Here is a 72,089-nt window from a genome sequence, read left to right as displayed (position 1 = left end):
CAAAAGTATAAGTTAGACAGTATGGGCAGGTGATGTGGGAACATTCAGGGGAATGGGCTGTGCTTAGATATAGTCTCCCTATCCTAGGACTTTCTTTTAAATGGCGTAATCATATACTATTGCCGTCTTTTTTTATGGTCATCCTAAGGTGGAAATTCATTATTGCTAAATGGTAAAGAATTGATACATTTCCTAAACATCTTGAGCCCTAAAATAAAGTTTTAACCTTCTATACCACCTATGCCACTCAAAAAAAGAATGTTCAACACTAAAGTTCTAATTCACGGTACATTTGTAAATGTGTTTTATATATTTTGATTGGCAATTCTGTTTCCAAATATATTATCACAGTGCTAAGTCTTATAACTATGACAATGGAAAATAACTACTTCGGCAAAATTGTTTATGGGCAGTCTTGCCGCTGCACTACTTTTTGTCTTCACTGTATACCACTATTATTAGTGGTGTGAATTAGTTCCTTAAAATTATTTTTAAAAACTAAAGTGGCTGCCTTTCACAAATACACATCATTCAGTAACTGGGTTTCTATTAGTTTCTTTTGAATTCCTAACTATTAATGCATATATTTAAGTGAAAGTAGATGAACTTCTATTTCAAATTCCTTTGAAAAGCTATGAAATACTTTGTAAGGGAAAACAATCATATTTTACACTTGCAATTTATTCGGTAGTTTTTTCACAATTGCTACCTGTGAATAGCATTGACCTTTCTTCCCTTCCTTCTGTCCTTCCTTCCTGTCTTCTTTCCTGTTTTTTTTTCTTTCCTTCCTGTCTTCCTTCCTGTCTTCCTTCCATTTTTTTTTCCTTTTTTGCTCCTCCTTTTCATACTTAGTTACATGTAGTCAGGGAGGTTTCACATCACTAAGATTCCTATCCCAGAAAAGCAGATGTTCATAGCTCTGAGAATGGAATGTGACCCTTGTGGAGAGCCTATAAACAGAAGCATGAGGGGCACCTGTTCATATGGATGAGACAGGCCTATAAATGCCCTCATCTTGCCACGGCTCTTCTAGGTGTCTTTAGGGTTAAGACATACTCCATTCTGAGAATTTGTGGTCTAACCAGTTGTCTAGTTTCACGTCCTGCTTCTATTGATTGCTTGCAACCAGCTTTTGCTGCAGTTATTACTACTGATTAGTACCTTACTAAACATAGGTTATGGGTAGACTGTGGTTTTGTTTTTAGGCTCTGTTAGAAATTGCTGATGCACAACCTATATTGTAAATTCTTATCTCTGTATACTGTACTTCTGCATACCAATGTTATGTTAAAGAATTACTTCATTCCCATGTCACCATCTCACTTCATAATCAAACGACCCTAAATGCCTCACTAACCTGCCTCCACCCTCACTAAACTTAATAATAAATGCTGGTATATCCAGCACATTGGCGGCATCACAGGACCAGAAGGCAGTGATCCCCCTGGACCCAGTTTTCACTATCTTGTGTGTGTCTATTATTTCTCGACCTGCCGATCTGCCTGGGAACAAAGGAAGAGCCCCTTTGCATTGCGGGCTGCTGGCCAGCATCTTTTTTTTAGAATCTTTTTGCTATTTAAGTGCTTACTAATTAAAAAGTAAAGTGTTATATCTGTCCTCTAAGATTTAGCAAGTTAAATATGAGGTACATAGCATCACCTACTGCCAATTTCATTTTCTGTGTATTGATACTTTCCAGCTCAATTTATAATGATCAACTAAAAACAAATATAAATGTTTAAAAGGTTGACCTTTCCACAGGGACCCACTCTGGGAAGGAAAAGTAACCATAGAAATGGGTGTTTGTGTACATTGAAGACTCAACTACTTGGGTTCAAATCCCTGATCCAACTTCACTGGTGATGTGAAGTTTGATTGATAAGTTTGTTTTAATCTGCAACACAGAAATAATTCCTAATTTTTAGGGTATTGTAAGGTTTGAATGTGTTAATAAATGGGATACACTTGTAAAGTATTGTAAAGTATAGCAAGCATTATAAATGTAAGTTGTTATCATCACCATCATGCACAAAGCTGGGATGTTTGCTGGTAAATAAGAGACATTTACAGGTGTGGTTAGTAAGCATCTAATATAAATGCACATCTCTCTGGTCACATATACAAAATAAAGTCAAACAATCTATCAAGAACTCTGAAGGGTTTGAGAGTTTACCCGACTTCCAAGCTAACAAGTTCTTGCACTACAGTTTCTTTGATGACAGCCTGTCACCAGACTCCTGAAGGAGAGATAAAGAACATGATTGCTCAGGCCACAACAAGTTCTCAACTTTAAATATCATGTATGAGTAGTGTGTATTTCTATATTCATTATATATATTTCAAGGATATTATATTTTATGAGCCATTTGCCATCAAAACATCCAAGTTCTTACATAAAGACACCATTTTTCAATTTTATTTTCACATTATCATTATATATAATTTTCTGTACCCTTTTGAACATAAATATTAAATGGAAATACCATTTTTCTCTGTAATATATATGTGAAATTTTGATGCACAGTTTACATTTGATACATGTCTATCAAAATAATTGCTAAATGTCTGAGTGGATGTTGTAAAATTGACAAACATACAATGATGCAGAAATAAAATATGTTTTACTAGCTAACGACTATTGTAATGCAAAATCTGAGTTCTAGAAACATGCATTTTATTCAGTGTATGCATAATGATAGGAAATACCAAAAGTATCACAACTAGAGTAGACTACAAATAAGTTTTATTCTAGGGGAAAATAAAAATAAAGGTAACTTATCAAAAACTACTCATGCACTAGAATAAAACTTAAGCAGATAAAATAAATGTGCTGCATTTACTTCTTTTTCTTATAATCCATAAATGTCACATTTATAAATGTAATTAAGTAATAGTGTTATATACTTTTTCAGTACTAAGATTATGCATTTTTACTTCCTGCTAAATAGATTTCTTCATATCATTTATTATTCCTGATGACTTAATATGTACTTTAAAAATGGAAAAAAAGTAAGACGTTAAGAAAGTAGAATTTGTGTGGAATAACTATAATTGCATAATTAGATCAAGAGAAGGCAGGTGTCATTCAGGAGTCAAACATTTTGTAAATCCTGCTTCATTTCCCCTTGTTCTTTCTTTAGCAGCAAACTTAAACCATAGCCGAGTACGCTCCCCATCCACCAGTCCTGTCATTTTTAGAATCAATGTGAATAGGAAATGAATAATACCTAAAGAAACACAACCACCTCCAATTCACTTCCACAAATTGATAGGTGGGTGTCATCTTTATAATCAAATTGATTCAGGTGATCCTGTGATTAATGTTCTTAAATAAGATTTCTTCTTTCTTCACTTTGGCCATTTATTCAAATGGCTTCAATAAATGACCAACATAGTGATTGGTTGAGTAAACGCCTTAGCTAGATATAGCTCATAATTATTATTCAAAGTTCTCTGAAGAAATATGAGGGTTCTACCCTTTAACTCAAGTTTATGCTCTTTTCCCGATGCTCAGTTCCATTAGATTAAATCTCCATAAATTTTTTGTGAGATTATTTTTAAGAATTCTTATTAACCCAGTCATAATACTATACTGGGCATGTTATTTGGACCATGATTCCAATCGTTCTTCTTAATCCAGATGAGAGACTGCATCCACCTTTGTAGGTCACTTACTGTTGCCGATGAGTCTCTCCTACCACCGAGACGTGCTCTGCCAATCTAACAATAACTTTTCCTAGGCCCGTGGTCCTTCTTTCTTTCTCTGTCTTGTATAAAATCAACCTTTGAATCTCAATCTCATGATAGGACATCTAAACATTGAGGGACATTCTTCCTTCAAGTGTTAATAACTAAAGCCAATCGTTTCTAAGCAGTGGACAGAATGTAGCAGTTAAAATGTAGGAGACATGTAGCTCTTACATTGTTATTTTCCAGGTGACATTATTTTCTATCAATTCAATTTCTTTATATACTCGGGATATAAGCTGTTTGATATGTAATTTATAAATATGTTCTCCCTGTCTGTAGCTTGTGTTCTTACTCTTTTAACTATGACTTTCATGGAACAAGAACTCTTAATTTTGATGATGTTTAATTTTTAAATTGCACTTCGGGCATCATATGTAAGAAATTTTTGCTTTAACCAAACTTAGGAAGATGTTCTATATTTTTACTCTCTTTTGAGATAATTTCCATATGCAATATTTATTTAAGTTCCTTATAGGTGGTGGATATTAAACATTTGTCAGACGCATTGTTTGAAAAAATTTTCTCCCATTCTGTATGTTGTCTGTTTACTCTGTTGATAGTTTACTTTGCTGTGCTGAAACTCTTTAGTTTAATTAGGTCATATTTGTAAATTTTTAGTTTTTTTTTTCAATTGCTTTTCACCACTTCGTCATGAAATCTTTGCCAGACATAACAATGTGTCTTGACTATTTTTTATAGCTAAGTCTTAGATTGTGTTGTATGAGTCCTTTATGTCTATTTTTTTTTCAAAATTGTTTTGGCTGTTCTTGTTTCTTTATCTCTCCAAGTTTGTTAATAAACTTGTCTATATCTACAAAGATTCCTTCTGGAATTTTGAATGGGATTGTTTTAAATTTATAGATCATCTTAGGGGGAATTGACATATTAATTACATTATATCTTCTAATCCATAAACATAATGTGTCTTCATATACATGCTACACACAAAATGTTTACATAATCTTTCACCTTTTTTATTTTTATTATTCTAGAATGTATTGTCTGACAGTGCTATAGCCATTGAAGCTTTATGATAATGCTTTCATGATGTATATTTTTATCTTTTTGTTTGTATGCTGTCTACATCATATGTTTCAAGTAGCTTTTATACAATATATAGCTTTATAACACTTTCATACATACTATATCTTTAACTGATATATTGTAAACATTTATATTTAATCATTTTTATCATTATTTTAGATCTGCATTTGAACATTAGTTTATTTTTTGCCCCATCTATTTTTCATTCTTCCACTTCTCCCTGTCTGCTTTCTTTTGTATTATTTAAATATTTTCAAAATTCTATCTTATCTATTGAAGTTTTAGCTATTTATTTATGTGTACACTCTATTCATAGTAGCTTGAGGAACTATAAAATACTTGACAAGTTTTACATAATCAAATTTGAATTAATATTTTATAATTTCAAATAACTCAAATAACTGATAAGAAATCGTAAAATTAGAGGATGTTTCTGTTGATTTTCTATTTCCTAGAGAGTATCCCTGGTTCTTAGTATGGCAAAGAATTTTGGAATATTTTTGCAGATATTGCATAAAATGTATGAATTTTTAAATACCATTTAAGTATTTTAGAGACTGTTTAACTTTTTGTTCCAGCAGACAGGCAATCCATTGATGTGTAGACTGTACATGCTGGACCAGTTTCTGTAGGCTGTTTCTAATGTAATGTTTTGACCCTTTGCTGTGCTATTCTGCCCCATCCAACTTGTGCTCCATGTACCAGATAGTCTGAAACTAGACAGTTGTCTATAATGTAGTTTAGTGTTCAAAATTTTTGTGCCACTTATTCTAGTCGTACGTGCAGCTTGTTAGGAATCCCAGGATTTCATAAAAGAACTCAAACAAATTTACAAAACAACAACCATCAAAAACTGGGTAAAGGATATGAACAGACACTTCTCAAAAGAAGAAATTTGTGTGGCCAAAAACTATATGAAAAAAAGCTCTTCATCACTGGTCATTATAGAAATGCAAATCAAAACCACAATGAGATACTATCTCACACCAGTTAGAATGGCAATCATTAAGAAGTAAAGAAACAGGATGGGCATGGTGGCTCACGCCTGTAATCCCAGCACTTTAGGAGGCTGAGGCGGGTGGAACAAGTGGTCGGGAGATCGAGACCACCCTGGCTAACATGGTGAAACTCCGTCTCTACTAAAAAAATACAAAAAAAATTAGCCGGGCATGGTGGCGAGCACCTGTAGTCCCAGCTACTCAGAAGGCTGAGGCAGGAGAATGGTGTGAATCCGGGAGGCAGAGCTTGCAGTGAGCAAAGATTGCCCCACTGCACTCCAGCCTGGAAGACAGAATGAGACTCTACCTCAAAAAAAAAAAAAAAAAAAAAAAAAAGTAAAGAAACAACAGATACTGGAAAGAATGTAGAGAAATAGGAACACTTTTACACTATTGGTGGGAGTGCAAATTAATTCAACCGTTGTGGAAGAGAATGTGGCAATTCCTCAAGGATCTAGAATTAGAAATATGATTTGACCCAGCAATCCCATTACTGGGTATATACCCAAAGGATTATAAATCATTCTACTATAAAGACACATGCGCACACATGTTGATTGCAGCACTGTTCACAATAGCAAAGACCTGGAACCAACCCAAAGGCCCATCAATGGTAGACTGGATAAAGAAAATGTGGCACATATACACCATGGAATACTATGCAGCCATGAAAAGGATCAGTTCATGTCCTTGGCAGGGACATGGATGAAGCTGGAAACCATCATTCTCAGTAAACTAACAGAGAAACAGAAAACCAAACACCACATGTTCTCACTCATAAGTGGGAGTTGAAAATGAGATCATATCGACACAGGGAGGGGAGCATCACACACCAGGGTCTGTCAGAGGCTAGGGGTTAGGGGAGGGATAGCATTAGGAGAAATATCTAATGTAGATGACGGGTGCAGCAAACCACCGTGGCATGTGTATACCTATGTAACAAACCTGCACATTCTGCGCGTGTATCCCACAACTTAAAGTATAATAATTTAAAAAAAAAAAAAAGAATTTAAAATATCCCTTTTAATACAAGTAAAAGTAGTCTCTACTCTTTGATTCGGAGGTTCTGTCTTTCTTGTTGTAGTAGCTAGAATGCAGGATACAGGGTCTTTAGCTTCTCTGATCTGTCCCTGGTATTTTGTACTGCAGGATTCACCATCACCGAGCCTGTGGGAATTGAATTTTGGGCTTTGTCTCTTTTCCACACTTGTAGTTTTTGGCAGGACCCTGCTCACAAGAATAGCACCCTGATCATGAAGAGGTAAGGTATCACTTCCATGCTGGTAAAAGGAGAAAGAAAACATTCATTTTCTGGTCATTAACTGGATTGGAAAGGGAAGACATCTCACCCAACATGGACTCTTTCTTCTCAACTCTAGCTAATAAAAGTAAACTTTTTTTTTTGAGGGTGGAATGGTAGGGGGCAGGTTTTTCTGTCTATGCCCGTGTGTACTTCTTCCTTCTTTGAGGATACTACAGTGCCAAGTCTAGTATAATAGGTGTTAAAGGAAAAGAAAATTTGTTTCAACAGGAAAAAAATTATTTATTTCTTTCTGGGGTCATACTTGTAGGCCTAAACATCTTATCTAGTTCCCCTCCTTTGATTCACCTTACAGAGTCCTCTGATGGTTGCATTGTATGTTTTTTTTTCCCCAAGATATTAAGATCACTTCATGTAATGGAGTGAGCTTAGTCTATCTAGATGGGGTCTAGAAATTGAATATATTCTGAAAGATGATTAAATGTCTAATAAAATTGCTTAAGCATGAGAAAATATTTAATGTTTCACACTTTATAAAGTTTCATAACCCTAGAACAAAGACTCAAAGATAATTAAATAAAAACTAAATTTTGAATTATGAATTTTGAGATTTTAGTACAATTGCATTACTCTAATATTTTATTAGAATTAGAATTCCTTCCAAAGAAAATATAATATAGTAAGATACATTAAAACAGAAAAAGCGCCCTATGCTGAATGAAAAATTCTTATCATGTGATGCACAGTGACCCCAAAATGTCAACAAAATACTGCTCAGGAAATGCGTATTGATTTTTCTAAACTAGAGAGAACATGAGGTATTTCCCAGTGTTCACTAGTAGAAGCAATGCCAACTGAATTGAAACTTTCACAATGTTAATCTGGGTTCTGTTAATTATGTACAACTTGAAAGGACAGGAATCACCTCTCAGTCCATCAGCTACTGATTCTTCTTTAGGTCATATTTTATAAAAAGTCCAAAAGTGGCAAATTATTTAACTGTTTAACACTGTGTCTCTGAGGAGCAAAATATTTTAGGCAAAAAGTCTCAGCTTTAAGATAAATAAATATTATAGTAAGTCTTTTGGGACAAAATATTACATTCTTATTGTTATATATGATAAAAACTTATATTTGTTAATTTCATCAGGATTTTATCTTAAAACAATTATGCCCTTTTTTTGTCATTACTAGCCTTCTTTCATGACCCAGTTGTGAAATATTTCTCAAAATCTATTGTTAGAGTATTTTAAAATATTTACTGTATAAAAACTTGAAGCTAATACTATGTAATTAATAGATGTACTAGTGTATGTGTGTGTGCGTGCACACACATTTAATAATTATTTTGGTTCCTGACTTTTTTTAAAAATAATTTTACAACAGTTACCTTTAATATCAAGATTTGAGTAATTTATCATAAGGGGACCATGAATTGTTCATGTTTTCTATATTCAGCCTGTGCATATGAGATATGGCAACTCTACTGGTACTGAATGCTTCCCTAACATTCACATTTTTTAATGTTGAATCATATTTTATCTCATAAAATATATTTTTTGAACATTACCTGCCTATTTTTGTGGTATCAGATTCTCATATGTTAATAACTCAAACTTTATAACTTGAATCCTGGATAGTGTAGTTGATTAGGAGTCAAGCAGTACTTTTCTGTGTGTTGGGAAAATTATTGAAATACTCTTTTCCTTTCTGTAATGCAAATCCTATTAGGCACAATCATGTTTTGTGAAGAAGGGTGAAAAAGGGAGCCAGAGAATAATTTTAAAAGAAGGCAGAGAAAGAAAATTTAAAAAATTAAGTAGAGACAAATAGGAAGAAAACTGGAAATAATAAGTAGAATGATCTCCTCAGTGTTTAATATTAATTAAGAACACATTTTAATTATAAACTACTGCCTTTAAATCTCACTTTAAAGACTTCCAACCATACCTATACCAACACTACAGATAATTAGGTAGCAAAACTATTAGGAAGAAGTCCAAGGTTAATTGTTCAAGAAGTATTTTTAATTTATGGTTTGCAATAAAGGCATCTTAGACAAAGCAATACTGTTTATGTCAACAATAGACTTTAAATGCATGACTTTCCAGAGACAGTTAGAAACTTGGTTATAGACTTTCCTAGGATTATTCAGCTATATATGCTATGTTTACAACATTAAGTTATATGAAGTGAATTAGCACAGTCTAACATGCTGAAATCAACTTGGAAATTTCGCTTAAAAATACATTTTCTTTTTGATTTAATTATTTTTTAACCCATCTATAGATAATAAACTTAGACAATGACTAATATCATGAATTATTTAAAAATATCCTTCTAAAACAATTTTAATAAAATATCTCATTCATTGCTGTTAACTCCTAGTTTTTATGAAGCATAAGCTTCATAAAACACTTCTAAGTGAATCATACTTAATCCATACATCTGATTTTAAATTATCAATTTTCATGTTTGACATGGATGAGAAGACTGAGGTATAAATTGGTTGAATAACGTATCCAATTGGAAACAGATATTGGTTGCCAGAACAAAAACTTAAGCCCAGAATTATCAGTTTAAACTTCATTCTCTCTGCCCTACACATTTTTTATCTTAAGTAATGCCAATTCAAACTGTGAATAAAGTGCATTCATTAACTATAACTGAAAAATTTGGGGCATAACTCATTAGTACCTTTAAGAGAGGGTAAAGATTGGGTAACTGAGAGCAACCCCATAAGAAACTGGTTTCTTATGTAATCTAAAATACAATTATACTGATCTGGAAAATTGAAAGAATATTGAAGTGCAAAAGTGCATATTTTAGCGAGTTCATTCTAAATATTATTTAAACAGGAGAAGAAATGTGATAGCTTGCTATGAAGTCATATTTTGGGACTCCTTGGTTCCCATTAGATACTGAATTCCAAGTCATTACAGGCATCCACAGGAAAGTGTAAAGAGAGATGAGGATACTAAATAAAAGCATAATACAGTATAACTGGGAGTCAGGAGACAATAAAACTTAAATTGATTTATAGATAGGGGACATAAACAATTGAAATCAGCTGAAAAAACTCCAAAGTCCAAATAGAAACTTCAGAAGCACCAGTAAAATAGTATCCTAGCAGTCTCAGAACACAGATGCAATTACACCAGGAAAATCAGAGTTTTTCCATGAGTTGGAAACTATATAAAACAGGTATGAGTGGTAGCAACTTTTGCATTGGGTTGGGAGAGGGAATTTGGAAGGGGAATTTGTCTTTGAAGACTTGAAGATGAAAGGAAATAATGTTGGAAGTGTTGATAGACACAGCAATGTCCTTCCTCAAAATTAAAGTAAAATGAAACAAATTTTTTGCTGTAAGATACTCTTTTACTGTATTCTAATAAATGTTTCTAAATAAATGTTTAATAAATGTGTCTAAATAAATGTTTTATTGTAAGAAATATGTGTGTGTGTGTGTGTGTGTGTATGTGTGTATGTTATTAGATATTAACTCACACGATTACAAGGTCCCACAATAGGCCCTCTGCAAGCTGAAGAGCAAGGAGAGTCAGTCCAAGTCTCAAAACTGAAGAACTTGGAGTCTGATGTTTGAGGGCAGGAAGCATCCAGCACAGGAGAAAGATGTAGGTTGGGAGGCTAGGCCATGTAGTCTTTTCATATTTTCTGTCTGCTTTGTATTCTAGTCAGGCTGGCAGCTGATTGATGGTGCCTACCCAGATTAAGGGTGGGTCTGCCTTTTCCAGCCCACTGACTCAAATATTAATCTCCTTTAGCAACACCCTCACAGACACACCCAGGACCAATACCTTGCATCTTTCAGTCTAATCAAGTTGACACTCATATTAACCATCACAAGTTTACCCCTTGTCAACTTGAACCAATACATATCTCCTGAGATTATGTATAATCTTCAAATAAAGACAATAATAAGGTCACAATTACATCTAATATAATACAACTATTCTTCATAGAACCAGAAACACACAAATCCCCAAACTGAATACTATTACATAATGTTAACAATACTTAAATACTGACATGAAGTCTGTAAATCTTATGTCACATGATAAAGGAAAAAAGGAAATAAAATTAAGATATTTCTTAGTACAAGTGTATATATATACACAAACATGGTTTTAATAAACAAAGGGGGAAATACTCATGACAGTTACAGTCCTCACTTCTGCAGCTAGTCAAGTGGTCATAGCTGGTATTGATGACTACCTTCTTCTACTACCCATTCTGTGTTCCCTTTGCCTTCAGCAAGCACCTTAGCAGGTCGTGTTTTGTTGTTGTTGTTGTTGTTGTTGTTGTTGTTTGTTTGTTTGTTACTGGTGGAGTGACCCAAACCTTCATTCCTGAAGGGTCTAGGTCACGTGTAGTTCTGCCAGGACTGGGCTGTTGTAGTTTTCCAATGACCTTAATCACAGGGCATGGTAACATTAAGAGATGATTCCAATGGATCTCCTGTGTTCCATGCATACTCTTCCTTACCTCCATTGTGGAGTAGTAGACTGATTTCATTTTGATAGTCCAGGTCAATCACCCCAGCCAACACTGTAACTCCCTTCTTAGCCTACTGACTTAAAGATAGGAGAAACCCAAAATGTCCATGTGGCAATCTTAACTTCAAGTTTAATGGAATTGTTTTGTCTCCTGGTAGCAGCGTTCCTCCCTCTCAGCATCCCTGTTGTGGGAACGGGAAGCAAACACTTTGTTAGTGGATCACTAGGGGTGATGGTGAGGGGTGCCACTTCCACTTCCACCCCTTGATTCCTTGACCTGTGAATCCTGGCTTTGAGAGAAACAGTACCATACACTGGATGCTGATTCAGAGCATACATGGCCTTCTGGAGAATTTTGCTCCAGACTTGCAAAGTATTGTCACCTAGTTGGTGTTGTAATTGTGACTTCAAAAGGCCATTCCACTGTTCTATCAATCCACCTGCTTCAGGATGATGGGGAACATTGTAAGACCAGTGAATTCCACCAGCATGAGCACATTGATGCACTTCTTTAGCTGTCAAGTAAGTGCCTTGGTCAGAGGCAATGCTGTGCGGAATACCATGATGGTGGATAAGGCATTCCATGAGTCCATGAATTGTAGTCTTGGCAGAAGCATTGCATGCAGGATAGGCAAACCCATATCTGAAATGAGGGTATATTCCAGTGAGGACAAACTTCTGTCCTTTCCATGATGGAAGAGGGTCAATATACTCAATCTGCCACCAGGTAGCTGGCTGATTGCCCAGAGGAATAGTGCCATATTGAGGGCTCGGTGTTGGTCTGCTGCTGACAAATTGGGCACTCAGCAGTGGCTGTAGCCAGGTCAACCTTAGTGAGTAGAAGTCCATGTTGCTGAGCCCGTACATAACCTCCATCCCTGCCACCATGGGCACTTTGTTCCTGGGTCCATTGGGCGATGACAGAGGTGGCTGGAAAAAGGCTGAGCAGTGTCCTCAGAACAGGTCATCCTATCCACTTGATTGCTAAAATCCTCCTCTGCCAATGTCACCCATTGATGAGCACTCACATGGGATAGAAATAGCTTTACAGTTTTTGACCACGCAGAGAGGTTCAACCATATAGCTCTTCCCCAAATTTCTTTGTCACCAATTTTTCTCATGCTTCTTCCAAGTCTCTGACCATCCAACCAAACCATTGGCTACAGCCCATGAATCAGTATTTAATTGCACATCTGGCCATTTCTCCTTCCATGCAAAGTGCACAACCAGGTGCGCTGCTCGAAATTCTGCCCACTGGGAAGATTTCCCTTCACTGCTGTCTTTCAGGGATGTCCTAGAAAAGGACTGTAGTGCTACAGCTCTCTACTTTCTGGTGGTACCTGCATATCATGCAGAAACATCTGTGAACCAGGCTCTAGTCTTCTCTTCCTCTGTCAGCTGATCATAGGGAACTCCCCATGAGGCCACTGATGCAGGTTGGGGAAGAAAAGGCAGGGTGGCAGGAGTGGAGACCGTGGGCATTTGAGCCACTTCCTCATGTAACATACTTTTGCCTTTAGGGCCTGCTCAAGCCCAATCGTGTGTATACTGCTTCTACTGATGATAGAATGCTACTGTGGATGACCCACTTTATGGCTAGATGCATCAGCTAGATAGGCCGTTCACCTAGCATGGTGACATGATGACCCATAGTCAAATGTTCAATTTCCACCAAAGCCCAGTAACAGGCCAAGTGCTGTCTCTTGAAAGGAGAGTAGTTATCTGCAGAAGATTGCAGGGTCTTGCTCCAAAATCCTAGAGTCCTCTTCCGTGCTTAACCTATGGGTACTTGCCAAAAACACCAAACAGCATCTTTATCTGCCACTGATACCTCAAGCACCATTGGATCTGCTAGGTCATATGGCCCAAGCGGCAGAGCAGTCTGCCCAACAGCCTGGACCTGTTGTAGAAGCTTCTGTTCTGAGCAACACTCAAAACTGGCAGTCTTTTGGGTCAGTGGATAAATGGGCTGGCGTAACACACCCAAATGGAGAATGTGTTGCTTCCAAAATCCAAACAGGTCCACTAGGTGTTTTGCCTCTTTCTTGGTTATAGGAGGGGCCAAATGCAACAATTTATCCTTTACCTTAGAAGGAATATCTCGACAGGCCCCACACCACTGGACTCCTAGAAATTTTACTGAGGTAGAAGTTCCCTGAATTTTAGGTGGAGTTATTTCCCATCCTCTGGCATGAAATATCTCACCAATAAGTCTAGTATGTTTATTTCTTGCTCACTAGATTCAATCCTCATAATGTCATCAATGTAATCGACCAATGTGTTATCTTGCGCAAGTGAACAGAGATCAAGGTCACTCCGAATACGATTATGACATAAAGTCAGAGAGTTAATATACCCCTGAGGTAGGACAGTATAAGTGTATTGCTGAAGGCAAATTGTTTCTGTCGGGCCTTATGGACAGGACATTGGGCCAAGTCAATGGCTACATACTAGATACCAGGAGATGTGTTAATTTGCTCAAGCAATGAAACCATATCTGGTATAGTAGTTGCAATTGGAGTAACCACTTGGTTAAGCTTACAATAATCCGTTGTCATTCGCAAAGATCCATCTGTCTTCTGCACAGGCCAAATGGGAGAATTGGATAGGGATGTGGTGGGAATCACTACCCCTGCGTTTTTCAAATCCTTGATTGTGGCACTAATCATTGCAATCCCTCCAGTGATGTGATATTGGTTTTGATTTATTATTTTTCTAGGTAGAGGAAGCTCTAATGCCTTCCATTTGTACTTTCCCACCATAATAGCCTTCACCCTACCAATCAGGGAGGTAGCGTAGGGGATCTTCCAGCTACTAAATATGTCTCTGCCAATTTTACATTCTGGCACTGGGGAAATGACCACTCGATAAGGTCGGGGACCCACTGGACCCACTGTAAGTCAATCTTGAGCTAAAATTGCATTAATTACCTCACCTGCATAAGCCCCTATTTTAACTAGAGGACCACAATGACGTTTCAGGTCTCCTGGAATCAATGTCAGCTCGTATCCAGTGTCTGATAGTACCTAAAATGTCTGGTCATATTTATTTCCCCAATGCACAGTTACCCTTGAGGAAGGATGGAGAAGGTTAACAGCATAAATTGTTGGTAGTGTAGTGGGATCCGTTCTCAAAGGGACGTGGTCTCCCCTTCATTCAAGGGATTTTTGGGTGTATAAACTGGCTCACGTCTGGAAATTGATTGAGGTGTCATGATTCTGTTCTTATAATTCAAATTAATTTTTTTATCCATTCGACCTAGAAGTTTTCTGATTATATAACTTACGTATGAATGCAGTAGGTTTCCTATCAATTTCACTTCTAGGAACACTGTGATTAACTAGTCAACACCAGATCTCTACATGAGTCAGACTATTTTGATTTCTGCTTTGCCTTTGCTGTCCATTACAGTAACTATACCCGCCTTGCCTTTGATGTTTGAACTTGGCCCCTGGCTCCTCAGGATCCAATTATTCTTATTGTATTTAAATTTTGTAGTTGAGTGACTGTGGTTCTCACTGTTAGATTTGACATACAGAGAGGAGCAATTATAGGACTCTTCAAAGGTGCAGGTGCTGCACTCCCAAATCTATTTTGCAAGGCATTACTTAAGGATATATCATCTGGACCCTCCCAGCTAAGATGAGGAGGTCCAAAGTGACTAATCCACTCCACCATCTCAATCTTCCTTAGGCTTTGGATCCCTTTCTCTACATTAAACCAAAGTAGATCAGGCATTTCCAGCTCACTCACAGTGGGCCATCTTTTAATCCATATTCCAGCTAACCAATCAAATAAACTATTAGAGCCTTTTTTAATTCCCCAAGCTGCAACATTAAATGCGGTCTCTACTTAATGGGCCCAAATCAATAAATCCAGCCTGATCCAACTCTATGTTCCTTCTACCATTATTCCACACTCTTAATATCCATTCCCATGCCTGTTCTCCAGATTTCTGCTTATATAAATTAGAAAACTCAAGCAATTCTTTTCAAGTGTAGCACACATCTTCATGGGTCTCACTCTCAACCTCACCTCTAGGGGTCTGCTGGGGATTTAGTTTAGTTATAGGTCTAGAAGAAAACAGGGGTGTTGGGGGTGCCTCCCGAGGAGAAAGAATCAACATTATCTTACCTGGCAACTGCCTCAGGGGAGGCCATCATCATTGCCTCAGGCAGTGCAGGGTTTATCTCCTCAGACAAAGGTGGAAAGGCTGATGGCAGCATGGGTCTAGGAGGGGATGTTGCTGTGACCGTGGAAGGGGAAGCTGTGTCTTCTAGCAAAAAAAAAGGTTCCTCATAGTTTATAAACTCAGCATCCCCAGCTTTATTAGGGTCCTGCCATATGTCTGTATTCCAAGTTGCAGTCTCACATGTTTTTCTGATCAATGCTTTCACTTTAACAGGAGACACCTAGTGAGGCTATACATACACCTTTTATTGCAGGTCAGCCACTCGCATACTAAGAGCTTGTGTTTGTTTTTTCACAGTTTCAGCTCTTTCTCTACAGGAGATAAGACTCTCACTCAGGGCAATCTTAGCAGATTTGAGGCTCAGTATCTGCTTCTGAAGCTAAGAGTTAGAAACTCTGAGTTCATCATTTTCTTTCATCACTTTGTCCACTGAACTTAGGAGCAACCAACCAGCTTCATTATGCTCTTTGGTTCTCCACATATGGTTAAAGGTATTATGTGTAGAGTCACTAAACTCCTTGCCTCTCATGAGGGGTGAATCAGGAGTGTCAAATGCATTTATTTTGCATAACTCTCTAAACAGTTAATGCCAAGGACTATCAGTGTTCTCCATACTATTAGAAGTAGAGTCCCTAGTATTTTTCAGTCCAATCATATTAATCAGCCAAATCCAGAAATCCCAAAACCAACAAAAGAACTCCAAACTTAACATTCTATTCCTCTAGAACTACTCCTGGTACCAAAATCGGTATTAGTCAGGGTTCTCCAGAGGGACATAACTAATAGGATATATATATATAGAGAGAGAGAGAGAGAGGAGTTTATTAAGTATTAACTCACATGATAACAAGGTCCCACAATAGGCCGCCTGCAAGCTTAGGAGCAAGGAGAGCCAGTCTGAGTTTCAAAACTGAAGAACTTGGAGTCCGACATTCAAGGGCTGGAAGCATCCAGCCCAGGAGAAAGATGTAAGTCGGAGGATAGACCAGTCTAGTCCTTTCATGATTTTCTGCCTGCTTTTATCCTAGCTACACTGGCAGCTGATTAGATGGCGCTCACCAAGATTAAAGGTAGGTCTATCATTCCAGCCCACTGACTCAAATATTAATCGTTTTTGGCAACACCCTCACAGAAACACCTAGAACACCCTCACAGAAACACCTAGAACAACACCTTTGCATCCTTCAGTTCAATCAAGTTCACATTCAATATTAACCATCATGCCAATCGAGGAACATCAAATATATTTAAAAATAAAGAATTGCAATCAAAACCTTTCAGTTGCTGAAAACACTCTCCCAGTTCATCTCAGGGCATACAAAAACCACAGGGAAAAAAAAAAAAAACCTACATGAATAAAGTCTCTACACACATTATTTACAGAGAGAAAATAATACTTCATTTTAGAAAGTCAGAAATCAAAAATAATTTAAAAATAACCCAGAAAATGGGAAATAAGGGTGAGCCAAATAATCACATACTACAGAAGAGAAACAAAGAAAATCATACTAATAAAATTGAAGGAATAAAAGGTTAAAACAATGAAAGAGAACTAGTATTTCTTTTTTTATTTTTATTTATTTATTTTTTATTGTTATTAAGTTCTAGGGCACATGTGCATAACGTGCAGGTTTGTTACATATGTATACTTGTGTCATAAATGCCCACAAGAGAAAGCAGGAAAGACCTAAAATTGACACTCTAACATCACAATTAAAAGAACTAGAAAAGCAAGAGCAAACACATTCAAAAGCTAGCAGAAGGCAAGAAATAACTAAGATTAGAGCAGAACTGAAGGAGATAGAGACACAAAAAACCCTCCAAAAAATCAATGAATCCAGGAGTTGGTTTTTTGAAAAGATCAACAAAATTGACAGACCGCTAGCAAGACTACTAAAGAAGAAAAGAGAGAAGAATCAAATAGATGCAATACAAAATGATAAAGGGGATATCACCACCGACCCCACAGAAATACAAACTACCATCAGAGAATACTATAAACACCTCTACGCAAACAAACTGGAAAATCTAGAAGAAATGGATAATTTCCTGGACACTTACACTCTTCCAAGACTAAACCAGGAAGAAGTTGAATCCCTGAATAGACCAATAGCAGGCTCTGAAATTGAGGCAATAATTAATAGCCTACCAACCAAAAAAAGTCCAGGACCAGATGGACTCACAGCTGAATTCTACCGGAGGTACAAGGAGGAGCTGGTACCATTCCTTCTGAAACTATTCCTATCAACAGAAAAAGGGGGAATCCTCCCTAACTCATTTTATGAGGCCAACATCATCCTGATACCAAAGCCTGGCAGAGACACAACAAAAAAAGAGAATTTTAGACCAATATCCCTGATGAACATCGATGCAAAAGTCCTCAATACTGGCAAACTGGATTCAGCAGCAAATCAGAAAGCTTATCCAGCATGATCAAGTGGGCTTCATCCCTGGGATGCAAGGCTGGTTCAACATTCGCAAATCAATAAACATAATCCAGCATATAAACAGAACCAAAGAGAAGAAACACATGATTATCTCAATAGATGCAGAAAAGGCTTTTGACAAAATTCAACAGCCCTTCATGCTAAAAACGCTCAATAAATTCGGTATTGATGGAACGTACCTCAAAATAATAAGAGCTATTTATGACAAACCCACAGCCAATATCATACTGAATGGGCAAAAACTGGAAAAATTCCCTTTGAAAACTGGCACAAGACAGGGATGCCCTCTCTCACCACTCCTATTCAACATAGTGTTGGAAGTTCTGGCTAGGGCAATTAGGCAAGAGAAAGAAATCAAGGGTATTCAGTTAGGAAAAGAAGAAGTCAAATTGTCCCTCTTTGCAGATGATATGATTGTATATTTAGAACACCCCATTGTCTCAGCCCAAAATCTCCTTAAGCTGATAAGCAACTTCAGCAGTCTCAGGATAAAAAATTAATGTGCAAAAATCACAAGCATTCTTATACACCAGTAACAGACAAACAGAGAGCCAAATCATGAATGAACTTCCATTCACAATAGCTTCAAAGAGAATAAAATACCTAGGAATCCAACTTACAAGGGATTTAAAGGACCTCTTCAGGAGAACTACAAACCACCGCTCAGTGAAATAAAAGAGGACACAAACAAATGGAAGAACATACCATGCTCATGGATAGGAAGAATCAATATCGTGAAAATGGCCATACTGCCCAAGGTAATTTATAGATTCAATGCCATCCCCATCAAGCTACCAATGAGTTTCTTCACAGAATTGGAAAAAACTGCTTTAAAGTTCATATGGAACCAAAAAAGAGCCCGCATCTCCAAGACAATCCTAAGTCAAAAGAACAAAGCTGGAAGCATCACACTACCTGACTTCAAACTATACTACAAGGCTACAGTAACCAAAACAGCATGGTACTGGTACCAAAACAGAGATATAGACCAATGGAACAGAACAGAGTCCTCAGAAATAATACCACACATCTACAGCCATCTGATCTTTGACAAACCTGAGAGAAACAAGAAATGGGGAAAGGATTCCCTATTTAATAAATGGTGCTGGGAAAATTGGCTAGCCATAAGTAGAAAGCTGAAACTGGATCCTTTCCTTACTCCTTATACGAAAATTAATTCAAGATGGATTAGAGACTTAAATGTTAGACCTGATACCATAAAAACCCTAGAGGAAAACCTAGGTAGTACCATTCAGGACATAGGCATGGGCAAAGACTTCATGTCTAAAACACCAAAAGCAACGGCAGCAAAAGCCAAAATTGACAAATGGGATGTAATTAAACTAAAAATCTTCTGCACAGCAAAAGAAATTACCATTAGAGTGAACAGGCAACCTACAGAATGGGAGAAAATTTTTGCAATCTACTCATCTGACAAAGGGCTAATATCCAGAACCTACACAGAACTCAAACAAATTTAGAAGAAAAAAACAAACAACCCCATCAAAAAGTGGGAAAAGGATATGAACAGACATTTCTCAAAAGAAGACATTCATACAGCCAACAGACACATGAAAAAATGCTCATCATCACTGGCCATCAGAGAAATGCAAATCAAAACCACAATGAGATACCATCTCACACCAGTTAGAATGGCGATCATTAAAAAGTCAGGAAACAACAGGTGCTGGAGAGGATGTGGAGAAATAGGAACACTTTTACACCGTTGGTGGGATTGTAAACTAGTTCAACCATTATGGAAAACAGTATGGCAATTCCTCAAGGATCTAGAACTAGATGTACCATATGACCCAGCCATCCCATTGCTGGGTATATACCCAAAGGATTATAATTCATGCTGCTATAAAGACACATGCACACGTATGTTTATTGCGGCACTATTCACAATAGCAAAGACTTGGAATCAACCCAAATGTCCATCAGTGACAGACTGGATTAAGAAAATGTGGCACATATACACCATGGAATACTATGCAGCCATCAAAAAGGATGAGTTTGTGTCCTTTGTAGGGACATGGATGCAGCTGGAAACCATCATTCTTAGCAAACTATCACAAGAACAGAAAACCAAACACCGCATGTTCTCACTCATAGGTGGGAACTGAACAATATCACTTGGACTCGGGAAGGGGGACATCACACACCGGGGCCTATCATGGGGAGGGGGGAGAGGGGAGGGATTGCATTGGGAGTTATACCTGATGTAAATGACGAGTGGATGGGTGCTGACGAGTTGATGGGTGCAGCACAGCAACATGGCACAAGTATACATATGAAAGAGAAGTAGTATTTCTAATCACAACTTTAAAAGTCTTACAGAAGTAAAAATATAAATTAAATCAGCATAATAAGAAACCTGTGAGATAGACCCAAAGAAATAAAAATTGTTCTATCATAAAGACACATGCATATGTTTACTACACTACTCACAATAAGAGAGACATGAAATCAACCTAAATTCCCATCAACAATAGACTGGATAAAGAAAATGTGATACATATACACCATGGAATACTATGCAGCCATAAAGAAGAATGAGGTTGATTTTCAAATTCTGTTGGCAAGATGGCCAAATAGGAACAGCTCTGGTCTGCAGCTCCCAGTGAGACCAACACGGAAAGTGGGTGATTTCTGCATTTCCAACTCAGGTACCCTGTTCATGTCATTGGGACTTGTTAGGCAGTGGATACAGCCCACAGAGGGCAAGCAGAAGCAGGGTGGTGCGTCACCTCACCAAGGAAATGCAAGGAGTGGGAGAGACCCCCTTTCCCAGCCAAGGGAAGCTGTGAGAAACTGTACTATACAGCTCATATACTACACTTTTCCCATGGTCTCTGCAATCCACAGACCAGGAAATTCCCTCATTTGCCTACACCACCAAGGCCCTGGGTTTCAAGCACAAAACTAGGTGGCCATCGGGCAGACACCCAGTTAACTGCAGGAGTTTTTGTTGTTGTTGTTGTTGAGAATTAGACACCCACACAACAATGGTGGGAGACTTTAACATCCCACTGTCAATATTAGACAGATCAGTGAGAGAGAAAATTGACAAGGATATTCAGGACTCAAACTCAGCTCTGGACCAAGTGAACCTAATAGATATCTACGGAGCTTTCCACCCCAAATCAACAGAATATACATTCTTCTCAGCAACACATAACACTTATTCTAAAATCGACCACATAATTGGAAGTAAAACACTCCTCAGCAAAGGCAAAAGAATGGAAATCATAACAGACAGCCTCTCACACCACAGTACAGTCAAATTAGAAATCAGGATTTAGAAACTCACTCAAAGCCGCACAACTACCTGGAAACTGAACAACCTGCTCCTGAATGACTACCGGGTAAATAACAAAATTAAGGCAGAAATAACGAAGTTCTTTGAAATCAGTGAGAACAGAGACACAATGTAGCAGAATCTCTGGGACACAGCTAAAGCAGTGTTTAGAGGGATTTTTATAGCACTCAATGCCAACATCAGAAAATAGGAAAGATCTAAAATAGATACCCCAACATCACAATTGAAAGAACTAGAGAAACAAGAGCAAACAAATTCAAAAGCTAGCAGAAGACAAGAAATAACTAAGATCAGAGCAGACCTGAAAGAGATAGAGACACAAAACTAAAACCCGTCAAAAAAAATCAGTGAATCCAGTATCTGGTTTTTTGGGGAAAAAAAAAAAAAAAAACACAAATAGATAGACCACTAGCCAGATGAATAAAGAAGAAAATAGAGAAGAAACAAATAGACCCAATAGAAAGTGATAAAGCTGATATCACCACTGATCCCACAGAAAGACAAGCTACCACCAGAGAATACTGTAAACACCTCTACACAAATAAACTAGAGAATCTAGAAGAAATGGATAAATTTCTGGACACATACGCCCTCCTAAGACTAAACCAGGAAGAAGTCAAATCCCTGACTAAACCAATAATAAATTCAGAAATTGAGGCAGTAATTAATAGCTTATCAACCAAAAAAGAAAAAAAAAAAATAACCAGGACCAGATGGATTCAGAGCCTAATTCTACCAGAGGTACAAAGAGGAACGGGTACCATTCCTTCTGAAACTACTTCAAACAATAGAAAAAGAGGCACTTCTTCGTAACTCACTTTGTAAGGCCAGCATCATCCTGATTCCAAAGCCTGGCAGAGACACATACACAAAGGAAAATCTCAGGCCAATATCACTGACGAAGATCGATGCGAAAATCTTCAATAAAATACTGGCAAACCAAATCCAACAGCACATCAAAAAGTTTATTCACCACAATCAAGTCAGCTTCATCCCTGGGATGCAAGACTGGTTCAACATACACAAATCAATAAACATAATCCATCACATAAACTGAACCAACGACAAAAACCACATGATTATCTCAACAGATGCAGAAAAGGCCTTCAATAAAATTCAGCACCACTTCATGCTAAATCTCTTAATAAACTAGGTATCAATGGAACATATCTGAAAATAATAAGAACTTTTTATGACAAACCCATAGCCAATATCATACTGAATGGGCAAAAACTGGAGGCGTTCCCTTTGAAAACTGGCACAAGAGAAGGACGCCCTCGCTCACCCCTATTCAACATAGTATTGGAAATTCTGCCCAGAGCAATCGGGCAAGAGAAAGAAATAAAGGGCATTAAAATAGGAAGAGAGGAAGTCAAACTGTGTCTGTTTGCAGACGACATGAGTGTATATTGAGAAAACCCCATCGTCTCTGCCCAAAAACTCCTTAAACTGATAAACAACCTCAGCAAAGTCTCAAGATACAAAATCAATGTGCAAAAAATCACAAACATTCCTATACACAAATGACAGACAAGCAGACAGCCCAATCAAGAGTAAACTTGGATTCACAACTGGTACAAAAAAATAAAATACCTAGGAATATAACTTACAAGGGATGTGAAAGACCTCTTCAAAAAGAGCCACAAACCACTGCTCATGGAAATAAGAGAGGACACAACAAAATGGAAAAACAATCCATGCTCATGTATAGGAAGAATCAATATCGTGAAAATAGCCATACTACCAAAAGTAATTTATAGATTAAATGCTATTGCCATCAAGCTACCATTGACTTTCTTCACAGAATTGGAAAAAAAGCTATTTTAAATTTCATATAGAACCAAAAAGAACCCATATGGCCAAGACAATCCTAAGCAAAAAGAACAAAGCTGGAAGCATCATGCTACCTGACATCACACTACACTACAAGGCTACAGTAACCAAATCGGCATGGTACTGATACCAAACCAGATATATAGACCAATGGAACAGAACAGAGCCCTCAGAAATAATACCACACACGTACAACCATCTGATCTTCGACAAACCTGACAAAAAACAAGCAGTGGGGAAAGAATTCCCTATTTAATAAATGGTGTTTGGAAATCTGGCTAGCCATACGCAGAAAAGTGAAGCTGGACCCCTTCCTTACACCTTATACAAAAATTAACTGAAGATGGATTAAAGACTTAAACATAAAACATGAAAGCATAAAAACCCTAGAAGAAAACCTAGGCAGTAACATTCAGGACATAGGCATGGGCAAAGACTTCATGACTAAAACATCAAAAGCAATGGCAACAAAAGCCAAAATTGACCAATGGGATCTAATTAAACTAAACAGCTTCTGCTCAGCAAAAGAAACTACCATCAGAGTACACAGGCAACCTAGGGAATGGGAGAAAATTTTTGCAGTCTATCCATTTGACAAAGGGCTAATCCAGAATTTACAAATAACTTTAACAAATTTACAAGAGAAAAACAATGCCATCAAAAAGTGAGCCAATGTCCTGCATAGATACAGTGTAACACACTTTTTAAAATTTAGGATGGTATTTTGTTTTGGTTTCTTTGCACAACTAATTTTCACTACTTAAAAAAATGCTTCTCTATAGCTTTTTATGGACACAATCTTGTAACAAATAATACCTATTTTGAAAAAAATGTACTTTAAAAATATTAAAGAAGAAATTTAAAAGAAATAACATTAACATTTTATTTAGACATTAAAAGCTGTTAAAATAAGCATGGTTTAGGATTAAAAAGCTCAGTGTTGTTTTTAAATATTTGAAACAACTGCATTAAAAATTCAGAATGTGTAAAAACCTGTTAAAGGACAGTAGTAAATTTGAGATATATGAAAACTCCCTGATGGGGACAGAGAAAGGAGGAAACTATATGCTTTCTGTCATTGGTGGTAATAAGAAATATGAATTTATCAATTGTGAAAGCACCTATGGCTGTTCATCTATTTTGGATTCTAGGAGGACAAAACAGTGAAAGATTTATTACTGGTTTTGTTGTTGTTGTTGTTCTTGCGTGTTGGTAACTGCATCTAAAATAATTTAATGTTTATCTTGTAAAATATCTCTTCAGGGAAGAACTTGAGGAACCACATGAGTGCTAAGACTTGCCTCAAGATCAATAATTATTTGCAATGTTCTAGCCATGGAGCCTGGGAATAGTCAGGGGAGGAATACTGTGCAATCAAACCAAAGGGTGGGACAATATCATGTATCAGAAAGAATAAAGAAGAACATTTTGGCCATTCTATTATCAGAGATTCCAATAGCAGCTGGAGATCTGGGTCATACTAGAATTATCTAACAGTAACTGCAAAATGCACAAATTCATTTCCAAAGGTTTAATGTTTCTATTATGCAGATAAATTGACAGAAGAGTAAGAAACTTTTTTGTTGACTTGTTCCTGATAAGTTATTTATTATAATGCTTTTTTTTACAAAAATGCTTCAAATTTCAAGTAGCTTTACTTTTAGTGTTTGCATTTTTTTCTAGTAAAGTTTTCCAATACCCTACTAAATTATATACAAACATCAATGTACCTGATTTATCAGTAAAAAGAATGACAGAAACATAAAACTACATTTAAGCTTAGAGTTATTGTGCAACATGATTTTGTATTTAATTATTATCATCAATAATTTTGTTTCATTTGCTTTCGTAGAAATTTATTTTTTCTGTGGCACAAGTACAGATTTTGAAAAATGCATCATTGTTTAACATATTTCTCTTGGAAAGGTAGTAAATGTTTATTAATATGACATTATCTTATTAGTAATTCCAGACTGCGAAGAAAAGTATTTTTATGCAAAATGAATAAAAGAGAAATTTTCTACCTAAAAATTTTGAAGAATGTATGTCATCTTAGAATATCTGTGCAGCAAACCTCCATGGGACACGTTTACCTATGTTAACAAACCTGCACATCCTGCACATGTACCCCAGAATGTAAGATAAACGTGAAAGGGGCAAAAGAATATTATAGATATTAATGAATAACTATTATACTCAATGATATAGTAAGAAATCTTTAAATGGCTGTCAAAAACAAATAATAAATAAAGAAACCCTGAGTTTACTTTCATTTCTACAAATTCTCTCACCATGGCATATTTCAAACTACCAATTTGGCATTCATGAAAACCGAGTTGGAAAGAGTTATGCCCAGTTGGCTCCAGTGACCTGGTGGGAGCCAGCTCCAGGACATCAGTGATTATATCTTGGTAATCTTTAGAAGGCACACCATAAATTTTATATAACAGAGATTAAATAAATGTTCATTTAATCAAGCAAAATATGGTGGTTTTAAAATTACACTTTATAATTGCAAGGGTAGATTTTAAAATGTGTCATCAAATAAGTAAATAATTCATTGCAATTTAATACTTCTTCCAATACATTTGAACACTTCTTCCACTATATATTCGATTAATAAGATTCAACACTTGCCACTTTCCTTGAAGAATCTCTAAGGGAACTACTTTCAGTTCTGATTCTGCAGTATATGTATTCTCTCTCACCTTTCTACCAATCTATCCATATAGTCTGAATAGATGCTCTTTTCTTTTGTTTTTCTTTGTCTATATTTACATATATTCTTAATACATACTCAATCTGTTTCTTGCATACACTTAATACACATTGCTTTGGATAATCTATATACATATGTGTGTGTGTATATATCTACTTCTATAATTTTTATATATACATATATTCACTTATCTATACTGATTCATGACATTACCAATGCCTATTCCTTTCCCTTTCCTTATTAAGGTCTAACATTTTTGTCATGATGTCAAGCTTGGCTTATAATTCACAATTTGAGCTAAACAACCTAACAAATGAATTGGGTATATTTAATGCATAATATACACTGATTTCTGCTAAAATATAAAGGTGAATATTAGATTTTTTTCTATTTTTATAAAAGGTAGAAGTTAGTATAATGAAGTCTCCAAGCCCTTAAAGTGATTGTTCAGAGGATGGCAACGGAAATAAAAGGAAAAAAGAAAACTTCAAATTTCTGATGCAGGAGATAAAATTTGTCAATTCACAATTCAGTTTTTTGATGGTTACCTACATGGAGTCAAATATTGATCTGAGGATAAACATTTCTATTCTCTATTTTGTTTTACTTACAAATTAATTGAAATAACTTTAATAAAATGCAGAAAACAAAGAAAGAACAATTACTATAAGGGCAAAGACAGAAATCTGTTCCAGGCTAAGAAAAGAAGAGATTTTAAAAAAAGAGTTTGGCATAAGAGAGTTGCCACAGTTAGTCAGTGTCATAGTTTGCAAAACAAACAGAAACATGTGATGCATACTGTCTTTTAAAGAAAAGTACCATTTTATTTGTCAAATCAAAAAGAATACAACTTTTTCTCATGTCTAATTCAAGATAATTTTCCTTGGAAAATCTTTAGGTAAGTGTCACCTGTGAATTAAACATTACCAATTAATGATTTGTTCATATAAGCTTGCAATAATAGCTTGCATTATATCTTATGGCAATATTTATATGATATTTATTAGCCCAGTTCTAAAACTTACTAATCACCAGTAAAACCACACCTCTTGTCTTCAATGAGCAAACAGTAAATAAGATTTACAGAAATAAAGAGAACTTGTATTTCTAAAAAGCATTTTTTCATTGTTATCAGAAATACTTCTGATGATAAGCACCTTTGCAAAATTGAAAAAAAGTTGTGTGTGTGTTTTTTTTTTTTCCTCAGATTCTCCCTCTCACCTCTGAGTCCATGTAGTCAATGGGCAGCAGTGAGAAGTTTATGGAGCCTTTTGAAAAACATTTAGTCGAGCAAGGTGTACCAAATAATACAATTTGGAAGGGCTTGGAGAAACATGTGAGGTCAAGACAGAGTTGCCTCCACAGAGTACTATGAAATACAATAATCAATTTTGTCTCCAGCCATCTACTTTTATTTGTTTCATGCTGCTTTAACTCTCTCCTCTTCATATCACAGAACTCTTTCTTTCTCACAGGTACTACTAAAATATTGCCTGAGCGTTTTGATCTCCAGCCAGTTGAATTGTTTGGGATGTTTTTTAGTGTTTCGGTGTTGGCTATGAAGGCATCAGAATATGGTGGAAAGAGCACTGAGCTAGAGGCCATTTAGTGCAGTGTGTGCACACTTGGTTGGACCTCAAAAAACGATAATGTATCAAAAGTATTTAAAAGCAAAAGAAAAAATAAAACTGGATACAGAATTGGGAAAACTCTGTAATTCAAGGTATAGGGGAAGGAAGAAAGTGTTATCTATTTTATGGAGCAGTTTCTGAATGCATAGCAACATCTACATGCATCTACTACTGCCCATGGACCAGAACATGGTGGTGTTGCAACATGGTGACACAGAACCCAGGAGTGAGCAGTATCATGCAAGGCAGGCTAGCAGAAGGTGAGTCCCCTTCGAAAAATTCTATCAGTATATATTTGACATCAGGCTCAGTGAGTCCAAAAAAGAATTTGGATTACTTGGAAGAATAGTAAGAAAAATTAGCAAGGCTGCAGTTCAAAAGCAACCAGAATTGGGAGGTCTCTAGATACGGAACAGGACCAAAGTATAACTATTCAATTAATTCACCAATTCTCAAATATAAAAATTAATTTCAGAGGTTAAGAGGCAGTTGGAACCTGCAAGAAGAAGAGTTTAGTGCTAATCATTACAGAATGAAAGCTACTTGATCTAGGTTTATAAGAGATATCACATTCATTTAAGTTTGATTTTTAGATAAACATTTAATAATTCCAATATTGGAGACATATTTATATTACTGTGTAATAAATTAATCTTTAAAAGACAGAAAGACTCTCATATATATTGCTATCATATATATATTTAATATAATATCTATCTATCTATCTATCTATCTATCTATCTATCCATATCTGGACTTTCTAAGATGTTTAATTGGCATAGCTGTTTACCCCGAGGCCATAAGAGACATAAAAGATTAGATTTAGAATTTTGACTCTGTCACTGAATACTTTGTAATACAGTGAAATTTTATTATCTATTAAGTGAACAAATAGTAATGTGGTTTTATTATTTTCAAAAGCAATTTAAATTAATATCTAGAGGTCTAATTTACCTCATGCATCACAGCAACTATTTAATAAATAAAGATTTTTTAACCCATTGGTCTTTGAAATCACGTTATATTGGACTGTATTACATTATTACTTTCTCTTTCATGTATTAGGAGGTACAGACAGCACATGTGCAAGGGAATCACAAAAATATGTATAATATGAAGATGAACATATTCCTATGTGATGGTTTGGAGTAAGGAATTTCTATTTTCTCATACTTCCTAGATAATTGTAATATGTAGAAAGAATAAAAAGATTACCATAGTCACTAGAAGGATTTGGTAGAAATAAAGAGAAGAATCATTAGTTGAAAACCGTGACAGAGGGACACAGGTTAAATTAATGTATATGCTGGCCTGGCGCAATCACGCCCGTAATCCCAGCACTTTGGGAGGCTGAGGCGGGCAGATCACCTGTGGTCAGGAGTTCAAGATCAGCCTGGTTAACATGGTGAAATCCCGTTTCTACTAAAACTACAAAAAATTTGCCAGGTATGGTGGCATATGCCTGTAATCCCAGCTACTCAGGAGGCTGAGGCAGGAGAATTGCTTGAATCCGGGAGGCGGAGGTTGCAGTGAGCCAAGATCACACCATTGCACTTCACCTTTGGCAACAAGAGTGAAACTCTGAATCAAAATAATAATAATAATAATAATAATAATAATGTATATGCTAAATGTTGATCTAAAAGGTAGCATGGCAGTGAGGTACGATAAAGGAAAAATAGATAATTTGGAATTTTATTTTTTTCTTTATAATTCTGTTCATTTCATCTTATATAACATGAAGTAATCTTGTTAGTAGCAAATTAGTTTGAAGTAATTTATCTTCCTCGTAAGTTAAACATTTTACACTTCTTGAACCCCACATTTAACCTTAAATTATTTACCATAAAATCTGTTTTTTTTTTCCTGTTATTTGTATAATAACACTAGCTTAGGCGGCTCCAGAGACACTGAAGATACTAGGCAAGAACAACATTTCCACCTCATCACACGTATAGACATCATGCATAATTAACAAGTTTCCGATATATTGGAGAGATTCTTGGATTCTTTCCCATGTATATCTGCAATTTTTAGACAATTCTTATTTTTGATTAGTATAATAACAGAAGAAACTAAGATGCTCCTAAAAACCAAGAAACACAGATTTTTGCCATTTCTGCCACCCATTTACAAAGATGGTTATCAGTTTTCCCTGGTGCTTTGCACTCTAGTACAGCAGTGCCCTTGTTTTATATTTCAAATTCTGATACAAAATAATGTTGAAATGACTGAGGGGAATCATTTGTAGCAGTTTTATTACCTCACATGGGAGAAAATAGCAAAATAAATCAACAAAGCAAATGTGTACTAAAGCAAGTGCAAACAACACTTATGAATGATGAAAGTAATGGCATGGGATCTAAAGCTACTAATCTCTATAATGACTTTTTATAGCAATTCTAACACCTGCCCATTGAGGGTGAATGGAAACAAAAGTCACCTTTGAACAATCCTCTTTTCATTAGTATTTATGCCTATGGTTTAGTAAAGGTCCCAGTTTATGGTATGCATTTTTAGATGTGAAATTTTCTTTTCTGAAGTTTGCTTTGTTTTCTTTCCTGTAAAATCATGAAATTATATGAGTTTCCTTTTGCTAAAAGAACCACTTTCACAGGTGGCATACAGAGATATTTTTACGTATATTTTCCACTTTCAATATTGCTTCTACTATTATAATTGTGACTTATTCCTAAAAACAGCAAAAACAAATCATGTACATGTTTGTTTTTGCACTCATCAGGTGTAATTTGTTGACATGCACATATTATGTGAAATAATTATACATAATTTCCTAAGGAGTGACTATAAAATTTGCAGGAAAGCTGAGTATCATGTGCTAATTGAGTCCTTGAGTCCTCATTTGATGTCTGCAAGCAAGTTTCCTATGTGGATGTTTCCCTTGCTACTCCCTGAAAAAAAATACCGCATATATATGCAACACACACACATACACCCATATGTACACAGACTCACACGTAAACAAGTATACCTCATTTTATTGTGCTTCCCTTTATTTCATTTTGCAGATATTGCATTTTTTAAAAAAATCAAAAGTTGGTGGCAACCCTGCGTATAGCAAGTGTATCAGAGGTATTTTTCTAACAGCATGGGCTCACTTAGTGTCTATGTCTCATGTTTTGTAATTCTCACAATACTTCACACTTTTTCATTATTAGTATATTTGTTATGCTAATATGTCATCAGTGAACTTTCATGTTACCATTGTAATTGTTTTGGAGTGCCATGAGCCATGTCCACATAACATGGCCAATTTAATCAATAGATGAGTGTGTATTCTGACTGCGTCATTGACTAGCCATTCCCCTACCTCATTCCCTCTCTTCAGACCTCACTATTCCATAAGACACAATAATATTGAAATGAAGCCAATTAATAACACTTCAGTGGCCCCTATGTCTTAAAGTGAAAGAAAAGTTGCACGTCTCTCACTTTGAACCAAAAGCTAGAAATAATTAAGCTCAGCAAGAAAGGCATGTCAGAAGTCAAGATAGGCCAAAAGCTAGACCTATTGTGCCAAACAATTAGCCAAGTTGTGAACTCGTAGGAAAAGTTCTTAAAGGAAATTAAAAGTGCTACTCTAATGAACACACAAATAAGAAAAGAGAACAGCCTTATTGCTGGCATAGAGAAAGTTTTAGTGCTCTGGATAGAAGTTCAAAACAGCCATAATATTCCTTTAAACCGAAGCTTAATACAAAGCAAGTCCTTACTCTCTTCAATTACACAAAGGCTAAGAGAGATAAGGAAGCTGCAGAAGAAAAGTTTGAAAATAACAGAGATTGATTCACTCTGCTAACTTCAAACTTTAAGAGGTTAAAGAAAAGAAGTCATCCCCATCACATATAAGTATAAGGCAAAGCATCAAGTGCTGACAGAGAAGTTCAGCAAGTTATTCTGAAGATCTAGCTAAGATAATTGTAGAAAGGGCTACAACAAACAAGAGATTTTCAATGTAGACAAAATAGTCTTACATTGAAAGACAACTTTCATAACTAGAGAGGAGAGGCCAATATTCACCTGGCTTCAAAGACTAAAAGAAAAGGCTGACTTTCTTGTTAGGGTCTGATGCAGCTTTAAGTTGAAGCCAATGCTTATTTACAAATCTGAACATATTAGAGCCCTTAGGAATTACAATAAATCGACTCTGCCAGTGCTGTATAAATGAAACAAAGTCTGTATGACAATGCATCTGTTTATAGCATGGTTTACTGAATATTTTAAGCCCACTGTTGAAATCTACTGCTCAGAAAAAAAAGAGATTTAAAAAAATATTTCTGCTCATTGATGATACATATTGGCCCCCAAAAGCTTTGATGGAGATGTACAAGGAAATTAAATTTGTTTTTGTCTCTGACAACACAGCATCCCTCCTGCAAGCCATGTATCAAAGAGTAATGTCAATTTAAAAATTTTATTATTTAATAAATATATCTGGCAAGGCTATAGCTGCCATATATAGTGAGTCAAATGATAGATCTTGGCAAAGTAAGTTGAAAACCTGAAAAGGATTCACCATTCTAGACGCCATTAAGAAAATTGAGGATTCATGGGAGGAGGTCAAAAGATCAGTATTAACAGGAGTTTGGAGGAAGTTCATTCCAACTCTTATGGATACATTTGAGATGTTCAAGGTTTCAATAAGGGAAGTTACTATAGATGTGGTAGAAATAGCAAGAAAACCAAAATTAGAAGTGGAGCCTGAAGATATGACTGAATTACTGAAATCTCATGATAAAACTTGAATGGATAGAGAGTTACTTCTTATGAATGAGCAAATAATGGTTTCTTGAGATGGTATCTACTCCTGGTGAAAATACTGTGAACACTGTTAAAATGACAACAAATGATTTAGAATATTACATAAACTTAGTTAATAATGGAGTGACAGGGTTTGAGAGGATTGATTCCTATTTTGAAAGAAGTCCTTCTGTGAGAAAATGAAGGACTTTTCCTTCATTTTGAAGGACCAATGAACAGCATTAAGTGCTATTCAGGAAAGGAGGAATACATCATGTGGCAAACTTCATTGTTGAATTATTGTAGTAAGTTGCTACAGCCACTCCAACCTTGGCAACAAGCACTCTGATCAGTTAGCAGCCATCAGTATCAAAGCAAAACCTTCCAACAGTGAAAAGATTCAGACTTGCCGAAGGCCTAGATGATTGTTAGCGTTTATCAGCAATAAAGTATTTTTTAAATTAAGGTATGCACATTGTCACTTCAGACATAATGCTATTGAACACTTAATGAAATATAGTGGAGCGTAAACATAAACTTTTATATTGGCTAGAAAACAAAACAAATATTTGAGTTACTTTATTGAGATATTCACTTTATTGAGGTGATCTGGAACCATATCCACAATATCTCCAAGGTATGCCTGATACACACACACACACGCACACACACAGATATACATGACAAACACGTGGATGTCATATGTGTGTGTATGTATATATAAATATGTGATATTCCTCAGATATCTGCTTAGCTTTCTTCCTCACTCATATGTCACCTTAAGACTGACACATTCACTTTTGAAGTATTTACAACTTAAAGCCTCATGGTAATTCCATAGCTCATTTCACTTAAACTACCATTTATTTAACACTTATTTCTCTAGTGCTATGGACTGAATGTATTTATGCCCCCTAAATTCATATATTGAAATCCTAACCCCCAAGATGATGATATTGGGAAGTGGGAATTTGGGAGGTGATTTGATCATTAGGGCTTTGCCCTCATGATAGAATTACTCTCCTTACTGAAGAGTCCCCACAGACTCCCTCTGCCTCCCCGTCCTGTGTAGACACAGCAATAAGACCATCATCTATGAACCAGAAAGAGGGTTCATAGACCAATTTTGCCATCACTTTCATCTTGGGTTTTTGTTTGTTTGTTTCAAGAACCATGAGAAATAAATATGAATTCTTAACATATGTTACAAAATTTATTTAATTCTCTATATTTGAAATAATTTGTATATCTTCTGCATTTTCACATTCTTGATTTTCTCCAGGATGGTGAGCTGAGATAGTTGTGATGTCAGTGTAGGCATACAAACCATACTGTATTACAAATAAATTTTATTCAGCACATATTTCCTAATTATCTGCCATGCAACTAGTGTAACTGTTAATTAGGAGAGCTATTTGGCCAAAAATGCCATAGAAATAGATGTTTTGAAAATTCTGATATTGACAAAATGTGTCTATATAGAACTTTTTATTTTTCCCACAGATGCAGAAACTGGCACTGGAAGAATAGGAAAACTAACACTGTATTGCTGGAATCTAGAGAATTATTCCAGTAATGTACTTAAAATGATAAAGAACTTCCAAAAGAAAGGTGAGGATTGTGACTTCTTTATTTTACCCACTGAGGAATTATACTAGTTAATTCTGCCCTCTCCAGGTTTCCCAAACATATAGAAAACCAGGTCAAGACCTGGAGATAGAACAAGTGCTAAGTTGTGTGGACATACATTTGAAGTATCTTATATTTGTGTAAATTTTGAGAAATACAGTCATGCAGTTTATGTTCAAAGACCTAGAATGGAAAATTCTGAGCAGTTCATAGTTAGCAGGTATTTCACAATGAGAATCTGAAGTGGAAGCCTAATACACTCCTGCCATTGCTGGAATCAAATTTGAGGACAAATAGAGTCAATAAGTTATTCCATGTATAATCATCTTGACTGCAGCTGATGAGAGTTAGTGGAAGAGAAATGTACAGACCTCCTGGATAAACATAGCCATATGGGAGTAAACATGTCCAATGAACAGACATGTATGCACAGAATAGAGAGTGGAAGAGATTTGATAAGTAAATACTTAGAGGTAGCGCACCTGAATTAAAACTTCCATAGTTCTGTATTAACATTCTCCCAGCCCTAGAGATTGCTTCTATAAATTACTGAGTCAGACAGATTCACTGCCATTTGAAAATAAATGAAATTATGAGATTTATTTATAGCTACCACAGAAAGAAAACTTGGAAGAAAACAATATAAAAAGTTATGAGAACACTCATCAGTTAAAAAAATGCAGTGAAAATTGAAACCTGTCACAAATGGTTCTCCTCATACAAACACTAATTTATGAAACATAGCAGCTTTAGAATAAGTTCAAAAGAAAATTTTAAAAAGTCAAGGAAATATAAGATAATTAGGATATCAGAAATGACATGGGAAAAAAAAAACACAAAGCTATTAGAGAAAGGAAAGCTATATAAAAAGATACAACTTTTAGAGTAAACACCGCTAACACTGTCAAGAAGGTTGGGCTTGTGTGAGAAAAGCAAGAAAAAAAAAATGGAGAAGAACATAGAATAGGAAGATATGGTAGAAAAGGAACACAACCTAGATCTTACAAGCATATAATCTTTTCTATATAATAAAATATAGAAAACATTAAAATATATATAGAGAAGAACATTTCTTTTAAAAATATGAAAAGAAGTTGATGTCAGATGCACATCATATGCCAGGGAAAGTTGTTTAGAACAATCTTCACAGAGTCTGATGAAGTTATTTGACTTCAAGCATGATAAATAGTCTGTGGACATTCAGGCCTAAAAACTTCCATCGTCTGGAATTTAACTATTTATATGGCAATGCACAGTCCCCAAAGAAGTTAAAGCTATGAATAAAGTCTTTCTGGTGGTGGGGAGGAGAGAAGTAGTATAAGGCAATTGATTCTCATCCAAGTTCTAGTTCATGTAAAAAGGAAAAAAGTCATTCTTGTTGACTTAAATCCTCATGGAAGGCCCAATGTATTCAAAATTCTTGTAAATTACAAAAACTCACCATAGCCAGCAAATTAAAAGACACATTTGTAAAAGATCTTGGGAAAGTAAAACATATGAAAATTTAAAAAAAAATTAAAAAGTTAATGACTAGGTCTTCGTAGGTCTAAAACAAAAAGGAAAAAGAAACATATGAGAATTCCTGGATAGGACATTGAATATGTTACAAACCTTGAAAACAAATAATAATATATCTCACAAAGTATTAAGTAAAAGTACTAGGTAAGAATTGGTGAGAAAGTTGAAGTAACAAAAGCTACTCGGAGTTAAGAAAATATAGCAATTTCCGTCCTGTTTCTGACTCTCAAGGGAAATTGAGTACAGTAGATGAATCAAGTTCTATATACTTGATATAATATTTAGGGCATCATGGTAAACATGGTAGGATCTAAAACCGTAATACAGACAGTAAGACTGGAGATTTATTGGATGTAGTCCTAAGTGAAAATCTGTTAATCACATTTTTTGTAAGGGCAAATAAAAATCTTTTCAAAATTGTTAAAACAATGGTTTAAGTATCTCATTAGTCATTAAAATATAATAAATATAATACTAAAAACAATATGAAAATTTGAGAAGTGATACAAATGAAAGAGGAAGTCAGACGAAATGTAAGTCCTCTGTTCTATTGCCCAAGTCCCAATTCATACCTACCTATATTTTCAGTTACTCTTGCTTAATTTCACCAGACCTCAGGTGATCCGCCTGCCTCGGCCTCCCAAAGTGCTGGGATTATAGGCATGAGCCACTACACCCGGCCAATTTCACCATTTTTTCATGTTTTTACTGAATATATATTTTTTAATTAGGTAAAACAGAAAATATCTAAAAGTTGCATTCTGTTATCAGCGGTAAGAATTTTTTACTGACACTGTTTGTTTCTATTGTTCATTTTGTGTGTATCTAAGACTGTATTTGTTTGTGTGTTTTTCGTATGATACCAATTCACTTTGTAGACTACGTATGTAAAAGTCATTTATCCATCCTTGAACAATTAAATTATTTGGTGGGCTGGTGGAGATTAAAGTATTTGAGTAATCTTGATTTCAGCTGCATCACACTATCCTCAAGCTTTTACTTTTTCAGTAGGAGAAAATTAATTTGCATGATCCAGGCAAATTAAAAGATTCCAAATATTTTCTTCAAAATTGGGCATCAAAAATAAAATCCCCAGAAGGTTTTTTCCTGATAGTACATTCTTTGACACTACATTCCTCAAGACGTAACACACCCCTGCCTTCTTTTCGTAGTGAATTTGCAAAATTATTGAACGCTTCAACTCCCACAGTTGATAGAAGGAGATTCATACATTAGAATGAGGTTGTGGTGGAGTCATTCTTACTTTCTAACTTTAAAAAAAAGCTCTTATGAAATAAAGCAATGTATTTGATATATATTAGTTGGGAGTACAAGGCAATGTAGCGTAAGTGCAGTTACACCATCAAGTTTTTTCAGTAGTAGTTACTGTATCAGAGGTTTAAACATGAGCCCGCTGAAATTAATTTCCCAACCTGTATATACAAATTATATTAGGGTATGTTCAAAATTTGATTGTGTGGGTCAATTTTCTGAAGTACATGGTGGGTTTTTTTTTTTTTTTAACTTTTATTTAAAATTCAGAGGGAAATGTGCAGGTTTGCTACGTAGGTAAATTTGTGTCATGGGGGTTTGTTGTACAGATTATTTTATCACCCAGATATTAAGCTTAGTACTTATTAGTTGTTTTTCCTGATCCTCTCCCTCCTCCTAGCCTCACCATCCAATAGGCCCCAGTATATGTTGTTTCTCTCTATGTGTCCATGTGTTCTCATCATTTATCTCCCACTTATAAGTGAAAACCTGTGGTATTTGGTTTTCTGTTCCTGCTTTACTTTGCTAAGGTTACTTGCCTCCAGCTCCATCCAGGTTCCTACAAAGGACATGATATTGTATTTTTTTTTTTTAAGTTCTGGGATACATGTGCTGAACATGCAGCTTTGTTACATAGATATACATGTGCCATGGTGGTTTGTTGCACCTGAACTCGTCATATAGGTTTTAAGCTATACCATGTACTAATGTCATTTGTTTTTTATTTTTTACTTCAGCTAGACATTGGGGTTATTAAATTATATTTTATAATTTAAATTTAAACAATTATATATTTTATAATTTTTCATAAAGGATTTAAACTAAGAATAGATATTTTGAATAGTTACTGGAAATAGAAAGTAACACATAAATCACCACAACTTTTTTCTTTCTTAAGAGTTCTTTTATTGTTTTTTTTTTTTGTTTTTCTTTCTTTTTTTTTTTTTTTTTTTTTTTTTTTTTGAGACAGAGTCTGGCTCTGTCACCCAGGCTGGAGTGCAGTGGCATGATCTGGGCTCACTGCAAGCTCCGCCTCCTGGGTTCGGGCTATTCTCCTGCCTCAGCCTCCCAAGTAGCTGAGACTACAGGTGCCCGCCACCACACCTGGCTAAGTTTTTGAAATTTTATTAGAGACGAGGTTTTACCGTGGTCTCGATCTGCTGATCTTGTGATCCGCCCGCTTCAGCCTCCAAAGTGCTCGGATTACAGGCGTGAGCCACCGGCCCCAGACTTCTTTCCTTTTCCCTTTTATTCTTCCCATTCATGTGTTTTTTTTTTTTCTCACATTTTTTCTCTCTTCTTTTTCCACATTTCTTTTTCTCCACTTGTCTTCTCTCCCTCTCATGCTTCTTCACATTGAAATGTTGATCTTTTATCACCTTTCTTATTCTTTTTCTGGTCCCATTTTTTCCACTTCATGTATTCTGGAATGATTTTTTTTCTTTGGTTTCTTTCCCAAGAACTTCTTGTTCTTTTACTTACTATTTTTTAATCAATTTTTTCCTTCAAAATTTTATTTTATGTTCGGGGATACATGTGTCAACTTGTTACATGGGTAAATTGTGTGTTGCCGGGTTTGGTGTCCAAATGATTTGATTACCCAGGTAGTCAGCATTGTACCCAATAGGTAGTTTTTCGATCCTCAATGTCTTCCTACTCCCCACCCTGAAATAAGCCCTGGTGTCTATCCTTCTTCTCTGTATGTCCACATGTACTCAATTTTTAGCTCTCATTTATGAGAACATATGATACTTGGCTTTCTGTTCCTGAGTCAATTTCTTTAGGATAATGACCTCTAGCATCATTCTGCCATAAAACACATGAATGCACATGTATTGCGGTACTTCCCACTCTCGTAAAAACATGGAATTATCAAGATGCCTATCAGTGGTGAACTGAATAAAAATATGGCATACATATAAACCATGGAATACTATGCAATCATTACAAAGAATGAAATTATGTTTTTGGCAGCAGCAATAAGTACAACCAAAGGCAATTATTCTGCTACTATTTGTCTATGCTTCCATCTTCCTAGGCTTCTTTTCTTCCTTTCTTTCTCATCTCTTTGTCCCCTTCTTCTGCACACCCTACACTCTTTTTCATTCCATGTCTTCATAATAGTCCTGACACGGAAGATAAATAAATTCCTAGTTCTTCCCAAAGAACTTGACACATCATATTCCAATTTCAATTTCCATAAGTCTAATTTAGGGCTTTTTGCATTATGCAGAGATTCATACTAACCTATGTAAAACATTCCCCACTTCACTAGCATTTAAATTTGAACACTATCTTAGATCCATTAAGTTCACAGTAATTTTGAACGCAAATTCACCATATATATTTTCAGTTTGCTTTTCTTCTGCTCTTGTTACTTGCTGAGTAATTTTAATTTTTATAAACCCAAAATATTTGCCCCCATTAAAATATTAACAGGTTGCAACTGTCAGCAAAATTCACTAAAAAATATAAATTTGTTTACATAAAAATGATAAGCCTATTAGTGGTATTTTCACAGACCATAAAAGAAAATAACCACATATTCTCATATACTTCCAAGAAAGAAAGAATTATCAAACTCTACTTAGCAGAGACGTGAGAGGATGATCAGAAAATAAGTTATTTTGCCTCAGACTTCCCTGGGAAAGACCTACTTTATTAGAATTAAAATAAGTGGCTTATTTTAATTTAAATTCATGAAAGCACACACTACCTCTCAGCATGTCTATTGGTAAGTTTAACGTATTTGTCTAAATTCAATTTTTACTCTTCCAGCTTACAGATAATGAAGACAAATAGGTTTCATATGTCAAACTCTGTCACTGCTTGGAGAAAACTTTTAAAAACCCATCACCTATTGCCTACAGTATTTATTTAAAATGTACAGAACCTTTTTTAGTCCATTAATAATATGGGAAAGACAAGATGTCTTTGGATTTTAATATAAGCAAATTTGTCACCCTTTCAAATTTACATGTGCTTTTGGAATTAATTAAATTTGAAACTCTTACTTCAAGATTATAGCCTAGATTGTTTTCTAAGTATTCATTTTGAAAAGAAAAACAACAAATACTTTGCATTACTTTTACCCCTAGACATTATACTCAGTTTACATAGTCAATTTATTTTTCTAACTTGTTCTACAGTCTTAATATTTGTTTTTATTTTCAAACTTATGAGGCTACTTAAAAATGTATTTCCAGGCCAGGTGTGGTGGCTCACGCCTATAATATCAGCAATTTGTGAGGTCAAAGCAGGTGGATCACTTGAACTTAGGAATTCGAGACCAGCCTGGACAATATGGTAAAACCCTATCTCTACAAAAAATAAACAAAATTAGCGAGGCATGGTGCCACATATCTGTAATACCAGCTACTTGGGAGGCTGAGGCATGAGAATTTCTTGAACCTGGGAGGCAGAGGTTAGAGTGAGTCAAGATCATGCCATTGCACTCCAGCCAGGGCAACAGAGCAAGACTCTGTTTCAAAAAATATGACATACATATAAACCATAAAAATGAATAAAATTATGTTTTTTGCAGCAAAATAGTTGCCATTAAAGGCAATTGTTCTGCCACTACTCTCTCTCTCTCTACACACACACACACACACACACACACACACACACACACACACACGTATTTCCAAAAGTCTCAGTGCTGTTTTAAGCTTTACATAGTTTATTAATTATCTTACTAGTATCTCATGAATATTCTCATGACTATCTCCAAGGCATCCAGGAATAACTTTTGTCAGTCCCCAAGTTGAACTAAGCTATGGCTCTTCAACAAAGCTGCCTTATCTCATTTATTTTTGTCTCTGTTATTGGCTACTTTTCTAATCAGTTCCCCTCGACCTACATTAATAGCTTCAATTATAAACCAATTCTGGGATAGTTACGTGTTGGATTGTATCTCCCCAACTCCACCACTAATTTATATGTTGAAGTCATAATTCCCATTATCTCAGAAAGTAACTGTAATTGGAAACAGGATCTTTAAAGAAGTAAATAAGTGCATTAGTCAGGGTTCTCTAGAGGGACAGAGCTAATAGGATACATATGTGTACGTACACACACACACACACACACGTACATTATGTTATATATGTTTATATATGTTTTGTGTGTGCATGTGATATGTGTGTGTATGTGTGTATATACATATAAAGGGGAGTCTATTAAGTATTAACTCACATAATCACAAAGTTCCACAAAAGGCCATCTGCAAGCTGAGGAGCAAGGAGAGCCAGTCCAAGTCCCAAAACTGAAGAACTTGGAGTTTGATGTTTGAGGGCAGGAAGCATCCAGCATGGGAGAAAGATGTAGGCTGGGAGATTAGACCAAACTAATCTTTTCATGTTTTCCTACTTGCTTTATATTCTAGGCATATTGACAGCTGATTAGATGGTGCTCACCCTGATTAAGGGTGGGTCTGCCTTTCCCAGCCCACTGACTCAAATGATCTTTTTTGACAACACCCTCACAGACATATCCAAGATCAATACTTCAATCAAGTTGACACTCAGTATTAACCATCAGAATAAGTGAAAATGAGGTCAGATGGGTGGGGCTCTAATCCAATAGGTCTAGAGTCCTTTTAACAAGAGGAAGAGTGTGTGTACACTGAGAAAAGGCAATGTGAGAACACAGTGAGACAGGAACCCTCTGCTAGCCAAGGAGAAAGCCCTCTCCAGAAACCGACTCACCAGTACCTTGATCTTGGACTTCTGACCTCTGAAACTGTGAGAAAATACATTTCTGTTCTTTTAGCCACATAGTCTGTGATATTTTGATGTAGAAGCCTTAGCAAACTAATGTACTACTGACCAAACCTTCCTTATATTGAAGTAGAAATTATGTAATAGCTTTCAGGTTTGCTCCTTATTTTTTTGCAAACACTATTTGCCTATGCTGTGGATTCTATCATGAATAGTGTATCCAAGAATTTTTAATTACTGTCTTAAATGCTTTATAAGTTATAGTTGTTGACTTAAAACATTAGTTCAAATAATGGGACTCTGGCTCCATTTCTAAGTTATGATCAATTGCAAATTTCCTTTGTAATTCATTCTGGTTCAATTCCACTAAAATCTATCTGCCAAGCTTTATGCTAAGTATAGTAGCTTCCCATATTTGTGAGGGACCTGTTCCAAGACCACCAATAGATGCCTGAAACCGAGGATAGTACCAAACTCTACATATACTATGTTGTTCCTATAAATACATACTTATGATGAAGTATAATTTATAAATTAGGCAGAGTAAGACATTAACAACAATAACTGCTAATAAAATGGAACAATTATACAATACACAGTAATAAAAGTTGTGTGATTGTGTTCTGCATCTCAAAATATCTTATTATACTATACTCATCTTTCCTCTTGTGATGATTTGAGGTGATAAAATGCACATGTGATGAGATGAACTAACAGAAATGACATAGGCATTGCGACCCAGCATTAGGCTACTAATGACCTTCAAAACAAGCACTATGATACCCTGACAGTGGATCTGAGAACCCAGAAGACTACAAAGCGACTAACGGGTAGGTAGCATAAACAGTGTGAATATGATGAACAAAGGAATGATTCACATCCCACGCTGGATGAAGCAGGACAGCTTGAGATTTCATCACAGTGGTCAGAATGGTGCACAATTTACAACTTACGAATTGTTTCTTTTTGGAATTTTCTATTTAATATTTTTGAATCACCATCGACCATGGAAGCCTGAAACTCATGAAAGGGAAACCTTGATAAGAGGGGACCATGCTAGTATGCTTGTGTGGGACTTGCCTGCAGTTCACCTATATGACTAGTACTGAAAAGTGGGTGTGCCCTCTAGGTTTTTTCATTCCTGGCCTGGGCAAGGGATACATTTAGGATGAAGATGCTGACATTTCGTACTTCTAACCCTCCTGAGTAAATTATACAAGCCACAGTAATAGCTTGAGTATATAGAAAAAAGAAAAGTGACATTTTTCTCCCCAAAGGAACCAGACAAATAAGTAACCAAGGCAAAGCCAAGAGCTAGTTCAGTTTCTTAAAAGTGACCTCTGTTCTATACCTAAATGGTATTCCTTATGTTGTAAATTACTCCTTTTATAGTTTAAGTTCTATTTGTGATATTAATGTGAAGCCGAAAGCATTTTCTCAGAAAGATCGCAAAGAATATTAGGTCATCATTTTCTATGTCCAATTTTATTGGTCATTCAAAAGTAATTACTAAGTTTACACAATTACAATTACTCTGCAGAATAATTATAAGTGCTTAAGGAACTTACATGTCACTTGGAAAAAGATGAAACAAAATTATAAAGGTTTAAAATGGAAAAATCTATTATCTGGCAAATTAGATAGTATAGACTAATCCTTATTTTCAGCTCCAGTTGACCCCATATATATTCTTTTTTTTTTGGATGCCTTACAGGCAATATAATCAACTTTAAACAAAAGAAAACAAATCAATCATGCTTTTCTCTACAACTTCCTGAATCATGTTTTTTTGTTCCTGCCATTATACTCTACTTCACCAACCAAACTAGGAATTTTGGAGTCCTCTCTGACTTGTTCCTTGTATTGACCTCCCCTTCTACACTGGGGGAAGGGGGTACAAGTGAATCAGTCTCATCTTTCATTAGCATATAAAATGACAGAGTAGATGTGAACAGTTCAAGATAACAGTTGTTACTTTTTTAAACTACACATATTTGTGAATTGTTATGGTAATTAAAATAACAAAGGCTAACACTTGTAAATCCCTATTTCTTTTTTCCACTGCAGATTTTATGAGTCCTGTCCCCTTGGTTTCATCTCTTCAATACTGCAGATTTTCCTGCATCCTTTCTCTCTTGCCATTGGCAATTCATCTTACAAACTACTGTCTAATTATTTTGTCTAAAGCAAATATCTAACCAAGTGAACTCTCTAAACTGATTTTAGTTAATCTGTAACTAAAGTCCAAGGTGTATTGTGTTGAGTGTTGGGTAGGTAGGTGGGAACAAAGGTGAGAAAGGCCTCGGAACATACACTAATAAATGGAACACCAGTTAACTTTTTAAAAAATTAATTCATGTTTTGAAAGATAACTTGGTGCTGTATACTTTTTTAAAAAGGGTTGTTTGCTTTTGAACATATAACATATTTTATTCTAACCATTTTCTCCAGGAATTGTCTCTTGCTGTAATATTGGTCCTTATTCTTGGCCTGCTGAACAGTGGAATAACTAGGAGAAAAATCCCAATGACTGTGTCTGTGATAGATACTGATTTGCAGTCTGTGCATGGAAATTTTTAAAAAGCTCCCCATGTGACTCGAATGTGCACGCAAGGCTGAAAACTGTAGCGTTAAAGGAATGCTATTCTCTTTTTCATGAAGTTATAGTCTTACATTTTAACACAAGTTTTACCTAGGTGGTTTTCTTTGATGTAAACATTCGAGACTTTAAGTACAATATTATTTACTAATGTATATATATTTTAATCTGATATGCTTAACTGATTAATACAAGGTAGATTGCCTTTCTACAGGAAAGAGACACAGATCTTATTTTTTCCAGACATACTTGCTACAATAACTATCTGAGTAGTATCTAGAGATATGCTGACCAGTACAGTAGCCATTAACCCCATGTGCTACTGAGCACTTGAAAATATGTTTAGCTTTTGTGCCTTATGCATCCATACTGTGGCTTCAGTGATCCCTTAAGCCCACTGAATTGATTATCTCAAAGCAATATTTGCTCTGAGTTTGGTATGTCTCCTAGATAGAATATCATTCTCTTTCAATTAACAATAGGCATAGCAACAAAACAATAATGCATCATTCTTTTAAAATTTTGGCACTCTCCCAGCTACTCAGGAAGCTGAGGCAGGAGAATGGTGTGAACCTGGGAATGGAGCTTGCAGTGAGCCAATATCCCACCATTGCCCTCTAGCCTGGGCAACAGAGAGAGACTCCGTTTCAAAAAAAAAAAAAAAATCGGCACTTTCTATAAAATTTAAATGCACACATTTTTGAGAAAAATTCTACATCTAGGGATATATTTGAAGTAAATTATTTAAATGAAAACAAAAGCAGATTTTCAATTATGCTCTTAGCATCTATTAATGAATGAATGAGCACATATAATATGTCATGAACTATAATAAGCACTGGGAATAAAATGGTAAGCAAAATAAATTCAATGCATGCCATCATGGAGATTACAGATTAGTAGAAAAAAATTAAATATTCACACAAATCATACAATATAATCGATGAAAGAAGTATGAAAATAAATACAGAATGCTACGAGAACATGATGATGGAATGTTTACACTAAGGTATTCTCAGATGAATATCATGGAGTTGGTGACAGTCACGGAAACATTTTGAACATAAATAGGAATACTACATGAGTTGGGATTAACAGGGAAAAACTTAAACTAAAAGGATGAAACCTAGTTTGTGAGATCAGAGAAATATTCCCTAAAGAAGGGGCATTTCATTTGAGAAGGAAAGAGTAAAAGGGTATGTCGGGAAAAGAAAAATTTTCCATACAAAGAAGGTTATATGTACAAGGATATGAGCAAGAACATTTGAGGGATCAAAATAAGGTCATTGTGGCTTAAGCACAGTATTTCTAACTCTGACAGAAACTCTTAAATATGACTAGTAAAGAGCAAATTAATTATTACCAATCATATAAAATGCACCTTTGAAGGACTAATTACGCCCATGTTGCAGGTGATGGAATTGAGTCTCAGGAGAAAGTAATGACTGTGTAAGGTAACCAGAAACTCTGCCTTCCAGCCCAAGCCTGTTTCAAGGAAAACATAAATTCAACCTCCAAACTCTCCCTCGTTCTCTACCCTGGTTCTTCTAACAGGTCCCTGGGTCTTCCTCTCCTTACTCCTCTGCCTGCAGGCCTGTCACTGGCTACTGCTGCAGGAAACCTAGGCCCTCTGCTCACCCCATTTGAAAATACTTATAATATGTAATATGTGTGTAATATGTATGACACTGAATGTTATAAAATATGTTTATAAATAACTCATAGATGAGCTGTTGCTAACTGAAAATATAGCTCAATATAAGCAAATAATTCATATCACAAAAATTAAGTAAGAACAAACAATTTGTGAATATTCAGGCTGTATTAAGAATACTGATAGAAGGCCTACACTCTTCTTGAGTGTTTGTAGGATACATTTCAACAGGTAGGATAAATGAATGAATAAAGGCCAAAAGTGAAAAAGAGTTACTACCACATGGGTAGCACCTCATGTTACTGCCTGGGATATGCAGGGAGAGCTTCACTGAAAAAAAGGCCTAGTATCTACCACGATCATTCATTTTTGTATTATTCAACAATTATTAATGGAGCATTTATCACTGCATAGAGTTATTGCCCTATCAGTAATATAGCAGTGAAAGAGACTATAAAATTATTCACTTTTATGGAGTTCCTGTTCTAGTGGACTCTAGAATACTAAAGCAAATATAAGTCTGGAGTATAAACTAGTAAAAGAGTCTGAAAGAAACTGCTAAGAAATAGTGAGTAAATCTAGAAAAATATGGTATCAGAGAGAGAGGGGTGGAACAAAGAAATATTAAGGAGAATATAGTCACTGGGATCTAATGCTACATAGATTAAACTGAAAAGTGTCTTGTAGATTACTTCCCTGGGCCTGGAAATTCACGTGTCCTACTGATTAGTGTATTTTCAGTACACAGTCATTATCATACAATGCATATGGTGATACGTGCCATAGAAGAAAAATAGCATATGAATATGTTCAGAAGGAAGACAAACATGAGTGTGAGAAAACATGCACATGCTCTAGGTGCAGAAATAAAACATGAATCTATGAATGTTCCTGTTACATGAGGCTGAGAGAATCAGGAATCTTTTTGCAAGGGCTTTGATTATAACTCGAAGACTTCTGCATATGCAGAGTTAGTTATGTGATCCTAAAATGATCTCAAAACAGCTCTACAATTCTCTTGACTGCAAGAGTTTTGAAAAACAGGTAAAAATGTGTACTGCATATTTTATTGCACACCTATTCATTCCTCTAAGGAACAGAGTGTTTATTCTAAGGTAGTTGCTGGTAAACACACATAAATATTTAGCATAATTCTTGATGTATAGTGAGATGTAAAATGTACAATATTCAAGCAACACAATATATTCAGTAGGCTTTTGTTGCTGAACTCAATAGGTGACATTGTTGTTGCAATCTAGTGCACTTATGTTTTCAAAACAACAAGAAACATTTAAGGTACTATGTAAGAATATCAGTTGCATTAAAATGATCGTGGAAAATTTCTGATTTGTTTGTTCTTCATTATTTTTTTAAAATCTAACTTGTATTAAATGGTGTTAGCATTATTTCCTTGCTAGTTTGACTCTGTAAACAAAGTATGGTAGAGAGTTTCTTTTCTCAGCAAACCTGCATCCCAACGAGCCATTATTTAGTAGTGATACTGTCTTTCATGTATTTATGTGTCTCAGCATATGACAGTCTGAATATGTATTGCTAAGATGTATTGGATAGGGTGTTGCCCCATTTTTATTGCATCACTTAGTTTTTTTTCTCTTCTTTTCTACAGATAAAATAAATCAAAATCTTAGTGCCATGAAATCTAATTGTACATCTTGCAATTCTGTATCATCATAAGAGAATGCTATACATGTACAATGCTTTATGTGTTTGAATGGTTTACTTGTCTCTTCTGTAAGATAATACAAATGACAATCAGCTTAGAAAGCCACACATGGCAGATTTTCATGGAACTATTATATCAGTGTAGGTGCTATATATGAAACCTGATGAGCCTAGTAATAACTTTATAAAGCAGGGTTATCAAAGTAGTGCCGATTTCAGCAGGAAAGAGAGTCATCCACAACTGGAAATCTCTGTAGACTGCCAAATTACCCAAAATCCTATTCTGCAAAGCAGTAATCTTTAATGTTCCAATAAAAAGTAACTCTTTTTGGGATAGCTATTGTGCTTCTAATTGAACACTCAGAAAGTAATTTGCATAAAATTGCAAAGGACCACAGGAAAAAAAAGCTGATAAAAAAGGTAATTTAAGATGACTGAAAAATCATTTGCTCCTATGTTACTCTGTCTGCATTTATTCTTCATTCAACCCTCAAGCACCTAGTATGTGCCTGGTACATACGAGTCACTGGCAATGAAGATTTATGTAAATGATGAGTTGATGGGTGCTGACGAGTTGACGGGTGCAGCACACCAACATGGCACACGTATACATATGTAACAAACCTGCACATTGTGCACATGTACCCTAGAACTTACAGTATAATAATAATTTAAAAAATGGCACCAAAAAAAAGAAACATTGCTTGAATCCGGGAGGCGGAGGTCGCAGTGAGCCGAGATCATGCCACTGCACTCCAGCCTAGGAGACAGGGCAAGACTCCTTCTCGAAAAATACATATGAATAAAACAAAATAATAAAAAATAAAAGAAACACCTTGTACCCAAGAGGAATCTATATTTTGCTGCTGAGACTAGTTACTAGGCACTAAGAAGACTAACGTTTGATAATTTTCATTAGAAAGGTATACATCAAGAACATTTTATTGGGGTTTTGAGAACTTAGGAGTGATGTGTCAAGGAAGCTACTCAGATGAGGTGATGTTTGATGAGTTAAAAACAAAGATGGGGGATTGGAGAGAAGACATTCTATATAGAAGAAATGTCATGTGAAACACACAGAAAATGAAAGAGCCAGGTACATTTTGACATAGAAAATCGTTTACGTTGGCTAAGTATGGGGAGAAATGAGAAAAAATCGGAGATACAGATTAGAAAGTTAGAGGGTTAGTTATCAATACATTTTTATATCGTATTAAATGCTTTAAATTTAATGTTGAAGACAATTAGAATCTATTAAAAATTATGGTAGAACACGTTCTAATCTGATTTGCATTTAAAAATCAGTGTGGAGTACACTTTACAGAGAGGCAAGAACCAAGACCTTTTATGAGACTCTTGCAGTAATCGACATGAGTGATGATGTGCGCCAAAGTTAAATTAAAAGAGTAAAATGGAAAGAAGGGAATTAACTATGAGATATTAAGAAAGCAAAATTGATACAACCCGGTGGAAGAAAAAAAAAGAGTATGGAGCTACATATTCATCCCTGTGGAAAAACTGATGTGCCTTTTAGTCAGAATTCAGATTCTATCTGAACTACGACATGCTATTTTAATTTTGTAAAATATTAATTAAATAAAGTGCTTTGATATCTTTTAGTTAAATTGGTTTAAGCAATTTTTTATCACCATTTTTGGTAGGACATATATGCAATAATATATATGTCTTAAGAAACTAAGTTTTTGTTAATACTGGGCCTGATTTTGCCCGTATTTTTCTGTTAGAAGGAACAAATGAGCAAATATCTACAAGGTTTTTAATTCAGTGCCTGGCACATCTTGGGTTTTATTATCTTTTATTTATCTGTCTTTATAGTTTTATTATATATATTTGTGAATTACACTATAATTATACTGGTTTTTAAAGGAACACATGTAAAGGAGAAAACAGCAGTGTATGTTTCACATGTGTTTTGGTTGAGTACATATCTGAAATTGCTAAATCAAAATTTACAAACAAATTATATATCCAGTCCTTACATTTCACTACTTGATGAAGCTTTGAAAGTTTCCTGATATTTTACTGTTGTTGGGAGTGATGATATTTAGCATATGTTAATTATGAACACAATTGTTTATCCATTTTATCTGTATTTCTTTGTATTTATGAATACTTTGGCACAATTATTTTTAATCATATAACTTTTCTACGTTTAAACTTTCTTAAGGGAATAAATTACAATTAATTAAACTATGTTTTTAGCCTTAAAACAAAATTCACATAGACCTAAAAGAGGAAAAATTGCATCAAATTCATACTAGAAAGGAAACATCTTGGTAGAACAAAGAACATTAATTTGGAATCAGAAAATTCTGTGTTCAATTTCAGGTATATATTATCTCAAAATAACCTCTTCTACTGCCCTGTAGATACCAAAAATAAAATAAAATCAACTGACTTTTATAAACCTTATTCTGAACCTTCATAAAACCAAGCTTTGGAGGAAAATCATTATTCACAGTCCTTGGTTGTTGCCTAGTCCTTTTGTTTGTAGTTTTCTTGTTGACAGGTTTGTTAATCCATTTATTTTTCATTGATTCTTCCAATAAACATGTATTTTGCATCTGCTCTATGCCTGGATCTGAGTTAAGCATGAACAATATGATCATTATAATAATAATGCACACATGCATGTGTTACCCTGTCCTCGGGAAAGTGACCATTTATTTTAATTCTTCTCAAACTCTCTGTAGTGAAGGAGCTTTTATTTCCAATACATTGATAATATATTTTCATAGAACACGATAAAAATATGTTACTAGAAGAATGACCTGGTGAAAAGGCATTCAAAATATAGATGGTGATTTTTATTATCAGATTTTCACAGATATAAAATCAATGTTAATAATTGTCATCGATACAGGTATATCATAGGAAATGGAAATATACCAAATTATAAAAATTGTGTTTATAACTGTTCCTTTTACTCTACAACCTAAACCCAGCAATCCCATTACTGGATCTATACCCAGAGGAATATAAATCATTCTACAATATAGATACATGCACATGAAAGTTCAATGCAGCACAATTCACAATAACGAAAACATGGAATCAGCCTAAATGCCTATCAATGACAGATTGGATAAAGAAAATGTGGAACATATACATCAGAGAATACTATCCAGCCATAAAAAGAATGAGATTATGTCTTTTGTAGAAACATGAGTGGAATGACAGACCATTATCCTAAGCAAAGTAACTCAGGAACAGAAAACTGATTACCACATGTTCTCACTGATAAGTGGGAGCTAAACAATGAGAACTTATGGACAGAAAGAAGGGAACAACACACTGGGGCCTGCTTGAGGGTGGAACTTGAGAGGAGGGAGAGGAGCAGAAAAAATAACTATTGAGTACTAAGCTTAGTACCTGGGTGATGAAATAATCTGTACAACAAACCCTCATGATTTACTTCTATCACAAATCTGTATGTGTACCCATGAACCTAAAATAAAAGTTAGAAAAACCGTGTTCATTGAAGTACATTTATAGGCAATTAATACAGAGAATATTACATTGACATCTTTTAGTTGCGCACCTAATTATAAAATATATGTAGCATATTTTTCTGAAATGTGTTCACAAAATAGAAAAGGAAATTTTAATATAATTTCAGTCCACTAAGGATACTATTTATTTAATAAATTACAGATTCATGAGTCTCCCATGAATAGATCTTTATACTGATAATAATCAATGTTGCATCAGATTCATTAAGTGATAAAAACTTCAAGCAGATAGTCAATATTAAAATAATCACTTATTAAAACTTGCTAAAACATAAAATGTAACATTTTTACACTCAGATTTTATCTGCTATTGAAAATTGTGTGTGCTTTTTCCTGAATGGAAATACTATTATTATAAATATACAAGATATAGAATAAGTAAGTAGGTTTAACTAACATTACGAAGTTAGATACAAACTTTTGTTTTAATCTTGCACAAACACTAAGAGCTTGTTTGGTAGGACAAACATTTATAGCCACCATACGTCTGCATTCAATCACATTTGCTTATGATCGATGTCCATATTATCCCATAATTAAACAAATAATATATGATTTAACAAATTATATATATTTTTATAGCATCAGTAATCATGTTGTTTATATTGGCTAACAATTTTTTCATAGCAAGGTTTTCTTTAAGAAGGAAGCAGTCTTCATTTCTATTTGAGCTTTAACTCCTTAATTTGCAAAAAAAAACCCCTCTGTAATAACTGTCATCGCAGATATCTTGATTGCTGAATAAAATCCTACATAAAACATACAACTCCAAGCCAAATATTTGTGCAAGTAATTCTCCATATTCTTATAGACTTCAAGCTTTTTTGTTGTCAAAAAAACTAATTTTTTTCTTTATATCATTAGACTTCAAATGACACATTTAAAAAAAACCAAAAGGTAATTTTAACATCTATGCATTCATCAAGTTGCAAAAAGAAACACTTTGCAAACCATATTATATGAGTATTTTTGTCCCAATAATTAGCTGATTTCTAAATACGTTATTCTCTGATGTCCTAGAAGAGTAATATTAGATATATCTCTATAAAGGCTTATCCAATATTTTGATGCAAAATATTTAATGTAGCTTTTTCTTAATCTATTCACAATTGCACATTTTTTTTATAGTTTAAACAACTCAAGTCCTACTTTATAAGAAGCCCTCACAACTTAATGATATATCCAAAATAGTGAGCTTCTATCTTGCTTTTGTCGGGTTTTAAAAAATAATACACTTTGTTACAAATAATTTTGGGGATTTAAACTTTTTTTTTTAAATTTATTTATTATTATTATACTTTAAGTTGTAGGGTACATGTGCATAACGTGCAGGTTTGTTACATATGTATACTTGTGCCATGTTGCAAACTTTTAAAAATATTTACACAAGTGTTGCTTTATGCTTTTATAGTTTCATTGCTTTAATCTATACTACAAAAAAGTCGATGTACAAAAAAGGTCGATGATTTTCACATTTCATACTTCACCATCAATTATAAAATCACTGCCAGTATATGAGGGATTGTACTTCTATAAACGAACACAAAGTATTTAGTAGTCCATAATTCAAAATCAATTCCATTATAATTGTTTTGTTATTACTGCCACAGTCAGAAAAATGTATAGCTTCCCTTGGGCAAAAACAGGAATAAATTAAGGCTCAAATAAATAATATAAATTATATACATTTAACTTCCTTAATTTAATTAATGTTAAACTATACATTTATTTTATTTATGTATTTTTTTTAAATGGAGTATCGCTCTGTCACCCAGGCTGGAGTGCAGTGGTGTGATCTCAGCTCACTGCAACCTCCACCTCTTGGGTTCAAGTGATACTCCTGCCTCAGCCTCCTGAGTAGCTGGGATTACAGGCATGTGCCACCACACCCACCTAATTTTTGTATATATTTTTAAATTATCCTCTAAGTTCTGGGATACATATGTAGAATGTACAGGTTTGTTACACAGGTATACATGTGCCATGGTGGTTTGCTGCACCCATCAACCTGTCATCTACACTAGGTATTCCTCCTAATGCTATCCATCCCCTAGACCCCCATCCCCCAACAGGCCCTGGTGTGTGATGGTCCCCTCCCTGTGTCCACGTGTTCTCATTGTTCAACTCACACTTACGAGTGACAACATGTGGTTTTTGATTTTCTGTTCTTTTGTTAGTTTGCTAAGAATGATGGTTTCCAGCTTCATCCATGTCCTTGCATAGGACATGAACTCATTTTTTTATGGCTGCATAGCATTCCTTGATGTATATGTGCCACAGTTTCTTTATCCAGTCTGCCACTGATGGGCATTTGGAATGGTTCCAAGTCTTTGCTATTGTGAATAGTGCTGCAATAAATATACATGTACATGTGTCTTTATAGTAGAATGATTTATAAACCTTTGGGTATATACCCAGTAATGGGATTATTGGGTCAAATGGTATTTCTGGTTCTAGATCCTTGAGGAATTAACACACCATATCCCACAATGGTTGAACTAATTTACACTCCCACCAACAGAGTAAAAGCATTCCTATTTTGCCACATCCTCTCCAGCATCTGTTGTTTCCTGACTTTTTAATGATCTCCATTCTAACTGGTGTGAGATGGTATGTCAGTGCGGTTTTGATTTGCATTTCTCTAATGACCAGTGATGATGAGCTTTTTTTCATATGTTTGTTGGCTGCATAAATGTCTTCTTTTGAGAAGAGTCTGTTCATATTCTTTGCCCACTTTTTGATGGGGTTGCTTTTTTCTTGTAATTTTTTTAAGTTCCTTAGAGATTCTGGATATTAGCCCTTGATCAGATAGACAGATTGCAAAAATTTTCTCCTATTCTATAGGTTGCCTGTTCACTCTGATGATAGTTTCTTTTGCTGTGCAAAAGCTCTTTAGTTTAATTAGATCTCATTTGTCAATTTTAGCTTTTGTTGCCATTGCTTTTGGTGTTTTAATCATGAAGTCTTTGACCATGCCTATGTCCTGAATGGTATTGCCTAGGTTTTCTTCTAGGGTTTTAATGGTTTTAGGTCTTATATAAAGTCTTTAATTCATCTTGAATTAACTTTTGTATAAGATGTAAGGAAGAACAAAGCTGGAGGCATCACACTACCTGACTTCAAACAATACTACAAGGTTACAGTAACCAAAACAGCATTATACTGGAAGAACAAAGCTGGAGGCATCACACTACCTGACTTCAAACAATACTACAAGGTTACAGTAACCAAAACAGCATTATACTGGAACCAAAACAGATATACAGACCAATGGAACAGAACAGAGTCCTCAGAAATAATGCCACACATCTGCAACTATCTGATCTTTGACAAACCTGACAAAAACAAGCAATGGGGAAATGATTCCTTATTTAATAAATGGTTATGTGAAAACTGGTTAGCCATATGGAGAAAACTGAAACTGAATCCCTTCCTTAATTTTTGTATTGTTAGTAAAGATGAGGTTTCACCATGTTGGCTAGGCTGGTCTCAAACTCCTGACCTCAAGTGATCTGCCTGCCTCGGCCTCCTAAAGTGCTGGAATTACAGGTATGAGCCACCACACCCGGCCTATAAATGTTTTTAAATTTAAAAAAAAATCGTAAAGAAAATATGCAAAGGATGCTTGCATATTCTCAGCTGTTTATGGACCTTTGAAGTATAAATAATTAACCTTAAAGTATCACGGTTTGGAATATGATATCTCTGTGCATTTCTAAGCATATCAATTGACATGCAATTTACCACATGTTTAACAACAAACTTATTCATACTTAGTCCAATGAAAGAAGCTCCCTACATATTTATTTGATTGCTATGAAATAAAAATGTCCTATAAAAATTTGTAAATGTGACTTTCGCTTTCTGTAATTGTTTCATTTCAGACTGGTAACCAACAGTTCCGGGACCATCACCAGTCTGCAGATCATAGTTTGAGAAGCATTGGCTTAGCACTCATAAGAAATGCATAGATTTGTGGATGTTTCATGAAAGAGAAATATAAGAAACTGTGAGGATTTATAGAAGAATTTTAAACTAGCTTTTGGAATTAATTGGGATTGGGATTCCCCTTCTGATTCTTAGAGAGGAATTAATATTCACCATTATTTGAAAACAACAGTTATTGATTAGGTAAAGAAAGCTTAGAGAAACTTGTTTTCCTTTTTCCTTTCCTATTATGTTGTTCTTAGATAGAAACTCTCAAGAAATATTAAAATGTCATTCTCATGAGCAGGGCATGGTTTAGAGCAAAACCCCTTGGGTTTCTAGTGGAAGCTCAAAGATGCTCTTTCTGAATATTATAGAGGGCTCCAGAATAAAAATCCCAAACACAGCGATTTAGTGGCCATGAAATGGATTGTTAAGAGGGTTCAGCATAACTGCAGGGAGACAAAGTCCCTCTACAATTGTTTAGCAGTCATCTTTCTATCTCAGCTGTCTCTGGGTCAAGGCTCCTCCTTGTTCTTAGAGTCGAAGCAGAGTAACATGCTGCATCTTTTAGAGCTGTGATGAGACCTTTAGGAGACACAGGCCTTAATAGGGCAGAAAATCTGAAGCAAATGCCTTCAAACCAGGTATACAATTATTGAGGTCATAATATGTGTAGGTCCTGGGTTAAGTAGAAACTCAAGTTGTGTTTGTATCCACTAGAGTTAGGAGAAAACACTATTTCAACAGATTGTTGCCCATTAAAAAAATATTGTAAAATAATGTTGACAGATATCAAAAAGTGGAAGAAAATAACCCATAAGATGTCAATCTTAAAATAATTACCATTGTCACTTTGCTGTATATTTTTACTTTCCTATAAACATTTTAACATTATTCAACTCATGTCTACTTTATCTACATTTATATATATACACACACATATGTGTATATAAATAAAATCCTCCTTTCATTGGACGAAGTATAGATATATTTGTTATTGTTAAACATCTGGTGAATTGCATGTCAATTAAGCTGTTTAGAAATGCATAGCAATATCATATTCTAAACTGTGATATTTTAAGTTTAATTTGTTATTTATAACCTATATATATATATATATGAAAACACATTTTAAATACTATTATCTCTGTTAACATGAATGTCTCATGAGCATCATGTTAATGTCACATTTTCTCTCAAGTTGATATACCATTTTAAGAACATTATTTACTTTTTTATATGAAAGTGCTTTCCATTTTTTTTTGATACTGTGAGACATTACTTGACAACTTTGCTCATTGTGTTGATTACAAATTGTCTTACCCCCAACAGTGTAAAACTGTTCCTTTTAGATTATTTTCTAATTTAGGATTCTGCCCTTGGGCTCAGTTCTTCTCTATATTCTACTTACTTGAGTTATGAACTCATGTGTTAAAATATGTTATTGAGGTGATATGAGAGAAAAAGCAGGCATACAGAAAGAGAAACCCTCTTCTCCCTTCCTCCAGGCTTCTAATCCTTCTCTAATACCTTTTGCTGGCAGAACATGACAAGAAACCATAAGGAATGTAGTTTATGGAATTCAGCCTCAGCATCATAAGCATAGTACTGCAGAAGAGTGGATTTGTGTCTGAAACATTTCCTTACTGGGATAAGTAGTGAAGTTAAGAATCTTTTTCCATCTGCATTAGATATTTGCACTTCTCAAGTGAATTGTCTGTCTAGTGAATGCCTACTTTACTGTTATCTTTTTCTTATTACCATAAGAAAAAGACTCTATAAAAATTTCGGCCTGGGTGCGTGCATGCGTTTATGTTTTTGTGTATGTGTGTTTGTGTGTGTGTGTGTGTGTGTATTTTTATATATGAATATGTATACATGTATGTATATATCTACCTATATATGTAAACACCTATATAGAGATATATAGATACAGAGAGTTCTTCATTTGGATTCTAAGATTCCCCACTTACATTGTCTTTCTCTTATTCCTATGGCTTTACATTCTGGGTTGCACATTCTGTTTCCTTCTCACACCACACTGTCATCTAAATGTTAGAATAACTGAAAATTCAGTACTTGAAATTTCATTTCTATTTTAAATCACGAATTAGTGATCCTATTTCAGTTTCATGGCTTTAAGAACATCTCTGTGATAATGTCTCTCAAATATCTATTTCCAGCCTGAGCATCTTTCTTGAATTTCATAACCATATATCCAACTGCCTACTTGACACTTCCATTTGATATCTAAAAACATCTGATATTTAGATTATTCATAACTGGGATCTCCCAAAAGAAAAATAACCAGCCCTTCTTTATTCTTCCCCATTTCAGTTAATTGCAACTCCAGATTTCCAGCTTTGAAACCAAAAACTGGATAGTACTTCTTGACTCTCCTCTTTCTCTCCCATCTTGTATTTAGTCTAAGTGCAACTGTTAATATTACACCATTGAATGTTCCCATCAAAAATCATGAAAAAGTTCTCCAGTTTGAAAAACAAATATTCTAATCTATTGAATTATACTCAGAATCTTTATTAATATCCTTGGGTTATTGAATAAATTCTGCTTGATTATGATTTATTCATTATTAGCATGTCTTCAGATCTATTTTAATTGCATTTTCCTTGTAATTGTGCATCTATTGAATTCTATCTATAGTTTTATTTCTTCGTTTTTCCTCACCCAGGACTGCAATCAGCATTACACGCACCTCAAAAAATAAGGTGAATGACTTTCTACCTTTTTTCATGTTCTATAGATTACAGAAAATACAAATTGTTTTAATACATTTGTGGTGTGCTTTTCTGTAAAATTTTCCATGTTGTCATTTCTAACGAGATTTTCATTGTGGAATTATGAAAACTTATATAAAAAATTCAGAAGGATACATGTTGAGAGTGATCCTAGACAGGAGAAGGAAAGCTCATAGTTATTGGAGATACTTTGACTCAAACTCTACTTTAAGATAGCTATCTGTGTAAATTGTATTCTATTTTGAATCCAATCTATATTCCTTTGTCTTTTTAAACTATCAATTTGTTTATATAGACGTAACTCAAATACTTTCCGGATAAAGCATAACAAGCAATTTTTATTGTATAATTTTGATTCCAAACCTTAATATTTGACTGTGATTTGACAACGTGTATAATCTATTTCCAATAAGACATTTACTCAGCAATAAGGTAGAGATTTTGCTGTTGCAGACACGGTGATAATTAGCAACAATAATGTATGCTTCCTGTACTCATAAAGCCCCATCATCTGGAATAAATTAAAAAAAAACAACTATTAAAGTATTATATGAAAATATTCTGAATGAAGTATACACAGGTTCCTGCAGTGCCCAGAATAGAGCCATGGATAAAATTAAGAAATATGGACAAAAATAACTTACTTTGATTTTAGGTTCTCTGGAAAAATAAGGAAATAAAGATTAGTGGGTTTCCCACCTCAACCCAAGTGAAAAACAAAGTCCTTCTAAGACTTATATCAGTCTCCTGTGAACGTGGCCCTCGCTTACTGCTGTCAGCATCGCCCTACCATTCTCTCTCTCCTCTTTCTCTCCTCCTCTCTATCTCTCATCTCTGGACAAACTGCCATTTTGTTATTCCTGGAATTCACATGCATGCTCCTTCTCAGGGACACTGCACTTGCTGTTCTCCCTGTCTGGAGCTCTAGTCTGCCAGTTATTGGTATTGCTCATGTCCTGACACCTTCTAAGTATTTGATCACATATCACCTTCCCAGGGAGATTTTTTTTCCTATTTAAAATGTTAATTTGTAATCTCCTACATCAGGAATTCTTACATTTCTTGTCCATTTGCATTTTCCTTTTAACGTCTATTGCTTTCTAATACACTTGCAGTATGCATTATTTACCTTTTTTATTGTCTTCCTCTTGAAATGTAAGCCCTATAGGGGCATGAATTTGACTGTTTTACTCCCTTATAATATATATATGAGTAAATGAGTAAATGTACATGTTCCCTCCTGCTTGACCCACCTGCAGTTTCTGTTCTGTATCTGGAGACACTACCTTTTAAGAATAAAAATTTTGCCATGGAAATTACAAAATATCATGTCCCTCAGCCCCACTGTTCAGCAGGATGAGCTCTGTGAGGTTCAATGTTGTACATCCACATGCCTTCCCTTTATGTTTACCTTTGATGTTAAATCAGGCTACCTCGATTCAGTTTCCTCACTTTCCTTTGCACACTATGTTTTAATATGTTTCTTTCCTGGGTCTTTGTCTTTATTTCGACTAATGAGTCACAGGATGGAAAACTGTCTCAGGTCCAGAAATGCCAAATCATGGCATTAAGTGAGGAAAACTAGCCTCAGCCTCCTGATCACACATCCCTATTTTATCACAGCAAACACATTGAGCAGTATTCTTCTTGGTTGTTTTGCATAGAGGCAATCTGTTTGAACTCTCTGGAATACACAATCGATTAACTATCTGGATAATTCTCTGAAAATAACACTTCTTTGGCTGCCACTTGAAACTTATTATTCATTATAATAATTGTGCCCACTTTGCTTCAGACAATTAATTGTTTCCATGCTTCTTTTATTGTTTTGGATCCGAAATTCTCTACTCCTCTGAGTGAGCCTAGTTCTCTAACAGCATCCCCTACCATCATTTCCTAATGTTACATAGGAGGGCCACCACATGATTTCTTACGGAATAACGTGCCCCTCTCACAAGCACAATTTTTACAGCAAATGTTATATCTTCCATATAGTTCTGAGAAATATAGTTATCTAGTAGGTTTCATAGCCTTAAGTAGTATATCCAAATGAACATGTCACCCCTTGGAGACTTTAGTATACTTTTTTCTAGCTTCCATGATCTGACATATCCAATACATTTGTGTAGGCCATCACTCGTTCTATGCAACTAGGAATTATTGCTGTATTGCAGTGTGTTACACAATCTCTTGGGGTTTTATCAGGATGTTAAATTCTGTGTTATAGGTGTATGTTCCTATATTGATAAGTCTCTTTTACTGAATTATATATTTTGCCCCTGCTTGGCCCTAGATCCTCAGAATTTGGATTCATATACATATCTGCTGATATATGTTGGCAGGACTATATTCCAAATGACCTAAGCCCTTCAGTTCCTTTGGAATATAGTCCATTTCCTACACTAATAGTTCCCTCTCATGCCCATCTGGATTATATAGTGACTTAATCACAGTAATTGAGCCAGTAGCCAGCAAAGAAGATGGAGACAATTTGGAGAGAGGCAACATGCATAATTGCAGAGAAAAGGTCTCTTCATCTTCTCCAAGCGTTGGGAGAGTACTCAACCTTAACAGGGAAAATAAGCTACTTCTACATGCTCAGGGGCCTTGACTAAATTTGGACATTTTAAATTTCCAAGTGAATAAGTCCAAATGTCTCTAAATCCAGTGTCAGATCCCATTCTTATGAACCAGGAAGAAATGTCCCTGACTTCTGGATGGCAGATCTGCGTCTGTTGATATTAAGTTGTTCTTTAGAGCCCAGTTACTCTTATAAGTAAGTTTAAGTTGTGGTTTCCATCCTGCTCTACTGCTAAAAGAGATTTGAGTCTATAAATAGACTAATAAGGAGGCCCTCTGGCTTACGTGTTTAGTATTTAATTGCAGATTAATCGTTATCATTTCTCAAAGCATTAATTAGCAATACAAACTCTATTTCATTGTCCCTATAGTTACTATTTCCTCCAGATTAATAGAATACCTGATACATCACACCATTTAATTTATTCTCTTTGACTATTATACGATCATAGTTGTGCACTGTGAACATTTTACAATTGTAATTTTACCTTTATTCCAGGACTTTCTGTTCTCCATCTGTAACTTGGGATGCGGTCATAATTACCAGCCAGGTAGTGGGTTACGAAGCTCAAAATCCCTTCTTAGGCTCTGCTTTGTCATATTACTCCTGGCATCAATTGTTGAATTTGAGTTCTCTGGAAAGCAGACCCTGAGGCTGAAATGAGAATGCAGGATATTATTAGCAGAAGCTTTAAGGACCAATACCTGTTTAGATAAAATGAACAAAAGTACTATTGAGAAGGGAGGAGTTAAACTTTGATTTTATTCTAAACAAGTCAGAAGCTGACTTGTGAGGATGTCTCAAGCAAGAATAGACCTTTAAATTTTTATCCAGGTGGAGATAGGGTCGTAGGGCTATATAGTTGTAGGGCTATGTACCCTTACTTGCTCAGTCACTGGTTGTAGGCTGGCCCTGGAAAGAAGGACAATCTTGAATAAGACTGTTTTCATCAGCCAAGACCATCCCTTAATGGTCTTCTAGCAATAGTTTCAGCAGCTGAAGAAAAACTCTTTATTCCTGAAGGGTTACCAGGTCAGGGCACAATAAAGTCAACCATGGGTTTTAGCAAACTCATCTCACTATACACACAATGGTTGTCTATCATATAGAAGTAGATTTTGAACACTAACATTATTTTGCTAACTGCTCCCCTTGAAAATGTGTTTACCCATATTTTCCACTTATTTTATTGAGCAAATTTAGTAGATGTCTCTTTATTTAAATTATAAATAACTTTAAAGCAAGGCCCCCTTTTATTACTCAATGTTTTCCCTGTGCAAAGGACATCATACCCTGACAGCCCTACCTCACTAAGATAGAAAATTGTAAGAAGTATTATTTTTTATAAACACAACATTTTTCTCATTTGATTTTATTGATTAATTAATTTAGTAAATGCTAATACATTTCTACTTTCTTTCTGGTATTGTGCTCAGTAGCTGAGGAATGAGAAGTTAATAAAATAGTTAATAACCTTTCCTTAATGAACTATGTATCTATTTGTGTGAAATATATACACACATATACTTTCTGCAAGATTCATATCTGCCCTTTAAATATTCTAATGCTTCTGCAAAAATCTTTAAATCCAGAAAATCTTATAAAAATTTAACCCTTTGCAAGGATTGTACTAGATCTCATTCTTCATGCACTATGCTAAAAGCTAGCTAAGCATTCATATAAAACTATGAGATAATTGCCACTGAAAATTTAAGCAAAATTTATCACAGATAAAAATAGCAACTCAGAGACACCCTTCTGATATGATATTAAAGTGTAATAATATTAGGGTATTACAGAAGTTCTGCTCAGAATGAAAATCAGTGTTCACAAAATTAAATTTGCAAGGCAGAAGGACTGTTATATTGAATTTAGGCTAAATAATAGTCAAAATCACAAGTTTTGTTTTGGTGTGTTTCCATTTATGACAATAAAACTTATAATATTTTTGTTTTATACACTCACCTGTACTTTGTCCTTTAAACAATCACCCCTAAAATTCTCTATCACCCATCACTTTTGTTGTGAATTTGAGCACTTGTTTCATTGTAAACATAGTACATATCATCCATGATGTATGCAAACTATGACCTTACTCCCTAACCTTTCAATACATAACTTCCCTCTAAGGGTACTATTTCCGTAGTGGGTTCTCATGCTGGCTTCTTTGTAAACTCACATATTTTTCCCTTTTTATTATTTTACTTTTTAAAAAAATCAAATTGCTCATTTTTCTGCCATTGAATTGTATGAGTTCTTTATAAATTTTGGGTATGAATCCTTTATCAAATATATGATTTGCAAGTATTTTTTCCAGTTCGTAGGTTGTCTTCCTATCTTGAATGTTTTCTTTTGCTGTTCAGAAGCTTTCTACTTCAATGTAATCCCATTTATTTCATTTTCCTTTTTCTAGCTTGAGGTTGTGGCGTGTTATCCCAAGATAAAATTTATTACTTAACCTTTATTTTCTTATGTTATCTACTGTGAGTTTAATGTTCATGTGGAAACTATATCCAATTCTTCATTTATTCTCTTTTTCTTTGCAAATGCCTTAATTCATTTACCATGGCATCCTGTCATCAAATGGAATTATTCACTTCTTTTTTTTTTTTTTTTTTCACCTAGGCTAGATGCTAAATGATGTAAGGGCATTTCACACCTACCACTACAGCACTGGAAGAAACCAAATGCCGCTTCACTTCCATAATCATAGTCAGGTCTTCGTTTCACTAAAGCAAAAACTGCCTTAATGTTTTAAGTGGTTATCTAATCCTTTGGCTCTGTTTTTGAGTTCAACTTCTTTGAGATTATGAGGGTTTCATTTGTTTGGTTTTATTTGCCTGCAATACCAAATTAATCACACTACTGCATTTCGTGAATTTCTGGTTATAAACACCAGAGTAAAGACAATTTTAGTTTATTATCCTACACTAAAACTCCCTAAAAGTAACAAAGCGTTATAAGTAACAAAATTTTAAGTTATTTTGGTACAGACAATGCAAATTAGCAAAATATTCATGAAGATCAAAATCACAGCATACATTGTTTTTGCCTTTTTCTATAATAGCAAACAGTCCTATTTAGCCAAAATTATGTTCTCCTGCCATATCTCAGTTACTACCAGTTGAATGAAGTTTGATGAGTTGCTTTTGAATATGTTCAAGACAGAAAACTGTTTTAGTCTTCATCTGTAAAATGTCAATGCTTTGAACAAGAAGATCTGAGGTCTGTTTCAGTGCTAATACATTAGTTTCGTTTTCTGCCTTGAGTCTTAGTAGAGAGGAATAAGCATAGAGAGAGAGGAAAAGATTGAAACAGAAAAGAATGAGAACAATGGATGTAGACTGAAACAGGCACACAGATATTATTGCAGTGATAACAAAAATAATAGCAAATGATAGAAACAGAAATATGACCTTCAGCTGTGGTTGATACTATCTGTAGACTGTTTTTTTTTAAAAAAAAATTCAAAACAAACTTCTCAAAATATCAATGGCAAGGTCATAGCGGGGATTCTGGGAATATTTGAGTAGATGAGAGGTGAGTGAAGGAGATGGAGGCAAACAGGATAAACTTACCTACTAACGCGTTGCACAAAAACTAAAACCAACATTGTACATAAGAGATCTTTGCAGAATTTATGAAGTTTAATCCATAAAGCTCAATAAGCCTCATAGTTTTTAAGCCCTTTCCTCCAAATTCAATTCTTTCTCTAATACCCCATTCTTCAACCAGCACCTCTATCTTTCTTATTGCTGTTTCCCAGGAGATCTAACTTGCTCTTCTGACATGTTTTTTCTCTCTCTCCTTGCAAGCATTTTCCCTTAGAAAAGAGACAAAAGATGTACCTCGTCTTTGAAGCATCCAGTTTGGGGTTATTGATTTCATTTCCTGCTGCTTGTCTCTGCTTAGCCAGCACCAAACTTTCACACGTGCAAACAGACTGAAATGAACAAACAAAAACGGATTTTTAAAGAATCACAAGGAACACAAAGTTAGACCTGAAAAGGCTTTTTATAAATCTGCAAGCTCAAGTCCATCCTTTTATAGATGGATGTGTTGAGGCTGGATGGGAGAAGGAACTTGCTGAGGGTCAAACCTATTGTGCAGATTGAATCAGATACAGTATTTCAAATGTTGTGACTCTGTGGGGTTTATCACTCAACAGCAAAAAGTGCTTGCTGGAGCTGTGTCTACCGCACAGTCTTAATTCTCCTATGCCACTTATGGGCTACACTATACCCAATCCTACATTCCCAAAGTAATTCTGTTATTAGAAATTTATTCCTGGTACAGAATTATCAAAGTGCTTCTGCTGTGCATCTGTGTTCCACAGATAGTAACAGGTTTCTGAATGATTTCCCCATGGACCTTGTTCTCTCATTTTTTGTTATGCTTCTGAAAGTTTGTTTTTTTTATGTATCCCTTTTCTTTCTTTGTACTTTAAGTCCCGCAGTAGTGTGTTATTTTCATAAAGTATTTTTATTCTAATTTTATCCACTGTCTTAAAAATTTTTCTCAACAATGCCCTTTATTGTATATTCAACTGGCTGAACATCTTGTCTTGTATCTTTTTTTCCTACATACACCATGTTTTCTTGAATTTATCTCACAATAAAAAGGAGATACTACATAAAATTCACGTCTGGTTGATGCAGTGAGCTTTTTCTTTCCAGAAATACCCTTTCTCTTTGCCTCTTAAATGCTCTTTTTCCATGAGTTACAGATAGAAAAATAATTTTAAATAAAATACGCTTCAAAAACCATGTATTAAAACAGCACATCTCAATGTCAAAAGGTTGACTTACTCATGATAAGGGCACACTATTTTCTGAGAACCCAAAGTTTAACATTCTTTTTCTTAAACATTATTTTTCTTAAAATAATTAAAATATTATTTTGATTTTTTTCATATTTTTACATGTTATCAAGAATGGGTTCTATTTTAAAATATTTTAAACACAGAAATAAAAAATCTAAATGACAAAAAGATAGACATGTTTATTAAAAGGAAAATTTACTCCCAGAGAGACATAATTATTATTAAATGTTAAATTATGAATGATCTTCCAAATACCAATTTAACAATGTATTTTCAACCATGCCATATAATTTTCCAGAATACTTTGTTTAGAACTGAATACACAATTGACAAACTTAAATCCATAATCATCTGATGAAAGCTACAGATTTCTAAATATACCTCACTGTTATACAGTTTATGTGATCTATGCTTTCATGAGTCTACATTGTAAATAGTTGAATGAATTCATAAAGACAAAATAAAATTAGTTTATTTATATTGTTTTGTATCTTCAAAACCACAAAATCTGGAACAGACATGCCAAATTGTTAGCATTTTGGAAATCTGTGAATTAGGTTAAGTATTTAATCACATTATTTTATATATGTTATAGATGCTTAAAACATCCTACAAGAAAAGTAATTAAATATATGAAAATAGCCTTTACCAAAATAAAGGAGAATATTTCTCCCAAATACATCGTGAAATATCAAGAAAGAAGACATATATCATAAACAACAAATAAGATCCACATAAAACTGTAAGATATTGATAGAAGTGAGTCCTAGCATGTATGGAAGACTTTAAATTAATCCCCCCATGAATTTCCAAATAATCTAAAGTATCTCTAAAATCAAATCCCATCAATATGTTATTTAGATAATAATACATAAAACAAAATGACATACACGATAAGGATAAAACAAGGAGCAAACCTCACAGGAAAAAAAATTGAAAACATCAACATGAATTTTAGACAAAGTAAAATTCAAAAAATAAAATTCAAGAAAATTAAGAATGAGCTTCATAATATGTTGAGAAATGATATTATTGATAGTATAATTTTTACTTTAGGTGTAAATGCATGATAAACAATTTTCAGAAAGAATCCACCACATTTTTTTTTAATAATTGCACTCTATGTATACTTGTGCCATGTTGGTGTGCTGCACCCATCAACTCGTCAGCGCCCATCAAGTATAGATATGTAACAAACCTGCAAGTTATGCACATGTACCCTAGAACTTAAAGTATAATAAAAAATAAAAAGTTAAAATAAATAAATAAATAATTGCATTCTATTACCTGAAGGAGTTAAGACTGCTCAAATTCATATAGTACAAAAAATCTTTAAAAATGGTAGAGATATCATTTCATAAATAAAATAAGGCCATATAGGTCTAAATAAAACAAGGATAAGGAGGATATGAATAATTGACTCAAAAATGATTTATTAATATATAAACATTGTGTTCTGCTTGCAAAAGTATTGATATTCTTATCATGAACCCATAGAGCATTTAGAAAATGCCATCATTTTATAAGCTGAAAGAAACTGTCATCAAGTTCCAAAGTGTAGGTGTTTTGCAATAAAATATGTTATCATCTGGAAACATAAATGAGAGTATGGAAATACTGATGGAACCAGCACAACAGTGAATACATAGTTATTAAATAGAGATACAGATCATTCCTTAAAACAGTGGATTTCTTTATGAAAAACTGCTACATGCTTATATACAAAATTATGTTACATTCGTAGGTGAGGAAGTTATAAATATAAATAAGTTTTTCAAAAATAAGTGCCCAAAGAGATATTTGAAAATATCACATACATTGCTGAATGTAAGTTTTAAGACTGTTTTTAGTGGCAACACCCAAAGCCTAGCAACAATTTCTGTTTCACTTATAAATAGGTCATAACAAGCATGTATAACGGTCATAAAACCTCGGTCTCATTCAATAATAAACACTTATTTTTGTTCATGTGTCTATGGCTCAGTTGAGTTCCTCTGTTGATCTCAGCTGGATTTGGTGAGATTTACTTAGGCATAACTGATCAGTTGCAATGAGTACATGTTCATGCAGAAGCACATAAGCCTCCTGAGGCTGCCCAGGCTTGAAACTGTCTCATCATTTCCACCATGTATTAGTCTGTTTTCACACTGCTGTGAAGATATACCCCAAATTGGGTAATTTATAAAGAAAAGATGTTTAATTGACTCATAGTTCTGCATGGCTGGGGAGGCAGGCCTCAGGAAACTTACAATCATGGCAAAAGGAGAAGAGGCACCTCTTACCTGGTGGCAGGCAAGAGATAGCATGTGAAAGCAGATAAAACACTACAATACATAAAACCATCAGATGTTGCGAGAATTCGCTTACATCGCGAGAATATCAAGGGGGAATCTGCCCCTATAATCCAACCACTTTTCTCCTGTCACACTTGGGGACTACAATTCAAGATGAGATTTGGGTGGGGACACAAAGTCTAATCCTATCACACCATTTCTCTTGGACAAAGCCAGGCACAGGATGAATTCAGTCACAATTGGTGAGCACTACAAAGTTATAGGGTAAAGGGAGAGGATAAAACAAAGTAATAAATCGAGGCCACTAGAGTAATTATTCTACCACACTTACCAAATATAATATTTATTCATGTATTCATTTATATTTTCTATGTGGGCAATTATGCCATATTAAAAATATAGTTCTATTTTGTACTTTTCTGATCCATATACCTTTTATTTATTTTTTTGTGCCTAATTACACTGGCTAGGAAGAGCAATAAAATTTTCTCCTTTAGATTTCTTATCATTTCAACATTTTCTATATTTGCTCTAAAATTTAATTAGACAATTTTATAGAACATTTTCTTCTATTGTAGTTAACAGTTGAATTTTATCAAATTATTTCTATTGAAATTGTCATACAATTTTTCTTCTTTCCACTGTTAATATGACGAATTACATTGAAAGTGTTTCACACCCAATTTGATGATTGAGCAGGAAGAGTTGACTCAGTAAGGTATGCAGTGTTCAAATGTTTTCATTCCAACGAACATTCTGGCCCTAAACTAGCTTCTGAAATATTCTACCTAAGACTGTCTTTGCTTCTCTGAGTCCTTGAGTCATACCAGATAGTTTGTGTTAACAGTGTGATTTATGGTGGGGCTCTTGGATCACACAATACCAGTTTGGACCTGCTATTGTGAGACAGGACACTGAAGAATTAAAGTCAGTAATGTGGCACTACATGTCTAAGTGACTGACCCTTGATGAAATCCTGAACACTAAGGCTCAGGGAACTTCCCTGATTGGCAATAATCCATACATGTTGTCACACTTTGTCACTGGGAGATTAAGCACATTCTATATGACTTCATCATGAGAGGACAAATGGAAGCTTACGACTAGTCTCTCCTGGATTCTGCCCTATGCACCTCTTTCTTTTGTTGATTTAAATCTCTGTCTTTTTGCTGAAATAAACCATAAAAATGAACATAACAGTTTTCTGAGTTATAAAATTCTCTCTAAAGAAATTATAGTATTCTTGGAGATCTCTGAAACATTCATGATGTATTATCCTTTTTATATGTTAGTGATTCTGATTTGCTAATCTGTTTAGGAATTTTATATTTAGTTCCAATAGAGAGTTTGATCTTTGATTTCCCTTTTTGTAATGTCAGTGTCAAGTTTTGTATTACTTTCATTTGTGTCTTATGAAATTAGTAGTAAAATATTTATTCTTTCCACCATCTGAAAGAATGTGTATAATATTGGTGTTATTTTTGCCTTAAACGATTCTTAGAATTTAAAATTTCTAACTTGGGAAGCCATTTTAACATGGATTTTTTTGTATAAAGATTTATTGTTGGGTATTTTATTTAATAAACAGATTTTCTATATTTTATTAGTTTTGATAAATTGTGCTATTCAATAAATTTATCTAAATGTTTCCTAAATTTTTTAATTTATTAATGCAAAGATTTTATATTTCTTCATGATAATTTAATGCTTCTAAAATCCTTAATAATATCACTTGTTTATTTCTGACATAGGTTATCTGTGCCACAGTTTATACTTGATTACTCTTAACTTAGTTTTATCATGTTAGTAAATTTTTTATGAAGTCAATTTTTGACTCTGTTTTCTCTATTGTACATTTTTATTTAATTGTCTTAATTACTGCTCAATTATTACTTTTTCCTCTTAGTTTAGTTTACAATTTATTTTTCAACATATTGATATGAATATTTAAATAATTTATATTTAGGTTTTTTGGTTTTACAACGGAATGTATTTAAAGCTCCAACTTTCTGTTTAAGAATAACTTTGTTTCCTGATAATGTAGATATTCATATCAATTAACATTATTTTATTTAAAGTATAACTAAATTGTAGCATTTAGATAAGTATTGCTTAATCTGAAAATTCAATGGAGATTTTCTAATTTTATTTTTCTTTTGATTTCTTGATGAATTTTACCATAGTCAATGAACCTAATACATATAGTTTTACTCCATTTCTATTAGTAAAGATTTGTTTTTTGATTTCAAATATGGTCAAATCTATAAATTATCCTTATTTTGCAATTAGTTTTTAAAATATTTTTTGTTGGTGTAAAATGTTGAGTTGAAAATTACATACACTTGACTGCATTTCAGGGCAAAGCTGATGATTTGGATTTCAACTATCCAGGTCTCATTCTCATGTAAAATTTACAGAGAGGCAATAGTTCTATGCTCCAATTTACTTATTTTTTCTTTTGTTATTAAATACAGGATTTCTCTCCCACAGTGTTAGTACTTTCAAAGCTCATTTTCTACAATTTTCTTAAAGTTTTTCTACAACGTAATGTCAGATTTTATATTTTAGTAAATGCACACAAACATATCTATACATTTGGTTTTCAAATTTTCCAAATTTAAAACTCCCTCTTTATTGTGACTTTGAAATCCATGAAGGATATCTCCAATTACCCACAGAAGTAGATAGCTTTTTAATAAAGTTATTATATATAACCTCATGGATGCATCTTCATTAATAATCAGTAATTGACTACTTTTCATTTTTAGTCACATATTCTTTGTTCAAGATTGGTGACAATAAGGCACCATATACTAATTCAATTGGTTCATCAAATATTTTTGAGCATACACTATTAGTTACATTTGTAGGATACTAAGTTATGCAAGAAAGATAACATCTGTAGCTTAACAGAGTTTATGTTCAATTGGTGGAAATGGAAAATTAAGCCATTTCAATAAAAGAGTATAAATGTGATGTTCTGATAAATATAAGGTAAGATATAAAATGTTTGGAAAGATGAGCTGTGCAGAGAATGTTCAAATCTATGAGGATGTTTCAAGCAGAACAAACAGTATGTTATTAGTGCTACAGACACAAGAAGCACATCAAGTTGGAGAATAAGTTTTGCAGAGTTTATTGAATTTTGGCAGATAGATAAAACTGGAGATAAAATACAGTGCATTATATTGCTTGTGCTGTAAATAATATAGGAAGTAAGTGACCCTAGTCTTACTGATAACTTACTGTGTGCTTTCAGTGAAAATTGAATTCTTAAATTTACTCCCATTTTCTGTGCATTTTAGGAAGAGTTGATCAAAGAAAAAATGATTTCCTTTGATTTGTACCTGAAACATGTGTTTAGTAGAGAATCTTTTCATAACAGATGTACTGTATAAAAAAAAACAGGATGCACTGAAATCACTCATATCCTTCCTTTTATGACATGATTGCACAGTTAATTATATACATCCTAAACATGTAAAGAAAAGAGAACAGATGGCAAAGCCTTAGTTTAAAAAGAGATAAGTACATGAAAATAACTTTATTTATCATATCTTCAATTTTTTTGCTCAAATTATTTTGTTCTATGGATCAGAAAATGATGCTGCTATTGAAGAAAAAGGAGAATTTAAGAGCATAATCCTGATATCAAAGTCATTGATGTAGCCCAACAAATGTTACATCGCTGCTATTGCTAGTGAAGAATACACAGAAATAAATATTCTTTAAATGTCCGTAATGAACCAAACTTTGCCTGAAAGAATATAATAAACTTCTGAGTTGAGAAGACAGCTATTTGTAATTTTAGAATACTTTGTAACCCACATATTATATAAATGAAATTATAGGCCCAACACTCATTATAATAGGCCATGTGCTTTGAAGAGAGATCCACTCTTCCCTTAAAACAAATACATATATTTCCAACACAAAAAAAATTAGCTTCTTTTCTAGGCTTTTATAATTGGGTGAAAGCATACTTGTAACCATCTATTTGCTCATGCAGAGATCTGGTGGCATTTTATTACCTCTTCCTCATTATCTGGTCATGGATTCAATTTTCCAATCACATTAACTTTTTCTAAAAGCAGTCCCTAACCTGTTTTCTTGAATCTATTCTTACCAACATACAATTTATTCTCTTCATAGCTTCTGGGGGATTTTTCTAAAATGTTAATCAGACTTCAAAACCTGTGGTTGGAACTTTTTAATGGTTTGCTATTTCCTTTAGGAAAAACCCAAATCTTACAAATCCTTACATCTTTTAGCATCTGTCTTATTCTACGACTACTTCTGGTATTTTAGGTTCAGTTCATTTGCAACATAGGATATAGAGTCAATGCAAAGATTTTTAGAATCAAAGTAAAATTCTCTAAGCTTAGTCATATGTTAAATAGAATTATCAATATTGATGATTGTGTAGGGTAGTTGTAGGGATTCAGTAAAAAGTACCTCTTTTACTCTGAATGTACACTGTGATATGAAATCTATAAATTAGGTCTCTTTGATAATAGTAGATTATTTGATTTTTGTTAACAGGAGATATCATAGTTGTATATTTTCTGATATTTTGAATTTATGAGGGACAAGGACTATGTCTGTTTTGTTCACCATTC

Source organism: Macaca fascicularis, chromosome 15 (genome assembly GCF_037993035.2).
Source record: "Macaca fascicularis isolate 582-1 chromosome 15, T2T-MFA8v1.1".
Classification (NCBI taxonomy): Eukaryota; Metazoa; Chordata; class Mammalia; order Primates; family Cercopithecidae; genus Macaca; species Macaca fascicularis.
Note: the sequence above shows the minus strand (reverse complement) of the source record.